At 44.9% G+C, this 65,058-nt stretch overlaps 1 protein-coding gene and 2 pseudogenes across 1 annotated transcript; 2 read left to right on the plus strand and 1 right to left on the minus strand.

Moving 5' to 3' along the window:
• The first annotated feature begins 506 nt into the window (after positions 1-506).
• On the plus strand, positions 507-750 carry LOC122125486 (annotated as a pseudogene).
• Positions 751-33,633: 32,883 nt separating this feature from the next.
• On the plus strand, positions 33,634-33,879 carry LOC122125478 (annotated as a pseudogene).
• A 21,366-nt stretch (positions 33,880-55,245) lies between these two features.
• LOC122125479 (short coiled-coil protein B-like) lies at positions 55,246-55,491 on the minus strand. The gene has a single exon (XM_042700036.1). It carries the CDS (start codon positions 55,489-55,491, stop codon positions 55,246-55,248), a length of 246 nt encoding a protein of 81 aa, XP_042555970.1.
• Between the last annotated feature and the right edge of the window lie 9,567 nt (positions 55,492-65,058).

Consider the following 65,058-nt stretch of genomic DNA (forward strand, 5'->3'; position numbering starts at 1 on the left):
TGACCAGGGTTCAATTCCTCAGCATCACCTAAGCAGAAAAAGCGAGAAGTAGTGCTGTGGCTCAAGTTGTAGAGTATTAGCCTTGAGCTGAAGAGCTGAAGAACATCACCCTGGCCCAGAGTTTAGACCCCAAATCCGACAGAAAAAAAGCAATGGAAAATGAAATATGTAAGCATATTCTCAAGAATATGTAGGTTCTTGAACACAATATCTACTGTGGCATTATTCACCACAGCCAAGAAACAACCCAGAAACTCCATGGTGTCTGCCGAGAAATGTGTGAAACTGAACATGGTCATGTGGAGCAAAGTCAGCCAGGTTCAGTGCAGTGGAGTCACAGGCTCAACTGTGGATGAATGCATAAAGAAGATGTAGCCTGGTCAGTAGGTGCTGGAGTCCCTGGCCAGAGGCATGATCTTGAGATCCCCCTCCCCCCACCCCGTCCGGGTGCCTCTGAGGTCCTTTCATCAGGATTTTTCTGTCTGAGGCACAGTTCAGTGCCCAGGATGATGAACGTTGACATGGATGTTGATGCTGAAAATCAGGTGGAACTGGAGGAAAAAGAACGACATTAATTATGTGTTGGAACTCCAACACAGACTTGAAGATTTCTCAGCAAGATTAGATGCAGTTAAGGAAGAAAACTTGAAGCTAAAATCAGCAGACCAAGTTTTTGGACAATATATAGAAAACCTCATGTGTGCTTCTAGTGTTTTCCAAACAACTGACACGAAAAGCAAAAGAAAGTAAAGGAGTGAGTTCCCTCCTCATTTACAGAATTGTTGCTTCTCTCTCCCTCTCTCTCTCTCCCTTTCCTTCTCTCCATCCCTTCTCCCACCCTATCTCTCTCCCCCCTTTAAAACTTGGGAAGTTTCCAAACGTTACAGTACCTTTGTTTGTGGCTTCATTGAACGTTTATGAAAATAATTTCAAATCTAGGCAAAAGTAACTACTTAACAGGAGACTTCCATGAGTCTGTGTATTATGTTAATCTAAGAAAATGTGCAGATGTGTTGTAGAGACTTTATAATTAGAATTGCATATATTTATGAAACTTGAAAATGAATGTTTTATTGAATTTGCTTTGATATATAGGCTTAGTCTTTTACTACACACTTACTTAGTAAGATATACAAGAAAATAATCATGTTGTGAAAATGTGACCAAAATCATGTACTGAATGCACAGCTTTATGTATGTACCTGTTCACCATTGTGTGCCTCTCCTCCATCTGCCTCATCCTCCCCATTTACCTTCTCCTAAGTCAAGATGGTTTCACATTTGTAAAAGTACTTTGAGTAGTAATCACCTGACTGTAATCTGATCTGTAAGTCCTGTAGTTAACCAAAACCTTGCCTAAAGTTTGTCAGTTGTACTTTCTAATAATAAGATAGGACTGATGGTTTCTCTTCAATCATTTGAAAACAGATTTGGGCTATAAAGAGGATTTTAACTTGAAACTAAATTATCAAATTAAGATCTGTTTAATAACAAAAAAACAACTTGCTTCTGCACCAAATAAACCACTTGCTATCTGAAAAATTAAGAATTTTGGTTATGGGCTGTGAAGGTGGCTCAGTGGTAGAGTGCTTGCCTTGCATGTATGAGGCCCTGGGTTCGATTCCTCAGCACCACATAAGCAAAAAGAAAAAAGCTGGAAGTGGCCTTATGGCTCAAGTTGTAGAGCACTAGCCTTGAGCTGAGGAGCTGAGGGACAGTGCCCAGGCCTAGAGTTCAGGCCCCACGACTGGACCCCCCCCCTAAAAAAAAGAATTTTGGTTATGTGTCGATTAGAAGTAGAAAGTCTGGGAGGAATACATAGAAATAGGTAAAAAAAATGTGATAAAAGTAGCAACCAACTCTAAATGTTTTCACTCCAGATTTATATTATCTCTGGCACAGAACAAATCTTCCAGGGAAAATATGAAAATGGGTTAAGTTTGACTGATTTAACATACACCACATCCAGCTCTAGGGTTTGGTTGCAAGGTTTATTTGTTGTACCTAGTCAATTAACTGTTACCAAATTCCTTGAAAAGTGTACTAGTATTAGAATCATGAATGAGAGAATTTTACATGTATAATAATTGGTATGCTCAGTATTTTTATCTCACTCTGTAAATTCAACTAATTGGTTGGTAGAATTTTAGTCATTCTCATAACAATTTCTAAAAATTTAGTTCATAGATTCCATAAAGGAACCAATATCAGAGGTAATATTAAGATATAATGTGAGGAATTGATAGCAAGACCAGAAGAATCCAGCTGAGGAATGGAGTCACATGCACTGAGGTAGACCAGATACCCAGGGGGAGGAGTCACTGCTGATCCTCTCCTGAGCACAGTGACAAATTTCTGCTTCAAAATCACCACTGCTAATGATGAAAATGAGTAGGGAATTAGAGAATGAAGCTACCTCCTCAGAAACGACCAGGCATGAAAAAAGATCACCCTGCTTTCAGGAATATGCATGAAATGTTTACCTCTAATCTCCAAATGGGTTCTCTAGGGATGAAAACATTTTTAGAAAAAAATGGCCATTATTGCCAAAGAAATTCCTGTACAGAAATGTCTCATTTTATTCCTTTCTTTCTTCCTTTTGTGCCAGTCCAGGGCTTTGAACTCTGGGACTGGATGATGTTGCTGAGCTCTTTTATTCCAGACTGGACTCCACCACCAGAGAGTGTAGATAAGAATTGGAGATAAAAATCTCATGGGCTTTCTTCACCAGGCTGGCTTTGAACCTTGATTCTCTGATATCAGGCTCCTGAGATTGCATCAGTACAGGGTTCCATTTTTCTTTTCTAACAGCATATATGATGATAAAACAAAAGGAGACTGAGATGAGGAGGGCTGGGAAGGGGGCTCAGTGGTAGAGTGCTTGCCTAGCATGCAAGAAGCACTGGGTTCAATTCCTCAGCAGCACTTACATAGAAAATCCAGAAGTGGTTCTGTGGTGCCAATGGTAGAGTGCTACCCTTGAGCAAAAGCAGCTCAGAAATAGTGCCCAAGCCCTAAGTTCAAGTCTCAGAACTGGAAAAAAAAAAGAGAAGGGGCACTTTGGGTAAGAAACTTTGGGAGACACATGGCTTACACACTGCTGAGGCTGTTTACAGACAGTCATCTCAAGTTGGGCCTCAGTGTCTCCTGCTGGCCTACTGCCATCCAGGATAGGTAAGCGACTGCACCACTCCCTGGCCCCTGGAGATGCACCCACGAGAAAGTGAAAAGTGTCTTGATAATTGTCACATGGGGGGGAAGAAAAAGTTTACTGAGAACTTGGCTTGCCACCCCAGGTGAAGGGAAAATCACTGCTCCCGCGGAGACGACCTCAACTGCCGCTCTCCTGGACCCCTATCTAAGGAGACCTATGCAGCTCTGAAGTGCCCATGTGCATCTCAGAAATGACCCGCCCTGCCATGCACATCCTGAGAGAAGAGGCGAGCACTTGTGTTCACTGCCACTGAAGAGGTGCAGACTGCAGAAGAGACCCCAGGTTCCACCCTCTGGGTAAGGGATCACCTTAGAAGCAGGAATTCTGGATTGAGCCCGGATGCATGACAAAGCCACAGGGAAGGATAGGAATGGGCTAGGAAAGTGAAAAAACCTGCGGTTCTAGGCCCTCCACCCCCAAGCCCTGTTGGTTCCTCACTTCCTCTTCCTCACAGAGTCTGTCCTGGTTTATGACAAGTGAGGAGGAATCCTGATTGTCCCGGGGCTGGGAACAATGTGTTCACATCAGCACTCTAGAATGGCATTTGAACCTAAAATTGCCCCCTTTCTTTCTCTGTCATCCACCTCCTCCTTCACCCGCACCATGCCCATCGAGGACCTAGTTCATCTTCCTGGTATTTCTTCTGTGAAATGTGGGCTCCGTGTTAAGGAAAGGGGGACATTTGGGACCCACTCCCCAGCCAGCATATTGAGGAATAAGTGCATGTGATCCCGGGAATGTGTCAAATTTTTTTCTTTTTTCTTTTTAAATTTAATATTATTTTATTTGTGAACATACTGTACAGAGGGGTTACAATTACATGGGCAGGATAATGCATACATTTCTTACCAAGCATTGCAGCCTCCTCCTTTGTTTACCCTTCACCTCCCCTCCCAGCCTCCCCCCTCCCCCCCAATCCCAATCCTTCTCCTTCCATCCCTTCCCCCCCCCCAAACCGACGTTGTAAAGCTCCTTTTGGACATGACAACTAGTACTTCTCATTGTTGCAACAGGTCCACCTGTATCCTTAAACAACTGGTTTTTCCCCATCTCCTCCACAAGTTATACTGACATCAAACATAGTGAAAGCAGGGGTTATAATGTGGGGGAGGGACATACAAAGCAACAAAGAGATAATCTTATAAATGCATTAGAAACACATGCATGAAAGAAAAAAAACCTTAAAATACATATCTAAGGGTTCATTTTCCTGACATCACATTATCTGACCTTTTCAGCTTGACTCATACATATACTAGATATTGCAAATAAGGGAAACAATGGGACCTATGTTTCTATGGTCCTGGCTTACTTCACTTAATATAATTTTTTCCAATTTTTTACATTTCCTAACAAATGGGACAATGTCATTCTTTCTGATGGAGGCATAGAATTCCATTGTGTATATATACCACATTTTCTTGATCCATTCATTTACTGAGGGGCCTCTGGGTTGGTTCCATATCTTAGCTATGGTAAATAATGCTGCAATAAACATAGTTGTGCTGGTAGCTTTAGTGTGGTATTGTTTGTAAACATTTGGGTAAATGCCCAAAAGTGGGATTGCTGGGTCATAGGGGAGTTCTATGTGAAGTCTTTTGAGGAACCTCCATACTGCTTTCCAAAGTGGTTGAACAAGTTTACATTCCCACCAACAATGAAGTAAGGTTCCTTTCTGCCCACATCCCCTCCAGCATCTGTTGTTGTTAGAGTTCTTGATTTTTGCCGTTCTAACTGGAGTGAGGTAATATCTCAATGTTGTTTTGATTTGCATTTTTTTTATGGCTAGGAATGTTGAACATTTCTTCATGTGTCTACTGGCCATCCTTCTTTCTTCTTCAGAGAAGTTTCTCTTTAAGTCTTTTGCCCACTTATTTATTGGCAGTTGTTTCTTTGAGGATTTCTTGTTGGGGGATTTAATTTTTTGAGTTCCAAGTATATTTTAGATATGAGACCCTTGTCCGTTGTATGGCTAGTAAAGATCTTCTCCCAATCCGTGGGCTTTCTATTGATCTTGCTAGCTATGTCATTTGCCCTGCAGAAGCTCTGCAACTTTATGCAATCCCATTTGTCCAACCTTTCTTTGATTTGTTGTGTTTCCGGGTCTCTATTCAGAAAATTTCGGCCTGAGCCAAGGAGACCTAGGGTTTCTCCTATTCCATCCTGTAATGTTTTCAGAGTGTCTGCTTTGAGTTCAAGGTCTTTGATCCATTTGGAGTTGATTCTGGTGCAAGGTGATATATAAGGATCTAGCTTTAGTTTTCTACATGTAGTTAACCAATTTTGCCAGCACCATTTACTGAAGAGGTTGTGGTTCTTCCATTCTATTGTTTTAGCTCCCTTATCGAAGATTAGATGGCTATAGGTCTGTAGGTTCATTTCTGGGTTTTCAATTCTAATCCATTGGTCCTGAGGTCTGTTCTTATGCCAATACCTAGCTGTTTTGATTACTATGGCTTTATAGTAGAGTTTGAAATTTGGTATTGCTATACCTCCAGCAGTGTTCTTTCCGTTGAGGAGCGTTTTTGCTATTCGGGGTCTTTTATTGTTCCATATGAATTTTTGGATTGCCTCTTCTATTTCCTTGAAGAATGAGGTTGGAATTTTGATAGGTATTGCATTGAATTTGTAGATAGCCTTGGGAAGTATTGCCATTTTCACGAGGTTAATCTTTCCAATAAAGGAGCATGGGAGGTTTTTCCATTTTTTAAGTTCTGTGTTGATTTCCTTTTTCAAGATTTTAAAGTTTTCATCATAGAGGTCCTTCACTTCTTTGGTTAAGTTAATTCCTAGGTATTTTATTTTTTGTGGGGCTTTTACAAATGGAGTTGCTTTCCTAATTTCAGCTACACTTTTCTCATTGTTGGCATACAGAAAAGCCATTGATTTTTGGGGGTTAATTTTATAACCTGCTACTTTGTCAAAGTTTTGAATCAGCTTGAGTAATTTGGGAGTGGAGTCTATGGGATTCTTTAAATACAAGATCATGTCATCTGCAAAGAGGGAGAGTTTTATTTCTTCTTTCCCTATTTGGATCCCCTTTATGTCTGCATCTTGTCTTATTGCTGTAGCTAGGCATTCTAATACTAGATTGAAGAGAAGTGGAGAGAGTGGACATCCTTGTTTTGTTCCTGAGTTAAGAGGAAATGGCTTTGGTTTTTCACTATTGAGTATAATGCTGCCTATAGGTTTGTCATATACAGCCTTTATTTTATTGAGGAATGTTCCATGGATTCCTAATTTTTCCAAAACCTTCATCATAAAGAGGTGTTGGATCTTGTCGAATGCTTTTTCTGCATCTATTGAGATAACCATGTGGTTCTTATTCTTGCTCCTGTTGATGTGATGAATAATATTAATTGATTTGCATATATTGAACCAGCTTTGCATCCGTGAAATGAATCCTGTTTGATCGTGGTGTATGATTTTTTGGATGAATTGTTGAAGTCGATTGGCCAAAATTTTGTTGAGAAGTTTTGCATCAATGTTCATCAAAGAAATGGGTCTATAGTTCTCTTTCTTTGATGAGTCCCTGCCTGGTTTGAGGATGAGGGTTATGATGGCTTCATAGAATGTGTTCGGTAGTGAGCTTTCTCTTTCAATTTCATTGAAGAGTTGGAGGAGTATTGGTGTGTGCTCTGCTTTGAAGGCTTTGTAAAATTCCACTGTAAAACCATCTGGTCCTGGACTTTTCTTAGCTGGGAGGTCTCTTATTGCTGTTTCTATTTCAATGCTTGATATGGGCCTGTTAAGATGGTTTAACTCATCTTGGTTTAGTTTTGGCATGTCAATATTTGCTAAGAAAAGGTCCATTTCTGTCAAGTTCTTAAACTTATTAGCATAAAGTTTTGAGAAGTATTCCCTTATAATGTTCTGAATCTTGGTTGTTTCCGTGGTGATGTTTCCATTCTCATCTCTGAGTTTATTAATTTGGGTGTGTTCTCTTCTTTTTCTGATAAGATTTGCTAAGGGTCTGTCAATTTTGCTAAGTTTTTTGAAGAACCAACTCTTTGTTTTGTTGATTCTTTCTATAGTTTTTTTGGATTCTAATTCATTTAATTCTGATTTAATTTTAATTATTTGTTTCCATCTACTGGATTGGGGTTTATCTTGCTGCTCTTTTTCAAGGAGGTTTAGATGTGTCATTAAACTGTCAGTTTCAGATCTCTCCAATTTGTTGATGTAGGAGCTCAGAGCTCTAAACTTGCCTCTGAGTACTGCCTTTGTTGTGTCCCAGAGGACCTGGTAACTTGTGTGTTCATTTTTGTTAAATAGCATGAATATTTGAATTTCCTTTCTAATCTCTTCCATGACCCACTCATGATTCAGCAGTGTGTTGTTCAGCCTCCATGTGATACCGGACTTTTTTTGGTGGCTTTTGGTGTTGAGTTCTAATTTTATTCCCTAGTGGTCAGAGAGAATGCAAGGTATAACTTCAATGTTTCTGAATTTAGACAAGTTTGCTTTGTGGCCTAGAATGTAGTCTATTTTAGAAAACGTTCCATGTGCTGCTCAGAAAAACGTGTATTCTGATGCTGTTGGGTGAAATGTTCGGTAGATGTCTGTTAAGTCTAGTTGATCTATGCAGTTGTTTAGATCTGCGGTTTCTCTGTTGAGTTTTTGCCGAGTTGATCTATCTAGTGGGGAGAGTGGTGTGTGAAAATCCCCAACAATTAATGTCTTTGGATCTATATGGGATTTGAGGGAAAGTAGTGTTTCTTTGATAAATTTGGGTGCTCCATTGTTTGGCGAATAGATATTTAGAATTGTAATATCCTCCTGAAGAAGAGATCCTTTAATTAGTATGTAGCGACCTTCTTTATCTCTTCTCACGAATTTTAATTTGAAGTCTATTTTATCTGATATTAGATTGCAACTCCCGCCTGTCTATGGGGGCCGTTTGCTTGGCAGATTTTGTTCCAGGCTTTAACATTGAAAATATGTTTGTTTTTATGGTCAAGATGTGACTCCTGAAGGCAGCAGATAGAAGGGTCTTGTTTTTTAATCCAACTAGACAGTCTATGTCGCTTAATTGGAGAGTTCAGTCCGTTAACGTTAAGAGATAGGACTGAGAGGTATTTGGGAGTTCCTGCCATGTTATCCACCTTCTTGGGGGCTGCGAAAACTGGGTTCTTCCTATGGTTCTTGGATTCTCAGCTTGGGCGCAGTTTCTTGGCCTTTGTTGCGGTCTTGTTGTTTTTCTATGTGTAGGACATCTTTAAGAATCTTTTGTAGGGCTGGTTTGGTGGAGATGTATTGTTTCAATTTTTCTTTGCTATGGAAGGTTTTTATTTGACCTTCAGTTATGAAGGAGAGTTTAGCTGGGTACAGTATTCTTGGTTGATAGTTGTTTGTTTTTAGGGCATGGCATACATCATTCCAGGCTCTTCTTGCTTTGATTGTCTCTGCTGAGAAATCTGAGGTGATTCTAATTGGTTTCCCTTTATAGGTGATTAACCTTTTCTCCTTGACAGCTTTAAGGATCTTTTCCTTGGTCTGAGTTGATCATGTGTGGATTATAATGTGATGGTGGGGTGTCCTATTCTGGTCTGGTCTATTTGGGGTTCTACAAGCTTCTTGTATCTGAATATGCCTATCTTTTTGTATGTTTGGGAAGTTCTCTGCTAGGATCCTGTTAAACAAATTTCCTAGACCATTAACTTCTGTTTCTAGGTGCTCCTCTACACCCATTATCCTTAGATTAGGCCTTCTGATGTTGTCTTCCAGGTGTTGGATAGATCTATCATATTTATTGGACTTGTCTTGGATGGTTGTATGTTCTTTCTCTATAATATCTAGGCTGTCTTCAATCCCTGAGAATCGATCTTCTGCATGGTCTAACCCACTGTCAAGACTTTCTACTTTGTTTTTTATCTCTTTTTCTTCTATTTGGTCGGCTTTGATGGCTTCAAATTCTTTGTTGAAGCTCTGTTTTAGGTCTTGTATGAATTTCTTTACTTCCTTAATTTGGTGTTCAGTGTTTGTTCTCAAATCACTTAGTTGATTGGTTATGGTTTCTTTGGACTCCCATTCCTTCTTTTGGGTTCCATTCAGCATTCCCTTTGTGGTCTCCCTGACTTTCTTCAGCTCTTTGTTAATGGATTCCATGAATGTCTTTAGTGATCTTTGTGTATTCTCTATCTGCTCTCTCAATTCCTGTATTACTCTTTGATCAGCTTCCTCCCATTCGTGGGATTCCTGCAGTTCTCTTTGAGTGTTCTCAGCCTGCTCGCGCCATTCCTCCCTTTCTCTTTGAGTATTCTCAAGTTGTTCATGCAAATCCTGTATCAGTTTTTGAGTAGCTTCCTCATGCTTACGATATTCCTGTATAAACTTTTGGGATGCCTCCTCTCTCTCCCTATCACGCTCATACAGAGTCCTTTGTACGTTGTCAAACTTTTCATTCATCATGTTTGCCAGCAGTGTTTGTAGAGCTATTTGGGAACTCTCCTCTGGATTATTCGTTATCTGTTCTGTCCCTTGGTTATCAAGATTGGGAATTGAGATACCTGGATTTGCCATTTTTCTTGTGTTTTTCCGGCTTACTCTGCCTATTTGAGATGAAAATAGCACCAGTTTTGTGCTAGAACACTATCTTAAGGCAACCATCAACCAAAGTTTGCATTTGTACAGTCAATAGTCTACAGATACAATCTAGTTCAACAGATACATCTATTCAGCATCAAACAACTATATGTTAATGGGCTTCGAACCACAGAGAAGAATTTGGAAAACCAGAAATTTTTAGGGTTAGGGAGAGATGTGGGTAAAAAATAGGAATAGATTGGTGTGGGGAGGCACAGGGAGAGTTAACTATGTCCTAATCTCAATGCAGGAAATAGTTTGGGTATGATGCAAGTAGAGAGAGAGAGAGAGAAAAAGAAGAAAGGGAAAGGGAAATGGAAAGAAACCAGAAAAAAATAGAAACGTAAAAATTAATATTATTATGGAGATTAAAAGGCAATCTATTTAGAGAGGAATGTGAATATATTGGGAGAAGGGGAGGGTCATAGAAGAGATGTGAAAAACTTAAAAAAAATGCTTAAAATATTATATAGGTATAAAGAGGTAGTACTGCTATTAAGGAATTTAAGTCTCAGAGGTTTTGAATTGAGTAATAAATTTGTGGATTAAGTGTGTACACAATGAGGGATAGGGTCTACTAGTTAACTACAGGTTTATCTGAGGATGTGCAGGACAAGAGTTAAGTCACATAAAGAAGAACAAAAGAGAGGAAAAGGTGAAAAGGATAAGAAAGGGAGAAAAAAAGATCAGAAGTTCAGTAGAGCTAAACAAAAAACAAAAAGATAATTAAAAAAGAAAGGAAAAGAGAAAGAAGACAAGAAAAGAAAGGAAAACTCACGTTCACATATTCCTAAAATAAAAATTATAAGAGGAAAAAAAAAGTTACTGGAAAACAATTTTTTTTTCAAAAATGGCAAAAATTAAAGATTAATAGAAGTTTTAGAAAAGAAAAAAAATTTTATATATATAAGGTACCAAAAAAAAAAAAGAAGAAGAAGAAGAAGAAGAAGAAAAAGTTCTTTGACTTTTTTTTTGATTTTTTTGGGAGGGGTGGGAAGAATCCTGTATCTCCCTTGTGTCTGTAACCAGCCTCTTGTTGGAGTCTCTGGTCTGCTTGAGGTCCTGTGTCTTGATTGGTTTCTTAAGTCAGTTTGTTTGAACAGGCAGAAAAATGCTCTGCTTTACCCAAGATTTTGAGATCCCCCTCCCAGGTTAGTTTAATGGGAAGCAGATCTGCTTTGAGAATCACAAAGGAGGGGGATGCAGTGATGAGGCTAGGTTCTGGGTAGAGTTGAGGCCTTTCAACAAACAGTAGCTTTTCCCTGGGGTTTTTTGTGAAAAACTCACAGAGCCCAGCCTGGAGTCATTCTCAGGGTTTCTGTTTTTCAATTGATTGTGCAGGCTGCTAGAGGGAGGGGCAGACTCTGGTCTGGTTACCCAGTGGGGAAAGCCACTCCTATGGCTGGCGCCTGAGCTGGGTGACTTTTCCCTGGATGGAGCTGAGTCTGGCAAGTCACTTTGCCGTTAAGTTCTTGTGACCTGCTAAATGACTCGTTTTATTCCAAGGCCTGAGTTGGGGCTAGCAGCTCCTCCGAGCTTTGGAGGTATCCAAGATGGAGATCTCCAGAACTGGGGGGGGGGGGAGGGGTGGCCTTCCCTCCTCTGCTCCCTGAGAAGGAGTAAGGACGTCAGGCATCTACTCACGCCTAGTCTTGGTTCCTGGGTCGTCTCTGGTCTGCAAACTGCATGATGAAGATGTCTGCTCCTTGTTGGTTCTTGCTGGTGTTGAGTAGAATCTGCTCGCCCGCTGCGTCTGGCTCCTTCGTCCCGGACTCTCTGTGGCTTAGGTATGGCCGCGGCCGCCGCCACCGCAGCCACCCCTGCCGCCGCAGCGGTGGCTGCTGGCAAGTGCTCAGATGTGTCTCCTTGCCTTGGCTTCCCCTCTCTTGCCTAACTCTCTGTCCTGTGATGGCACACTTGCTGTAATTCTCTGGCTTAGGACTGTTCACTGGAACTCTAAAACTGCTTTCTATGCGAGAGCTTGTTCAGATTCCAGCTTCTCCTCCGCCATCTTCCCGGAACTTGTCTCAAATTTTTTTCTTTAGTCAGTCAGAGAGCTAGAACTGGAGGCTTGCCCGTGTTCTTTGAGCCCTTTTTGCTCAACGTAAGGCCTCTATCACTTTGAGCCACAGGTGTTTGTCCACTGTGCTGGTGCTTTAGTGGAGAATAGTCTCAGAGACTTTCCTTTTCTGGGCTTGCTTTGAATTGGGAATCCAAGGTCTCAGCACTGAGTAGCTGAGTCTTGAGCCACTAGGACCTTGCTTGTTTAGAATCTTAGATCTGATTCTACAGAGGAGAAATGCAGCCTCTTTCATCTCAGAACCTGACTCACCTTCCCTTAATGCCGTTTCTCCAGCTTCACCATTTCCCTGAATATGTTATCTTCCTCTTCCTGATGGATGAATAGAATTGGATGCCCATGTGTCTATTGGGGTGATCCTCTTAGCCCAGACTGTGGTTGAGTTTGGGGGTGATTTGTCTCTTCTCTCCCATTATCTATTCCTTTCCTGCATGGGGAACAGGATGAGAGCCACAGACTTGATTCTTAGGCACTTAATTGTGGCCTAATTCCTAAGTCTTCTGTGTAGGGGTGTTCGCGAAACCATGGTGCCTTGGGGCTGGAGAAATTTCTTCAATGATGTGGAGTGCTAAATGGTCTTCTCTTTTCACCGAGTGTGCAGGGGGATGTTGATCAGTAGCACTTGCTCCCTGAGCCTCTTCCTTGCTGTCAGCATCATCCAGGGGGACTCCATGTGGGCAGGGCTGAAGGGGAGAGCCCACAAGCACATTGTCTCCACCATCTACCTCAGCTGGTGGGTCTACCTCCTGGTGAGCATTGTTTGTCTCATGTTCGTGACCGGACCCAAAGCATAGGACAACATGACGAGCTTATAGGCCTATGGATACTGTTCTTCCATGTGTTAGGACCCAGCTGCTAATGTGCTGTACGTGTCCATGCTCTCGGTGCCTGATGTTCTGTGTCTGGGGCTCATGCTCTGTGCAGGCACCTCCGTGCTCTTCATAAACACACAAACAGAGTATGGGACACATCCAGAGGATCAGCGTCTCCACCAGAGCCTCTCTGGAGTCCAGAGCCACCATAATTCTCCTCGTCCTGATGAGTGCCTTTGTCTCTTTTTATACCGTGTCCTGCATCTGTCAGAATTGCTTGTCTGTGATTTACAACCCCAGCCCTGTGCTGCACCATATGGCGCCATTTGGTTTGGGCTATTCTCCAGCAGTCAGCCCTTTCCTGCTCATGAGCGGACACTCCACTCCCTGCAGCCTCCTCTTCACCTGCACAAAGAAGAAGTAAGTGGTCCTCCCCTGAGGACCACCAAGCTTGCATCTCTGCTGAACCTTGCTTGGCCATTCAGCAATCTCCACACCTAGATAAAAGTCATCTGCTGAGAGATAGAAGTGTGCACACACGTCCACACCTGCACATTTGTGTGCTATATATCTGTGTGTATATTCATCTGTCTCTATTGTGCTGGCCCACAAAATTATATGAAAGTGGAAATGTCCGATTTTGAAATAATGCTTATTAGGTCATGTCAACTTCCTCCAGAGAATCTGCCCCATGAAGTGGTAGTCCTGTCAAATTCAAGATAAACTCGTTAAATTCACTTAACATCTTTTCCTAATTCCAGTTAGAGTCTTTTGATTTTTTTTTCTTTCTTTCTTTAATAGTTCCCTATGCAATGAAGCAAATCATTCCTAAAACCCTTTCTGTTCTGTAGAAGAAAGTAGTTGAAAAGAAAATAGAAGCTGGCAATTGTTTCTAACATATTTGTAGGATGATGTCTATGTTGCTTTGTATGTCCCTCACCCACGGTATGACCCATGCTTTCACTTTATTTGATGTTGGTATAATTTGTGGAGGGGAAGGGAAAAAACAAATCTTTTAACTAGGGATACAAGTAGACCCATTGCAACAATTAGACATACAAGTCATTATGTTGAAAAATGAACTTTACAACTTTGGTGTGGGGGGGAATCGGGTTGGGGGAGGGCGGGAATATAGGATCAGATGGGGAGGGGAAACAAAGAGGAGGCAACAATGCTTGATAAGAAACGTACTCGATATCTTGCCATGTAATTATAACATCTCTGTAGGGTATTCTGACAATAAAAAAATAAAGAAAAGAAAATTGCAGTTGGGTGTAGTGGTTGATGCCTGTGATCTGAGTTCACAAGGAGGTGAGATCTAAGGATCACATTTCAAAGCCAGTCTAGACAGAAAACTCTCTGAGACTCTCATCTCCAATAAACAAGTAAAAAAAAAAAAAAAAAAAAACTATGGAGGTGGTGCTGTGGCTGAAATGGTAGAGCACTAGCCTTGAACAAAATTGTTCCAGGGACAGAATGGAGGCCCAGAGTTCAAGACCCAGGCCTGGCACAAAGAAGGAAAGAGATAATGAGGGACACAGACACACAGACAGCCAGAGACAGACAGAGAAGAGAGAGGACAAGCCAGCAAAGAAGGAAGGAAGGAAGAAGGAAGGAAAGAAGAAAGGAAGGAAGAGAGTCCTGCTGGTGTAGCTCTGACCACAAACATCAAGGCTCCTTTCTGACAGTTACTCCCTTAGTCTTGTCCGTGCTTATTTCTTCCACATAATTTATTTTCACAACTCTATATTTTCCTGGCGGTCTATGTTACGTATCTTTAGACTCTCTGATAATTCAACAAGGACATTAAGTGTACTTTTGAAAAGCACATTTTAAAATGTAAAGTTGTTTTTACAACACAAAGGCTCCTTGAGAAAGTTCCTTGCTTTGCTATTGTGATATTTCCTGCAGTGCTCCTCATGTCCCTTGTTATGAGGTCACTTTACCACAGCCTCTGGGGTGCAGGTCAGGGCTGCTGTGCTGAATGAAAGGCAGGGCCCTCCAGTCCAGGGCTCTCCACCGCCACCCTTTCCTTCTCAGGAATTAATTGCAGGGTGACAGTCAGCCAGAAGTAGCACTGATGTCCTGGGGACAGTCACCAGCCCTGAGCACAAAAGCTCAGGGGTAAGACCCAGGCCCTGAGTTCAAGTCCTGGGATCGGCACAGAAAAGGACAGGCCTGCATCCAGGAGCCATCCAGGGACTATGCCTGGTGTTGAGTGGACTGTGTGCTCTGAGCCAGGTGCCTCCTCCTGATCCTGAAGTTCCCACAGCCACCCCACCACAGAAAGGCTTGAACCACAAGCCCTGCTGTCCCTGTACTCCCTCCCCCCACATTTGCTTGAGTCAGATTCCCTCCACCCTTCACGCCCTTAATCCAGCCCAAAGTCATTCTACCCAGCATAAGCATGCACTGGGCTCCATGGGAAGCTGTCTGGTGTCATCATTAACCTCACACACACCTGGTCCTCTCTTGACCCCTGGTGTTCCCATCCTCAGAAGTCTTCCCTGTCTGTGTCTCCTTGGAGAGCATGGATATGGATTTATCCTCCAGACCTAGGAGCAGCGTGCGTCCTCCACCAGCTCCGTACCTTGTGAGGGGATGAAGGCTTTTCTTGCCCCCACCCCACCCGCTCTCAGCACCCGCTCCCCAAGGGCACCTCACCCTCCACCCACCTCACACTCTGTCTTGAGCATGACCCAAATCCAAGACAACCCACGCCCCGCACTTCCCTTCCCCCACAGCGCTCAGAAACGCTCCACGCGCTTCCTCTTTTATTTTTCGGTTGGCCTTGGGGCTTGCACTCTGGGCCTAGGCACTGTCCCTCAGCTCTTCAGCTCAAGGTGAGCCTCTCCACCCACGCACCCCTGCTGTCCGCTGGAAGCACAGCCACTCATCGTCATGCTGACATGCAGCCCTGCCTGGACTCGTTACTTCTGGAGAGTTCCCACATTCCGGACATCTCTCTCCATCTTGGTCTCCTTTCTTCCTGAGCAACGTCAGTTCTTCACCACCATCTTGTACGAATCCCATTCCTGTCCCCTGTGCCCTTTCCACGCGGTGGCCGGACCCCTGACTCCTGCTCCCCTGCCGCACACCTGCTGGCCAGAGCTCACAGCCAGCTCCAGACGTGGCTTCCTTCACAGCAGCACCTGGTGACTATGCTCAATATGAATGAGGGATGAGACATGCTCACCTCTCACTCGTGGGGATGACTTGAAGCTCCTGACAAAGCCTTTCAGTGAAAATGGGTTGTGACACAAAGGTGCGACTCAGCCTGTGAAGCAGCTGGGAGTTCACCTCCCCCCCAACCCTCCATCCTTAGCTTGGGGGCTCCGGGCCCACACCTTGTGCACCTCCTGCTGATAGAGCAGGCCACACTGTGGTCACCATCCTCACAAAACCACCAGCCTGGCGAATTATCTTCCATTGCAATCAAAACAGCAGATTCCGGAAGGGCCAAGAAAGTCCTGGGGAGGTTTTGGGGGGAAGCGCTCATGCCAGGTCAGATCTGGGAGTAACCATTGACTGAAGCCTAGGACAGGCACCATCTGACGTCTGTTCCTGGGTCACACCCAAGTTCTGGCATAATGGTGGCCACTATTGCACACTGCACACACCTTGCCTTGTCAGGTCCCAGCCGGACTGTATCTACCTTCCCATTGCTTCTACTTCATTAAAATCACTAACTACTCACTTCTTACAGCTGATAGTGCCTTGGTGGATAAACCTTTAAAGTAGATGGATCCTAGGTAAAATGACATTTTTGGGAGGGTAGGGAATCAGTATTGGGGCTTGAACTCAGGGCCTGGGTGCTGTCCCTAAGTTCTTTTCCTCATGGCTACCACTCTATCACTTGGAGCTTAGTGCCACTTCCAGTGTTCTGGTAGGGAATTGAAGCGTCTCCTGGACTTTTCTGCCCAGGCTGGCTTTGAACTGTGATCCTCAGATCTCAGCCTCAGTAGCTAGGATGACAGGTGCGAGCCACAGGTGTCCAGGGTCTTACTCTTCAAATTGTCCAGGACTTGTTGAGCTACACTTGCAATTATGGGTGGAATGCAACGTGGGCATGATGCATGATCTTTCAATGCATTGTTGATATTACCTGCAGGTATGTTATGAAATATTTTACATCTGTGCTCTTCAAGGAAATAGGTTTCTAATCTTGTCTCTAGTCTGTTCTCATTTTGGTATGAGAGGGAGTTTGGTAGCCTTCTTCTTTTGTTAGTTTTTGAACCTGTCTGAGGGGCTTTGGTGGTAATTCTGAACACCTGGTGTAACCCATCAGTGAATCGATATACTGCTTGATTACAGATGAAGTTAGGTGATTCAAGTCATCTTGGATCAAACCTGATGAGTTCAACATGCAGACTGAATCCATTCCTTTATGTTTTGTATAGTGTTGGACTAATTTTCTTTTCTTTTCTTTTCTTTTTTTTGGGGGGGGGTGTCCGGTGGTGGGGCCTGAACTCTGGGACTGGACTCTGTCCCTCAGCTCTTCAGGTCATGGCTAGCCCTCTATAACTTGAGCCACAGTGCCACTTCTGGCTTTTTTCTTTTTGCTTATGTGGTGCTGAGGAATTGAAACCAGGGCTTCAGGCATACAAGGCAAGCACTCTACCACTGAGATATGAGGATCACCGTTCAAAGCCAGCCATGGCAGGAAAGTCCATGAGATTCTTATCTCCAATAAACCACCAGAAAACCAGAAGTGAGGCTGTGGCTCAGGTGGTAGAGTGCTCGCCCTCAGCTGAAGGGTTGAGGCACAGCAGCCAGGACCAGAGTTCAGTCCACATGAGTAACCAAAAAAAAAAAAAAAACCAACAACAACAAAGATATAAAGGTGTAAAGGAGACTCACAGTGATGTCCTCTACCACAGAGTCCCTGGCTTGTATTCCTCAGCACCTCATAAGCAAAAAGAAAAAAAGCCAGAAGTGGTGCTGTGGCTCAAGTGGTAAAGCACGAGCCTGAGCTGAAGAGCTGAGGGACAGCGCCCAGGCCCAGAGTTCAGGCCCCATGACTGAACCCAAAAAACAAAACACAAATTTTCTGTTGGCTCCCAACATCTCCTCCGTCTTTGCTTAAAGAAACAAACCCACCTGTCTTAGGTTGGGTGTTGGATCACCTTGTCTGCATTACCCATCATCTGAAACTTCTTGTGAGTGAAGCTGAAGGCCCTGTCTTAGGTTGGTCAGGCTGGCACACCCTCTTACCCGTCTCTGGCAGCAGTTCCTCTCAGGGGCCGGGGGAGGATTCATTTATATGGAGCTTGATTTTATTTAGCTGGCTGGCTAAACTCATAAGAGCGTTTGGAGTGCACGTATAATACAAGGAAGGCATAGAAAAACCATCAGCAAAAGCATTCCCAGGCCAAGCAATGACATTAGCAATCCTTTAAAATAAGTTAAGGAAGGAATATAGCGTTGAAATTGTTTAAACAGTTTTTTAGCAGTTTTTGCCACTTCAGAGTCCAGAGGTAGGGCTTGTGTAGTATTATGAGCAAGCTGATTAAGATAATGGGCAGTTTGTACATTTTGTGTTAGCGCCACAGCAGCTGCTGCTGTGGAGGCAGCTAACAAAATAAAGAGCAAAACATCAGCTAAAGTAGCCCAACTAATCGACGAGGGAGCATTAGTTCTTTCAATTGTCTTTAACACCTGAATGCCAGAATCTTCATACCAAGTTTCAAAAATATTTACAGGAAGCATAACAAAAGATGATTGTCTAACAGTAAGTATGGATTCAATTATGCCGCTATACGAGCAATTAGTAAAAGAACAATTAGAGCAGGTGACATTAAAATAATTAGCTCCCACAGAAATATTAAACAGTCCATACATGATTATATGTGGTGGTGATACACAACTCACAATTATTTTTTTACAGGATGAATTGGGCCAGGTTATGTTGTTGAGTGCAGCCACCAGCATCCAAACATGATGTTGAGGATGCCCATTCATCAACCACAGTCCAAGATTGTACTTATTAGTAAGATTAGCTTCAGACCAGTCCATTACTTGAGAGTTAGTTCCAGAAATATTGGTAACAAATGGCTGTACATGCCTGCACCTTATTGGATGAGGCTCTCCTGTAGATACTACTATTTGTGAAGAATTAATAAAATGGTGTATCATATAGGATGGAGTAGAATTTGCATGAACTGGGTGTTCAGGTGGCAAAGATGTCATCTGCATAGTGTAGATCTGATTTTTGTCCAGTATCCAAATTTTATGAGTCATGGATAGCATTATAATACAGCCTGGAATGGAGCCTTAGATCTGGTGGTAAAGCATGAAGGAGCTCCAATGCCTGAAACTGAGATATTTCCCATCTTGGTGTGCTGGATGAAGAGATAGGGGTTTGTACTGTGTGCTGATCTATTGACGTGAATGAGTACTTCAACTCCCTCCCATGTTGTAGGGTGCACAAACGGAGGATCCTGCACGTAAGCGCAATGTGTCAGCATTTGTTTCATCTGAATGAGCCTTCACAATCCTATCGCAGGATTTACTTTCTTCCTGCGAAAAAACACAAACATGTCCTCAACCCCAAGTTAAAACCGGATCTGGGCCCGTGCCAAAGGATCCTTCCACTTAACTTGGGCAAAAGCTCTTTGCTCTCTATTTTTCCCAAAACCGCTGTGCTGCAGAAAGGCCATTACAATCTAAGCTTAAAAAATTTAGTACAAATAAAGTGTGAGAAGAATATTAACAGGAGATAAAGGGTGTAATTCCCCCATTTTAATTTAAAAATTGGGTGTTTTAACAGCCCATAGGCTTGTTTAACAATATCTTGTCCTTGAGGAATATAGGGAATATCTGTAGAGTGAAAAATCTGGTAAGATTTACAAAAAGTTTGAAAAGCTTGTCCGGCATATCCCGGACCATTATCAGTTTTAATATGTTAAGGAAGTCCCATAGTGGCAAAGCAGTGTAGGAAAGGTGCAATACAATGTTTGCTAGTCTCCCCGGCAAGAGGAGTAGCCATAATAAAATTAGAGTAGGTATATGGTAACATGGACAAAGTGAAGCCATCCAAAAAATGGGATCAGGCAGGAGTTTAGTCTATTTTTTCCATGGTGGAGGTGGTCAGTGTAACAATGTATATTTCCTCCAGGTGACTAACGGCTGTAGCAGCAGCAGCAGCAGGGTCTCTCAGTGACTCCAAGGGACTGTCACACCTCGTGCTGGGCTGTAAATTTCTACACAGACTGGTTAAGGATACAAGTAATACATAGACTTGGCAAGCTGTGGCCCCACTAGTTTTTAAGACTATTTTGACAATAGCCCAGGACAATCTACCAAGATGACAACTTTTTTAATTAGATAGTTCTTTTAATAGGGCTGATTTTCTAGGCAGAAATAGAGGGCTCAGGCCTGTACTACTATTTTCCATGCCTTTTGCCTCTGTCTATTTTGCCACATTTTTTTATGACTCTGGTCCCTTGTTCTAAAAAGGGGATTTAAACCATCCCCCACATTCTATAACTTTAGCTTTTTAGTACTATCACTTGCAGGTGGTCAGCGTCATTCTCATCCGGCTGCGAGTTCTCCCTGGCAGCCCTTTTAAGTTATTGTTAGATACTCCAGGTTTTTCACCCCACACCACCCCCTACTTCTCGATCTAGAGTGGGTGGAGGATGTTTCAATGAAGAGTAGAAAACAGGGGTTAGTTTAAAGTGTAAGTAAAAAAGGAGCTAGAGAGAAACAGATATTAAAAGGGGGTGTTAGCCAGTCTCCTCTGGGCTCTCGCACCAGGATGAATCTGAGAGAAGAAACATTCCAAGAATTCCAGAATACATACACACGAACATTGAGACAAAAAAACATTTAAGCATGTGCGTTGTAGACTGTCACACAGAAAGTGCCAGACTACAGATTCGTCCAAATTTCCCCACTAGTGGATAGTTTATCCTGATGGGGATCCGGGGGACATCTCCCACCAGCCCAGTTGCCTGTTTTATAGCACTTCTGCCAAGACCTCTTGCCAACCCCAATACAGAACCTGCAGGTACACAGATACCAGACAATTACAAAGCAGCAATGTTTTAACTTACAGGCCATTTGCATCATAGTGTTCTTGAATCCTTTTTTCCATTTTTTTTTTTTTTGCTAAGTTTCTAAACTAATGGTTCCTTCCTCCTGGAACCAGGGGCACACTTCCTCAACAAAGTGAAAGAAACATTCTAACGGACTCTGTGTAACTTTCACTCCTCGAGCGTGAAGCATACCCTTGAGAGCCTGCACACGCAGCATGAAGCTGTTACCTTGCCCCATAGTTTTTTACTCCCGACTATACTCTCTCCCACTCTCTATTTTATGTTTCTGGAGGTCCTCTTACCTTAGTGGGGTCCCCTGACTTGATCCCAGGTTTTCAGGTCCCTGTTCAGACGCCACTTGAGGGAGCCTGCTGGCAATGAAAAGGAATCCTGAATTAGGGGGTGAGGATGCGGAAAAATAAAGACATAAGACAAAGGATGGGGTTTGGAGGTCTGCAGCTCAAGACTGCAGTACCATTTATTTTTAACTATCCCTAACATATACTATTAGAAGTCAAGAGGTAATATAAGGTTACTTTAGTCAAGAAAAACAATGAAAATTTCAGTAAAAACAGAATGCAGTAAAAACAATACAAGGTCAACTGCTAGAAAGTAAAACAAATTGTACAGACATAGCAAAGCAATCACAAGCACCTGGTGTTTTGTACGTGCCTTCAAGTGAGCACCGGGGTCAAGATGACCTTTAAACATTGCTGTCGGCTCCCAACAAGTGACACTGGACATGGTCATGTGGAGCAAAGTTGGCCAGGTTGAGAGCAGTGGAATCACAGGCCCAACTGTGGATGAATGCATAAAAAAGATGTAGCCTATTTCCATCACAAATTATGACTAAGCCAGGAACAAGAAGGAAATCCTTGAGCAAAATCGTCCCAGAGATAGAAAGGATGCCCAGAGTTCAAGCCCCAGGACTGGCACAAAGAAGGAAAGAGAGAATGAGGGACACACACAGACAAATAGACAGAGACAGACAGAGGAGAGATAGGGAAAGCCAGCACAGCAGGAAGGAAGGAAAGAAGGAAGGAAGGAAGGAAGGAAGGAAGGAAGGAAGGAAGGAAGGAAGGAAGGAAGGAAGGAAGGAAGGAAGGAAGGAAGGAAGGAAGGAAGGAAGGGAAGGAAGGAAGGAAGGAAGGAAGGAAGGAAGGAAGGAAGGAAGGGAGGGAGGGAGGGAGGGAGGGAGGGAAGGAAGGAAGGAAGGAAGGAAAGGACGGAGGGAAGTGAGGAGTCCTGCTGGTGTAGCACTGACCACAAACATCAAGGCTCTTTACTGACAGTTACTCCCTTAGTCTGGTGCTTATTTCTTCCACATAATTTATTTTCACAACTCTTGATTTTCCTTGGTGGTCTATGTTACATATCTCTAGACTCTCTGCTAATTCAACAAGGACATTAAATGTACTTTTGAAAAGCACATTTTTTAATGTAAAGTTGTTTTTACAACACGATGGCTCCTTGAGAAAGCCCCTTGCTTGGCTATTGTGACATTTCCTGCAGTGCTCCTCATGTCCCTTGTTATGAGGTCACTTTACCACAGCCTCTGGGGTGCTGGTGAAGGCTGCTGTGCTGAATGACAGGCAGGACCCTCCGGTCCAGGGCTCTCCACCTCCACCCTTTTCTTCTTGGGAATGTATTGCAGGGTGTCAGCAAGCCAGAAGTAGCACTGATGCCAAGGGACAGTCACCAGCCCTGAGCACAAAAGCTTAGGGATAAGACCCAGGCCCTGATTTCAAGTCCTGGGACCGGCACAGAAAAGGAAAGCAAGCAGATGGCAGGCCTGCCTCCAGGAGCCATCCAGGGAGTATGCCAGGTGTTGAGTGGACTGTGGGTTCTGAGTCAGGCCTTGCGCTTCCCCTCCCTCACAGAGCTCAGCAACATGCGCTTTCCTCTTTTTTTTTTTTTTTTTTTGTCTGCCGTGGGGCTTGAATTTTGGGCCTAGGCACTGTCTCTCAGCTCTTCAGCTCAAGGTTAGGCTCTGCACGCCACGTACCCCTGCAGTCTGCTGGAAGCACAGCCTCCCGTCGTCATGCTGACATGCAGCCCTGCCTGGATTCGTTACTTCTGGAGAGTTCACACATTCAGGACGTCTCTCTCCATCTGTGTCTCCTCCTTTCTTCCTGAGCACCCTCAGTTCTGCACCACCATCTTGTTTCCTGTCCCCTGTGTCCTTGCCATGCAGTAGCCAGACTCCCGACTCCTGCTAACCCGCTGCACACCTGCCGGTCAGAGCTCACAGCCAGCTCCTGACTTGGCTTCTTTCACAGCATCACCTGGTGACTATGCTAAATATGAAGGAGGGATGAGACACGCTGGGCAGGACAAACTCGGAGCCAGGACAGATCAGAGAGGGTGGAACCTTGGGTTCCATGCTTGCTGCCCAGGGCATAAGAAGCTTCACACAGGATAAAAGGAAGAGGAGGGGGGCCTTCAGCCACGGCAGCTCAGGGGAGCAGCAGGTAGGGTTACTGTGCATTCACGCACCCGTGGGGGGGAGAGGGGACTGCCACTGAGGCCGAGCAGGTGAGCTGTCCCAAGGGGACAGGACAGGGGTGGTGGGGCAGGCGGTGGCATGGGAGCCCGGGATTCACTGGTGGAGCTCTGCCTTCACAGTGCTGGACACTCCCGGGTAGCAGATGGAGAGGAGGCCTCAGGCAGAGGTGTGGGAGGTGAACCAGTTGCCCCCAACCAGCCATTTCACCAGCAGCATGAAGTGGACTTCGCGGTCAGAGGGCTAGAGGTCGTGAGAGATGGCCCACAAGGTTTTGGGAGAAGACAGTAAAGTTTAAAGGTCATCTTGACCCTGGTGCTCACTTGAAGGCACATACAAGGAGCTGGCTTTCTTGAAAAACATCAGGTGCCTGGGATTGCTTTGCTATGTCTGCAGAGTTTGTTTTACTTTCTACCAGTTGACCTTGTCCTGTTTTTACTGCACTCTGTTTTTTACTGAAATTTTCCTTGTTTTTCTGGACTATTGTAACCTTATGTTACCTCTTGACTTCTAATAGTATATATTAGGGAAAGTTAAAAATAAACAACAGTCTTTAGTTGCAGACCTCAGACCCCATCTTTTGTCTTATATCTTTATTTTTCCTCATCCTTGTCCCCTAATTCAGGATTCCCTTTGGTTGCCGGCAGGCTCCAGCATGTAGCGCCTGAACTAGGACCTGAAAACCTGGGATCAAGACAGATGACCATGCTAAGGTAAGAGGACTCATCTGGAAAAAGAGAGCGGGTGATAGTATAATCAGGAGTAAGAAATTATGGGGCACGGTAACAGCTACACGTTATATGTGCAGGCTCTTAGGCTTCAAGCTCGAGGAGTGAATGTTGGACAGAGGCAGTTAGAGAGTTTCTTTCACTTTGTCAAGGAAGTATGCCCCTGGTTCCAGGAGGAAGGAACCATTAGTTTAGAAACATAGGAAAAAAAAAAAAAAGGATTCAGGGACACTATGTTGCAAATGGCCTGTAAGTTAAAATATTGCTGCTTTGTAATTGTCTGGTATCTGTGTAGCCTGCAGGTTCTGTATTGGGATTGGCAAGAGTCTTGACGGACGCGCTATAAGACAGCCAACTGGGCCAGTGGGAGATGTCCCCGGATCCCCATCAGGGTAAACTATCCACTAGTGTGGATATTTGGGCCCATCTCTAGTCCAGCACTTTCTGTCTGACAGTCTACAACGCAAATGCTGTAAATGTGTTTTGTCTCAATGTTTGTCTATATGTATTTTGGAATTCTTGGAATATTTCTTCTCTCAGATCCATCCTGATGCAAGATCCCAGAGGAGGCTGGCTAACACTCCCTCAATATCTGTTTCTCTCTGGATCCTTCTTTGTTACTTACACTTTAAACTGACCCCCGTTTCTACCTTTCACTGCCACCTCCTCCACCTTCTCTGGATCCAGAAGTAGGGGAATGGTGGGGGGTGAAAAACCTGGAGATTCTGACAATAACTTCAAAGGGCTGGCAGGTAGAACTTGCAGCCGGATGAAACTGCCACTGACCACCTGCAAGTGACACCAGCAAGATCTTAGCTGTGGGCCTTACTCCAGGGGGTCTGAGCATGGGGGTGTGGAAACCTGTCAGGCTAGGGGATGGCCGTTAGGGACTTCTTTCTCTTGCCCCAAGATGACTGGGAATTCTCTTCCACCTTGGAAGGACCCTGGGTCAACATTAGCAGGAATGTAAAAGAAAAATCCTCCGGAGGCGAGTAGAGGGGGTTCGAGTCCCCTGGTAAGTGGTTTTGAATCCCACTTGTGAATGGTGGTGAGATGTCGTACCATTCAGTGAGACTTGATTTTGTCTTTGTGGCCACTTGTCTGTCTTGTTTACTTCAGTGTGTTTTCTGCTATTTTTTCTGAGGTAGGGATAAACTGGGGGCCCATTAGTCCCCAACTCAGCCCTTGGTTGTTGTCTTGTCTAGTTCTGTTTTAGTTTTAAATGTATGTACAACTGATTTTGATTTTTGAGCGCTTTAAGATCTATGTGTGTTTTGTATGTGTTTGAGAACATGTTCAGGATAAAAATTATTAGCATGCTGTAAAAATTGGATAAGTTTAAGTTTAAAATTCAAAAGGTTATGAGGTTTGGACATTACCAAAAATTTTTAAGAATTTTCACATTGTTTTAAATGACTTTTTAAGGATTCTTTAACTTAGAAAATTTAAAATAGTCTTAAAAACTAGTGGGGCCACAGCCTGCCAAGCCTATGTATTACTTGTATCCTTAACAGTCTGTGTAGAAATTTACAGCACAGCAAGAGGTGTGACAGTCCCTTGGAGACACTGAGAGACCCTGCTGTTGCTACTGCTGCTACAGCCTGACAGTCACCTGGAGGAAATCTACATTGTTACCTTGACCACATCCACCATGGAAAAAGTAGACTAAACTCCTGCCTGATTCCATCTTTTGGATGGCTTTGCTTTGTCCTTGTTACCATATAACTACTATAATTTTATTATGGCTACTCCTCTTGCCGAGGAGACCAGCAAACATTGTATTGCTCCTTCCCTACACTGCTTTGCCACTACGGGACTTCCTAAACATATTAAAACTGATAATGGTCTGGGATATGTCGGACAAGCTTTTCAAACTTTTTGTAAATCTTACCAGATTTTTCACTCTACAGATATTCCCTATATTCCTCAAGAACAAGAAATTGTTAAACAAGCCAATGGGCTGTTAAAACACCCCATTTTAAAATTAAAATGTGGGAATTATACTCTTTCCCTCATGTTAATATGCTTCTTATGCTTTATTTGTGCTAAATTTTTTAAGCTTAGATTGTAATGGCCTTTCTGCAGCACAGCGGTTTTGGGACAAAAGAGAGCAAAGAGCTTTTGCCCAAGTTAAGTGGAAGGATCCTTTAACAGGTGATTGGCATGGGCCCCGATCTGGTTTTAACTTGGAGTTGAGGACATGTTTGTGTTTTTTCGCAGGAAGAACATAAATCCTGCTGGTTGCCTGAGCATTGTGTTAGGATTGTGGAGGCTCATTCAGATGACACAAATGCTGACACAAAGAGCTTACATGCCTGATCCCCTGATTGTGCACCCTACAACTTGGGAGGGAGTTGAAGTACTCATTCACATCAATAGATCAGCATACAGTACAACCCCCTATCCCTTCATCCAGCACACCAAGATGGGAGATATCTCAGCTTCCCCAATTCAGGATTCCATTTCATTGCTGCCAGGCTCTGGCAACAAGGACTCCACTTCCTTGGCCCGCACCACTGTCTCCTCCATCATGGCCAGCGACTCCAGTGGGGGCTGCAGGGGCGGGGCAGGGGGGTGGCACTGATGTTCTGCTCAGCCCTCCAGCCCTGAGGCCATCCCCCTGGACAGCACCGCGCCCACTTCCCAACATGGCTTCTTGGCTCCTGTCTTTGCCATGGAGTGGGAACAGGGACCCCTCAGGCAACTCACCAGCAGGCAATGCACATTCTCTGTGGCCCCACCAGGCCGGTGAAGGTTCCCAGCTGCTCAGCCAGGGCCAGAAGGACCTCATCCTCATCGTAGATGGTGTCTGTAGGGGCAGAGCATTCCCATCACACCTACTCTATGCCTCGGCATCCTGGGATCCCGGCCCCAAGATGCGCAAGCTTGCTGTCAGTACCGAGAGTTTTCCAATATGGCCAGCACAGAGAACAAGATATGAGCTGGGGGTGGGTGGGGGAGCGCTGCATGACAGGGCCACTCTGCACCCCTCAGGGAGGGGAGACTGTGTCCCATCCTGTGCAACACTATGGCAAGCAGATTTCCTGTTCAGGTACAGCTTATACTCTCAGCACTGTTCTCTGCCAAAAATCCTCTCTCTGTTCAGACTCGGTTCAGCTACTGCCTCCTGGAGGCTTTGCAGGCTGTAACCCCCCCAGCCTGACCCAACCACCGGCCCCTGTGCCAAAGACAGAGCCAAGCCCAACCACAGTCTCAGGCCTCAGGGCTGGGCAGGGCACCACCAATCTCTGGGATTCTTCCTTTCTGACATAGGACTTGCCACAGGAAGCGCAGCACTCAGTGCTCAGAGCACCACCTCCAGAAGTAGGACACTACACTGCTGTCCTTTAAGATGCCAGCCTGGCATTTTGCTCTATCCCACAATCATGCTTCAGTAACTGCTCACAAAACCAATACTGCATGTTCTCCAGGCGTGAGGCCGAGGCTTCTGCTTTGCTGTCTGGACAGCACTACCTTTCCCAAAAGACACAGCACCTGCCACATGCAACTGGAAAGGCTCCTGGTCAATGCAGTCAATTTGGCCTAGAAACCCCTCCAAGGAGAGAGCAAGATGAGCATTGGCTCGATTGAGCCACTCAAAGTCTGCCACCCGAAAAAGAAAAACAATTTAGTGAGGATCCAAGCCATATTGTCTTTAGGCTTGGGTCCTTCACTTGACAATGGCAAGTTGGTCTGCAAGTTGGTCTGCCTGAGAGTACACCCGAGGTGTGCCCCCCAGGGGATTGTGAACCCACTCTAATGGCTCCTCCCTTTGAGTTACAAGTGCAGAAATCAGTGTAATACCTGCAAACAACCAAAGTGAAATGGGCTCAAAAATAGAATACCTCCTCAGGGAAACTTCATCCCCCGCTTCTTGGAACTGCAAAAATATTGCCTGATCGCTGTCTGTAATTGTAATAACTTCATGGTGCATCCTGTCTTTTAGTAGAGAAAATAAGGGCACAAGACTATCTTTAGGGACAAGAACCTATGGCAACAGCCAATTGATTTCCCGAAAAAGGCTCTGAAGTTGGGTTAAGGTCAGAGAGGCTGGAATATCCAGCAAAGGCTTAAGGGCCTGGCCTGAGTCAAGGTAAGGTGGGGTCCAAGCACCTTAAAAGGAGGTACCTTTTGAATTTTATTGAGGGCTAGGGTAACCCCCCCTCTTTTAAAATATGGCGAGAACCTGGGCCAGAAGGCTCTCCACGCGGCCCGGGTCTTGGTGCCCCAGGATTATTTCATCTATGTAGGCATAGGCAAGGGAGGTATCTGAACCAAGGATAGGCCCTAGAGTGTGGCCAAGTATTGTTGGCAAAAGGCCGGGCTAGAAGGGATGGAGAAAGCAAGCTTCTTGCAGTCATCTGGATGCAGGTGGATATTTAAAAAAAAAATCTTGAATATCAATCACAACCAAGGAATATTCTGAAGGTATAGCAGGAGTCCAGGGCCTGCCCCTTAGGGGAGTTCCTACTAGCTCCATCCTTTCATTTACCTTACTTAGATCTTGGAGCATATGCAAAGCCCCAGAGACTTTTTGAATAACACATAGGGGTGTGTTCCAAAGACTCACAGAAGGGAGTATATGCCCAAGGTTTTTCTGTTCCTCCACCAGAAGGTGGAGGGCTACAAGTTTAGGGTTGGTCATTGGCCACTGCTCCACCCAGATAGGGCTTCCTGGCTTCCACCTAATGGGAGGTACTAGGGGTGAAGGAGTGGCCTTTAGGATTGGGGGTGCACCTGAGCGGGTCCACTATGTTCTTCTCTGTAATTATGAAAGTTAAAAAAAATCCTTTTCCTTAATTACCTATAGATTTTATTTAAACCATTGTGCTTCTATCCCATCCAAGATGTCATCATAGGATGCTCCATGGTCTGTAGTGACCACGACATCAATTTGTCTTAGCATGTTTTGCCCTAGTAAATTGGCAGTGAGGTTCTTTGCCACTAAAGGACATATCTTTCCCTGCTCTCCATCTGGGCTAGTCCATTTCACAAGGGTGACCATCTCTTTGGACTGGGAGTTGCCCTCTACCCCCAATATTGGGGGCCCAGGTGCAAGCTTCCAGTCCAAGGGTTTTTCCTCCTCCCTGGGCACGGTTCGATCTGCCTCCGTGTCAATTAAGCAGTGAAACTGCTTCCCACCTATGTTATGAGAATACTCATTATAAGGCCGAGTCCCTCCATCAAGGGGACGGTCCAATGGGCCTGGGTCATCCTGCCACGAGGCTGCCTGGGCCTTGCAGCAGAGGGGGTCCCTCCTTGAGTTAACAGGGCTAGAGAATGCCTCTACCCTAGTTTAAAGGCTTTCCATCTAAATCAAACTTGGATCGACAATCCTTTTTCCAATGGTATCCCTTCCTGCACCAGGGGCAAGGCATAGGGGGCGGTTTGCTCCCACCTCCCTCCGGTGGTTGGTGGGGGTTTGTTGTAAAGAGTCCCCCTTAAAGTGCCCCTCCTGCCCGCATTAAAACAAGTCCCTCTCCCCAATGGTATTGGGGTTCCTTGGCCCTGGGCTGCAGGTGATGGGTAATAGCCTCAGTCATTGCAGATGTCTGAGCCTGTAAGGCTAAAGCTAGTCATTGGGACTGGTGCTGTTGCGTTCCCACATCCCGCGAGGCCACCACCCATCTGCTCAGGGAACTCTCTCTCAATCCTTCACAGGCCATGCGGCAGTCTGCATTCATCCCTTTGCAGACCAGCAGCTTTACAAACTGATCTTGGAGGTTCCCTGCTGGCAGATTGCAGTTAATACTCTATTGGACTCAGTCTACAAACTCAGCTAGAGGCTCACCAGGTTTTTGTCTCACTCCTGCTCTGGGGAACTCAGTAGGCCCATCATCCAGTTTGTACCATGCGGCAAGTCCTGCCTGCCTCGCCTGGTCACAGTACGGACCAGGTATTGTGGCCTGTTGGACCCAGTGGAGTGCCCTTCCCGCGTCTCTGTTAACATGGCATAAATAATAGGTATCTCGGGTTGACCCTGCCGGTTATTCTCCGACTGCACTCTGCTTTCCTCCTTAAAGAAAGCACACCATTTAATAAACTGAGAACTGGGGAGAATGGCTTTGGCCACATCCAGCCAGTCCTCAGGGTCACACGGGTGATAAGCAATGTCCTGTAATAGGGTCCGGGCCCAAGGAGAGTTCGGACCATCCTCCACCACTGCCTTGCAGCACTCTTTAAGGTCCTTAGCTTCCCATTTATACCATTCCAAGGGCCTGTTAGCTCCTGGTGCCAGATTGACCGGATATGCTTGGGGAAGCAAATCCTATGGCCTAGGGTCCGGGCTCCCAGGTGGCCCTTCCTTTGCAGGGTAGGCCTCCGAGTAGGTTATTTCCCCAGCCCTCGGCCCCTCCATGGAAGGTTGGTAGGGTTCCAGGTCTTGCAGGTCCCTCTCACAGGTGGCGTAGGGTGATGTACCTCCCCTCCAATCAGGGGAATAGGGAGGGGGCCTACGACAGACAGTCAGGGACACGTGAGTCAGAGGGGGGAAATTTCACCCTTGTTTTGACTTCCACTGTGCATGTTTCATTGCATTCTCAGTCGAATTTGACCCATTCCTTTTCCTTCCCACTTCCCAAATCCTCCTTTACTCCCTAAGGCCTAACGTTGCCTCCTCCTCTTTCTTCTGTGAGATAGCATTACCCATACTAAGGGTTTCACTTACCCTGGGAGACTACTTAGGCTCGGCAGGCATCTTTTCCTTTCATGCTCCAAGTTGGGTTCCAGATGTAGGGTCTTTGTCTGTTCCTCGAAGTGGGACAGGATCTGAGGAAAGGTAAGTGCAGCAGCTTGCCCGTTCCCCAGCCTCCCTTTGCCTGGGAGACAATCAGACACAGTGGATGGTCAAGTCAAGCAGGAAAACTCGTTTATTAACACACAGCAAGCCCTTTTTAAAGAAAAAAGAGCGGGTGGCATGGCAGGGGAGGAAAAGGAACCAATCACTGTCAAGTTCACACCCTATCATGCACCTAAGCTTCCATAGCCTGGTTATGCAATAAACGTAAAGCAAATTGAGCTCTGCTTACTCAAATACCTCTCTCAGCACCATCTTTCCTGCCCATGTGCTCTACACACAGCCATGCTGTGGGCAAAATCATGGGTGAACGGGAACCCGAGACTGCACAGGTGGGACTGGACTGTACAGGTGGATCTGGGTGCTCAGTTTCTGGCTCATTAACTCCCTCTGGAATGCAAGCCATAGAACCTGAGCTTTGTTTCAGAGGACGGCCATGGTAACTACTGCACCCAGCTTTTCCATCTCAGAGCCATCACAGCAGAATCCTGACCAGTGTCTGACAGTACATCCCTTTACCAGTTTCAGGAAGGGTCCAGCCCCATGTGTCAACAGGAGGGCCACAGAGTGCAGGTGGAGGCTCTACTAGGCCCCCAGCCTGGCCCTGTCAGCACCCTGTCACACCCTTTCTGCTTTATCACACTTTGACACAGTCTTCCCCATCCAATGTAGTCTGTATATTAACAAAAACAAGAACAAATAGAGAGGGTTTGGAGAGCTTCCTGAGAGCTGAAAATGTTAGGGTTCATGGAGTGTAGGGTGTAGACAAGGCACTCAGCTCCCATACAAATCTTTTCAGTGGCATCCTTTATGTTGAACCTGTGAGGATTTGTCCCCAGTCCTGATTCCTTTGAGCTGATCAGCCCCATGTGGGGTCAGCGTCAGAAACACAAGCAAGCAACCTGGACCTTCACATACACAGCAGGGTAAGTTAGGGTGAGAAGTGAACTGAATTAGAGGAGCGGGGCTGTGTCTGCTTTTCCATGAGGAAATGCTCAGGGTGGGAGGTATGACTCAGGTGGTAGAGCACCTGCCAATGAGCAAAATCATCACATACCTAGTTCAAGTCCTAGTCTCAGATTTAAAAAAAAAAAAAGGAAATGCTTGCTTGCTACTGGGGAGAAATGCTCAAATTTTCAGGGCCAAAGGTTTTCTGTTGACTGTGGTGGAAATCTGGAGAAAATCAGGGAATTCTGTTTTCTTTGCACATGGTCTGTGAGCTATTTCCCAGTCCCAAGCCAGTGCTGGTGAACAGGAAAGTAGTGTCTGTGGGTGAGTGTTTCAACATCCCATGATGAGTTTACTCTGAATTAAGGGTGGGTCCTAGAGCCAACCACCGTGTCCTCCTAAGCACCCCAGCTGGAGAAGACTCAGTACACAGAGGGCACCGTCTGGGAACAGAGGCAGGGGGAGGCTGAGGATACATCCATAAGCCCAAGAAAATCAAGAACCATAACTGGGCCTGAAGTGAGGAGAGGAGTGCAGAGCCGATCCCCATAGAAGTTTCGAATGTAAGCCACTGAGTGAGGCTATTTGTCTGAACAACCCCTGAGAACAGGTGCATCAAATTATCATAGTGTGTGCAGATGAAGGGAGAAAACAGCAGTGAGACACTCCCCTGCAGAAACCAGGCTGGCAGCAAGGGACACCAGCCTAGGCCAGCCTGGGAGGACAGTGTCTTAACCTCAAGGCTCTGATTGTGACCACAGCAGCGGACTGCACACCCCCTCCTGTGTCCTTCTCCTTTCTAGCTCCAGTCCATGGAGCACACTGACATCACGTGTGCTGAGTGCAGTGACATACTGAGACCAGCTAACCCTGGTGGGCACAGAAGGCCTCATTCCCCAGGGCCTGGCAGACCAGCAAGCTGCATTGAGGTGAAGAATGGTCCTATGCCCCAGGAAAGCTAAGAGTGACTGAGAACTTCCCTGCAGATGAGCCTCTCATCAAGGCATTATGCATCTCTTTGGAATCACAATGGAGCTGATGAACAGTTAGGTAAAAAATGCAGCTGGGCTTAGTGATGTGTACCTGAAATTCCAGCACTGAGGAGGCTGAGGCATACTAGGTTCAAGGCTAGCCTAGACCACACCGTGGAGACCAGGTCCTCAAAAGCCAAAGATGGTGTGGGAAGGTGGCTCAGTGATAGACTGCTTGCCTTGCATGCAGGAGGCCCTGAGTTTGATTCCTCAGCACCACATAAGCAGCAAAGGCTGGAAGTGGCACTGTGGCTCAAATGGTAGGGCACTAGCCTTGAGCTGAAGAGCTGAGGGACAGTGCCCAGGCTGCGTTTAAGCCCCATGACTGACCAAAGAAAGAATAGAAAATGAGGGGCTGGGAAGGTAGCTCAGTGGTAGACTGATTGCCTTGCATGCATGATGACCAGGGTTCAATTCCTCAGCATCACATAAGCAGAAAAAGCTTTGGTGCTGTGGCTCAAGTGGTAGAGTGTTAGCCTTGAGCTGAAGGGGTGAAGAACATTGCGCAGGCCCAGATTTCAGGCCCTACAACCGACCGAAAAAAAAAGACAATAGAAAATGAAATATTTAGGCATATTCTCAAGGATATATATAGGTCCTTGAACACCATATCCATTGTGGCACTACTTGCCATAGCCAAGAGGCAACCCAGAAGCTCCATGGTGTCTGCAGAGAAATGAGTGACACTGGACATGTTTGTGTGGAGCAAAGTCAGCCAGGTTCAGAGCAGTGGAGTCAAAGGCCCAATTGTGGATGAACGCATAAAGAAGATGGAGCCTGGTCAGTCAGTGCTGGAGTCCCCGGCCGGAGGCGTGATCTTGGGATCCCGCCCCTCCTGGTGCCTCTGACGACCCTTCATCAGGATTTTTCTGTCCGAGGCACAGTTCAGTGCCCAGGATGATGAACACTGACATTGATGTTGATGCTGAAAATCAGATGGAACTGGAGGAATAAACACGACTTATTAATCAAGTGCTGGAACTCCAACACACACTTGAAGATATCTCAGCAAGAGTTAATGCAGTTAAGGAAGAAAACCTGAAGCTAAAATCAGAAAACCAAGTTCTTGGACAATATATAGAAAACCTCATGTCTTCTTCTAGTGTTTTCCAAACACCTAATGCAAAAAGCAAAAGAAAGTAAGGGATTGAGTTCCCTTCTCGTTTACAGAATTGCTGCTTCTCTCTTTCCCTCTCTCTCTCCCTTTCCTTCTCTATGTCCCTTCCCCCTCCCTCCCTCTCTCCCCTCTTTAAAACTTGGATACATTCCAAATGTTATAGTACCTTTGTTTGTGGCTTCACTGAATGTTTATTAAAATAATTTCAAATCTAGGCAAAAGTAAGTACTTAACAGGAGACTTCCATGATTCTGTGTATTATGTTAGTCTAAGAAAATATGCAGATGTATTGTACAGACTTTATAATTAGAATTGCATATATTTATGAAACTTGAAGATGAATGTTTTGTTGAATTTGCTTTGATACATAAGCTTAGTCTTTTACTACACACTTACTTAGTAAGATATACAAGAAAATAACCATGCTGTGAAAATGTGACCAAAATCATGTACTGAATGCACAGCTTTATGTATGTACCTGTTTAGCATTGTGTGCCTCTCCTCCATCTGCCTCATCCTCCCCATTTACCTTCTCCTAAGTCCAGATAGTTTCACATTTGTAAAAGTACTTTGAGTAGTAATGACCTGACAGTAACCGAATCTGTAAGTCCTGAAGTTAACCAAAACCTTGCCTAAAGTTTGTCAGTTGTACTTCCTAATAATAAAATAGGACTGATGGTTTCTCTTTAACCATTTGAAAACAGATTTGGGCTATAAAGAGGATTTTTAAGTTGAAACTAAATTATCAAATTGAGATCGGTTAAAAACAAAGAACCAACTTGTTTTGCACGAAATAACCCACTTGGTATCTGAAAAGATAAGAATTTTGGTTATGGGCTGCGAAGGTGGCTCAGTGGTAGAGTGCTTACCTTGCATGTATGAGACCCTGGGTTCGATTCCTCAGCACCACATAAGAAAAAGAAAAGCGGGAAGTGGCGCTATGTCTCAAGTTGTAGAGGGCTAGCCTTGAGCTGAAAAGCTGAGGGACAGCACCCAGGCCTAGAGTTCAGGCCCCATAAACAGACCCCCCCAAAAAAAGAATTTTGGTTTTATATCCATTAAGAGTAGAAAGTCTGGGAGGAATAAATAGAAATAGGTAAAAAATGATATGATAAAAGTAGGTACAAACTCCAAACGTTTTCACTCCAGATTTGTATTATCTCTGGCAAAGAACAGATCTTCCAGTGAATACATATCTAAATATATGAAAATTGGTTAAGTTTGACTGATCTTACAAGCGCCACATGCTATGCTATTCCAGCTCTAGGGTTTGGTTGCAAGGTTTATTTGTTGTACCTAGTCAATTAACTGTTACCAAATTCTTTGAAGAGTGTACTGGTATTAGAATCATGAATGAGAGAATTTTATATGTATAATATTTGGTAAGCTCAGTATTTTTATCTCACTCTGTAAATTCAACTTATTGGTTTGTAGAAGTTTAGTCATTCTCATAACAATTTCTAAAAATTTAGTTCATAGATTCCATTTGGTAAAGTAATCAATATCGCCTCCCTTCTTTGTTTGAAGAAGCGAACCCGCCTGTCTTAGGGTGGGTGGATCACCTTGTCTGCCTTACCAGTCATTGGGCACTTTTTCAGAGCGAAGCTGAAGGCCCTATCTTAGGTTGGTCACACTCGCACCCCCTCTTACTCATCTCTGGCTGCAGTTCCTCTCAGGGGGAATTTATTTATATGGAGCTTGATCTTATGTAGCTGGCTGGCTAAACTCACAAGAGAGTTTTGCAGTGCACGTATAATACAAGGAAGGCATAGAAAAACCATCAGTAAAAACATTCCCAGGCCAAGGAATGACATTAGCAATCCTTTGACATAAGTCAGGGAAGGGATATAGCATTGAAATTGTTTAAACAGGTTTTTTTTTTAGCAGTTTTTGCCACTTTAGAGTCCAGAGGTAGGGCTTATGTAGCATTATGAGCAAGCTGATTAAGATAATGGGCTGTTTGTACATTTTGTGTCACAGCAGCTGCCGCTGCAGAGGCACCTAATGAAATAAAGCTCAAAACAACAGCTACAAGTAGCCCAACAAATCGACGAGGGCACATTAGTTCTTTCAATTGCCTTAACATCTGAATGCCAGAATTTTCATACCAAGTTTTAGAAATATTTACAGGAAGCATAACGAAAGATGCTTGCCTAACAATAAGTATGGATTTAGTTATGCCGCTATACAAGCAATTAGTAAAAGAACAATTAGAACAGGTGACATAAAAATAATTAGCTCCTACAGAGCTATTAAACAGTCCATACATAATCACATGGGGTGGTGATACACAACTCATAATATATTTTAAAAGGAATTAATTGGGCCAGGTTATGTTGTTGAGTGCAGCCACCAGCATCCAAACATGATGTTGAGGATGTCCATTCATCCACCACAGTCCAAGATTGTACTTATTAGTAAGATTAGCTCCAGACCAGTCCATTAATTGAGAGTTAGTTCCAGAAATATTGGTAACAAATTGCTGTACATGCCTGTACCTTATTGGATGAGGCTCTCCTGTAGATACTACTATTTGTGAAGAATTAATGCAACGGAGTATCATATAGAATGGAGAAGAATTTGCATGAACTGGGTGTTCAGTTGGTAAAGATGTCATCTGTCTATTGTACATTTGATTTTTGTCCGGGATTCAAATTTTATCAGTCATGGATAGCATTATAATACAGCTTGGAATGAAGCCTGTAGAGCTGGTGGTAAAGCAAAAAGGAATTCCAATATCTGAAGCTGAGATATTTCCCATCTTGCTGTGCTGGATGAAGGGATCCGGGGCTATATTGTATGCTGATCTATTGATGTGAATGAGTACTTCAACTCCCTCCCAAGTTGTAGGGTGCAAAATCGGGGTATCAGGCATGTAAGCCCAATGTGTCAGCGTTTGTGTCATCTGAATGAGCCTCCACAATCCTAATGCAATGCTCAGACAACCAGCGGGATTTATTTTCTTTCTGCAAAAAACCACAAACATGTCGTCGACCCCATGTTAAAACTGGATAGGGCTCGTGTTAATCACCTGTTAAAGGATCTTTACTTAACTTGGGCGAAAGCTCTTTCCTCTCTTTTTTTTTTCTTCCAAAAACTGCTGTGCTGCGGAAAGGCCATTACAGTCTAAGCTTAAAAAATTTAGTACAAATAAAGTGTGAGAAGAATATTAACAGGAGTGAGCGACTGGCACACTGCTAGGTTTGCATCTTTTAAAATCTGGAATCCGCCTGGGAAAAACATATTTACGTTTCTTGTCTGGCTTGTTTTCCTTCCCAAGATCTATGGTGAATTCCAGTTCTGTCCATTTTCCTGCAGGTGCCAGGCTTTGTTCTTCATGGAAAGTTGTTTTTTTTAGCAAAACAGACAAATATACAAGATAGAAAGGAGTAGACAGCAATAGATAGTATATTAAGAATTTGGAGTTATTTGGTGGTGGGGAATTGATATACAACATAGAGCTGACAGTATTTTCCGGATCTGTATACACCTGCCCGAACTGTAAAGCAGTGACCCGGATCTACCCTGTGCCTGTCAGCCAGGAGGGAGAGCTGGCCCAGCCCAGTTAAAAACCAACACTGCATAGAGATGACAGTTCACCAGCCAAGACTGAAAACTGAAAGTTCTGGGTGAAAACAGTCCCAAGCCTATGGGAACTGACCTGAAAGGGAGCCCCAGTTGCTTGTCCCACGAGAGCAGGGGAGACATCAAACCCAAGCTAGGTTGATGAGATAAAGACTGTCACCCTGTGCTGACTGACAGCGAGCCAGCCCATAGATGTCTACTGCTGCCCCAGTTACATGAACTAGTACTACTGGATGCCATGGACCTGTAAGTCCAGGCCAAGTTAGAATGTTGGCTTAACACCCCTCTCATCACGTGATAGGCTGTGGAGCCCAAAGTCAACCATAAGACTTAAGGATCAAATGAAGGAACAAGTTTACAAATTCAAGAATCAAAACCATACCACAACTTTCCAAAAACTCCGGAATGCAGCAAAAGCTTGTCAGGGAATTTACATCTATGCGGGCCTGGCATGAAAACAGTCAGGTGTCTCAAATGCAATCAACGATGAAGTACAGTCTAAAAGCAAACCCAGAACAGTGGATAGAAAGGTAATCATAAGGTCTGGGAATGTGGCTCAGTGGTAGAGCACTTGCCTTGCATGCTTGAGGCCCTGGGTTCAATTCCTCAGCACCACATAAGAAGGAAAAAAAAGCCGGAAGTGGCACTGTTCCTCAAGTGGCAGAGTGCTAGCCTTGAGCTGAAGAGCTGAGGGACAGTGTCCAGGCCCAGAGTACAGGCTCCACGACTAGACCGCCTCCCCCCAGAAAAGAAAGATAATCATAAAAATCAGCATAGAGCCAGCCAGGCACTGATGCTGCTCACCACTAATCAGAGCTACTACAGAAGTTCAGATGGTAGGATTGTGGTTCAAAGACAGCAGAAATGTCCATGAGGCTAATTATCAATAAACTATCCCCAGAATGTACAAAGCAGAGCTGTGGCTCAAGTGGTAGTGCACTAGCCTGGTGCTAAAGAAGCTTAGCAACAGTACCCAGGCCCTGAGTTCAAGCCCTAGGACAGGCACACACATAAACACACACACACACACACACACACACACACACATACAAATCAGGGTAAAATGAAAAAAATGGAGATTAAAAGAACAATGTAACAAAAATCAGTGAAAGAAGGTGAGCACTGGTGTCTCATGCCTGTATTCCTAGCTACTCAGGAGGCTGAGATCTGAGGATCATGGTTCAAAGCCAGCCGAGGCAGGAAAGTCCATGAGACTCATCTCCAATAAGCCACCAGAAAACTGGAAGTGGTGACTGTTTCTCAAGTGATAGAATATTCGCCTTGAGCTGACGAGCTGAGGGACAGTGTTCAGGCCCAGAGTTCAAGCCTCAGGACTGAAAAAAAATCAGGGAAGGTAAGAACTTTCCTTGGGAAGATAGCTAAGACTGACAAGCTTTCATCCAAGAACAGTGAAGACATCAATTAAGAAAACTAGAATATCATAACAGTTTTAAATTCAAGTTGTCACTGGTCAGTATGTTAGAAACTTAATCCAACACATTAAAAAACATAAAAGAAATGGATTCACTTCTTTGCATGTTGGACCCATCAGGATTGATCCAAGATGATTTTAGTCACCTAATTATATCTGTAATCAAGCAGTAAATAGATACACTGACTGGTTCTACCAGGTGTTCAGAGGTTACCACCAATGCCCCTCAGACAGGTTCAAAAATTAGGAAAGGAAGAATGCTACTAAACTCTCTCTTATACCAAAATGAAAACAGACTAGAGACAAGATTAGACACCTATTTCCATGAAGAGAACAGATGTAAAATATTTCATAACATACTTGCAACTAATTTCAACAATGCATTGAAAGATCATGCACCATGCCCATGTCACATTCCACCCAAAATTGCAAGTGTGTCTCAACCAGTCCTGGACAATTTGAAGAGTAAGACCCTGGACACCTGTGGCTTGGACCTGTCATCCTAACTACTGAGGCTAAGATCTGAGGATCATAGTTCAAAGCCAGCCTGGGCAGAAAAGTCCAGGAGACTCTTCAATTCCCTACCAGAAAACTGGAAGTGGCACTGAGCTCAAAATGGTAGAGTGCTAGCCATGCGGAAGAGCTCAGTGACAGCACCCAGGCTCTGAGTTCAAGCCCCACTACTGATTTCCTGCTGCCCCATCTCCCCCAAAATTCATTATAACAAGGATCCATCTGCTTTAAAGTTTTCTCTGCCAAGGCACTATCAGCTTTAAGAAGAAGTGAGTAGTTAGGGATTTTAATGAAGTAGAAACAATAGGAAGGTAGATACAGTCTGGCAGGGATCTGACAAGGCAAGGTGTGTGCAGTGTACAATAGTGGCCACCATCATGCCAGGACTCAGGTGTGACCCAGGAACAGAAGTCAGATGGCGCCTGTGCTAGGCATCAGTCAATGGTTACTCCCAGATCTGACCTGGCACGAGCGCTTCCTCCCAAAACCTCCCAGGACTTTCTTGGCCCTTCTGGATTCTGCTGTTTTGATCGCAATGGCAGCGATTCTCCTGACTGGTGGTTTTTTTTTGAGGATGGTGACCACAGTGTGGCCTGCTCTACCAGCAGGAGGTGCACAAGGGGTGGGGCTGGAGCCCCTAAACTTAGGATGCAGGGTGTGTTGGGGGGTAACTGACCTCCCAGCTGGTTCACAGGCTGAGTCGCACTTTTGTGTCACAACCCATTTTTCCTGGAAGGATTTGTCAGGAGCTTCAAGTCATCCCGAGGAGTGAGGGGTGAGCGTGTCTCATCCCTCCTTCATATTGAGCATAGTTACCAGGTGCTGCTGTGAATGAAGCCAAGTCAGGAGCTGGCTGTGAGCTCTGGCCAGCAGCTGTGTGGCGGGGGAGCTGGAGTTGGGGGGTCCGGCCACCGAGTGGAAAGGACACAGGAAACAGGAAAGGGATTGTACAAGATGGTGGCGCAGAACTGAGGGTGCTCAGGAAGAAAGGAGGAGACAGAGATGGAGAGAGACTTCCTGAATGTGTGAACTCTCCAGAAGTAATGAGTCCAAGCAGGGCTGCATGTCAGCATGACAATGGGAGGCTGTGCTTCCAGTGTACTGCAGGGGTACCTAACCTTGAGCTGAAGAGGTGAGGAAGAGACAGAGCCTAGGCCCAGAGTTCAAGCCCCATGGCCGAGCAAAGAAAAAAAAGAAAAGCGCGTGGAGCATTGCTGAGCACTGTAGGGGAGGGAAGCGCGGGGCATGGGTTGTCTTGGATTTGGATCAGGCTCAAGACAGAGTGTGAGGTGGGTGGAGGGTGTGGTGTTCCTGGGGAGCAGGTACTGAGAGAGGGCAGGGTGGGGGCAAGGAAAGCCTGCATCCCCTCAGAATGCATTGAGCTGGTGGAGGACGCGCGCTGCCCTTTAGGTCAGCAGACTAGGTCCACATCCTTGCTCTCCAAGGTGACACAGATGGGGAGGACCTCTGGGGATGGGAACACCAGGGGTCAGGAAAGGACCAGGGTGCGTGAGGTTAATGATGACACCAGACCGCTCTCCAAGGAGCCCAGAACACGTGTGTGCTGGGTGGAATGACTTTGGGTTGGATTAAGGTCGTGGGACCGGTAAGAAATCTGGCTAAAGCAAGAGTCGGGGGAGGGAGTGCAGGGATGGCAAGGCCTGTGATTAAAGCCTTTCTGTGGTGGGGTGGCTGTGGGAACTTCAGGATCAGGAGGAGGCACCTGGCTCTGAGCCCAGAGTCTGCTCAACACCCCGCATATTCCCTGGATGGCTCCTGGCGGCAGGCATACCAACTGCTTGTTTTCCTTTTCTGTGCTGGTCCAAGGACTTGAACTCAGGGCCTGGGTCCTATCCCTGAGCTTTTGTACTTAGGGCTGGTGACTGTCCCTGGGGTACCAGTGCTACTTCTCATTTGCTGTCACCCTGCAATTCATTCCTGAGAAGAAACGGGTGGAGATGGAGACCCCTGGACAGGAGGCCCTTCCTCTCATTCAGCACAGCAGCCCTGACCTGCACCCCAGAGGCTGTGGTAAAGTGACTTCATAACAAGGGACATGAGGAGCACTGCAGGAAATGTCACAATAGCCAAGCAAGGGACTTTCTCAAGGAGCCTTCATGTTGTAAAAACAACTTTATATTTAAAAAAAAATGTGCTTTTCAAAAATACACTTAATGTCCTTGATGAATTAGCAGAGAGTCTAGAGATATGTAACATAGATGGCCAAGTAAAAGAAAGAGTTGTGAAAATAAATTATGTGTAAGAAATAAGCACTGAGAAGACTAACGGAGTAACTGTCAGGAAGGAGCCCTGATGTTTGTGGTCCGTGCTACACCAGCAGGACTCCCTTCCTTCCTTCCTTCCTTCCTTCCTTCCTGTTAGGAGCCGACAGTAAAGTTCCAAGGTCATCTTGACCCTTGTGCTCACTTGAAGGCACATACAAGAAACTGGCTTTCATGAAAAGCACCAGGTGCCCGGGTTTGCTTTGCTATGTCTGTAGAGTTTGTTTTACTTTCTATCAGTTGACCTTGTCTTGTTTCAATCTGCACCTTGTTTTTATTAAAATTTTCCTTGCTTTTCTGCACTATGGTGACCTTAGGTTACCTCTTGACTTCTAATAGTATATAATAAGGAGAGTTAAAAATAAACGGTGCTGCAGTCTTGAGCTGCAGACCTCCCGACTTCATCCTTTGTCTTATGCCTTTATTTTTCCATCCTCGCCCCCGAATTCAGGATTCCCTTTCGTTGCCGGCAGGCTCCGGCAAGTGGCCCCCGAACAGGGACCCTGAAAACTAGGGATCAAGGCAGAGGACCCTGCTAAGGTAAGAGGACACGTCCAGAAAAAGAGCGGGTGATAGTATAGTCGGGAGTAAGAAATTATGGGGCAAGGAAACAGTCGCATGCTATATGTGCAGGCTCTCAAGGGTATGCTTCACGCTCAAGGAGTGAAAGTTAGACAGAGTCAGTTAGAATGTTTCTTTCACTTTGTTGAGGAAGTATACCCCTGGTTCCCGGAGGAAAGAACCATTAGTTTTAAAACTTAGAAGAAAAAAAAATTTGGAAAAAAGGATTCAGGGACACCATGATGCAAATGGCCTGTAAGTTAAAACATTGCTGCTTTGTGATTGTCTGGTATCTGGTAGCTTGCAGGTTCTGTATTGGGGTTGACAGGAGACTTGGCGGACTCAATATAAGACAGCCAACCGGGCCGGTGGGAGACGTCCCCCGGATCCCCATCAGGGTAAACTATACACTAGTGCGGACATTTGGGCCTACTGTAGTCCGGCACTTTCTGTCTGACAGACTACAACGCAAATGCTGTAAAGGTGTTTTTTCTCAATGTTTGTATGTATGTATTTTGGAATTCTTGGAATGTTTCTTCTCTCAGATTCATCCTGATGCAAGAGCCCGGAGGAAACTGGTTAACACCCCCTCAATATCTGGTTCTCTCTAGCTCCTTCTTTTTTACTTACCCTTTAAACTGACCCCCCCTTTCTACCCTTCACTGCCACCTCCTCCACCCTCTCTGGATCCAGAAGTAGGGGAGTGGGGGGGGATAAAAAACCTGGAGGATCTAACAATAACTTAAAAGGGCCAGCAGGGAGAACTCACAGCCAGATAAAACTGCCACTGAAGACCTGCAAATGACACCAGCATGATCCTAGCCTCGGGCCTTGGCCCAGGGGGTCTGAGTATGGGGGAGAACCTGTCAGTCTGAGGGGACGGCCGCTAGGGACTTCTTTCCCTTGCCCCAAGATGACTGGGAATTCTCCTCTACCTTGGAAGGTCCCTGGGTCAATATTTCAGGAATCTAAAAGAAAAATCCTCCAGAGGTGAGTAGAGGGGGTCTGAGTCCCCGGGTTCAAGTCCCCTGGTAAGTGGATTTGAGTCTCACTTGTGAATGGTGGTGAGATGTTGCCCCACTCACTGAGACCTGATTTTGTCTTTGTGGCCACATGTCTGTCTTGTCTACTTCAGTGTGTTTTCTGTTATGTTTTCTGAGGTAGGGGTAAACTGGGGGCCCATTAGCCCACAACTCAGCCTTTGGTTATTGTCTTGTCTAGTTCTGTTCTAGAATTGATACTTCCACTTCAGCCAGAGCACCACCTCCATGTTTGTTTGTTTGTTTGTTTTAGTGGTTTTTTGGAGATGAGAGTCTAAGAGAGTTTTCTGCCTAGACTGGCTTTGAAATGTGATCCTTAGATCTCGCCTCCTCATGAAATCAGAACAAAGGCATCAACCACCACACCAGCAGCTATTTTTTTTCTTTTTTTTATTTTTTATTTTTTGGGTCCAGTCGTGCTGCCTGAACTCTGGGCCTGGGCGCTGTCCATTAGCTCTTCAACTCAAGACTTGTGCTCAACCCCTTGAGCCACAGTGCCACTTCTGGCTTTTTTCTTTTTGCTTATGTGGTGCTGAGGAATCGAACCCAGGGCCTCAGGCATGCAAGACAAGCACTCTACCACTGAGCTACCTTCCCAGCTCCTTCTTTCTTTTTTTATTTTATTGTGAGAATATCCTACAGAGGAGTTACAATTATATGGGCAAGATAACGAGTACGTTTCTTATCAAGCATTGTTGCATCCTCTTTGTTTCCCCTTCCCATCCCTTCCCATAATCCCCCCCTCCCCGAACTCAATTCCCTCCCACACCAAAGTTGTAAAGTTCATTTTTCGACATAACGACTTGTATGTCTCATTGTTGCAATGGGTCCACCTGTATCCCTAGTTAAACGACTTGTTTTTTCCTTCCCCTCCACAAATTATACCAACATCAAATACAGTGAAAGCATGGGTTATACCATGGAGAAGGGACATACAAAGCAAAATAGAAATCATCTTATAAATATGTTAGAAACAATGGCGAGCTGCTATTTTCTTTCCAACTACTTTCTTCTCCAGAACAGAAAGGGCTTTAAGAATGATTTGCTTCATTGCATAGGGAACTATTAAGAAAGAAAGAAACAGTATAACCCCTGCTTTCACTATATTTGATGTCAGTATAACTTGTGGAGGAGATGGGGAAAAACCAGTTGTTTAAGGATACAGGTGGACCTGTTGCAACAATGAGAAGTACACGTTGTCATGTCCAAAACGAGCTTTACAACGTCGGTGCAGGGGGGGGAAGGGGGGGAAGGAGAAGGATTGGGATTGGGGGGATGGGGGAGGCTGGGAAGGGATGTGAAGGGTAAACCAAAGGAGGAGGCTGCAATGCTTGGTAAGAAATGTACGCATTATCCTGCCCATGTAATTGTAACCCTTCTGTACAGTATGTTCACAAATAAAATTAAATTAAATTAAAAAAAAAGAAAGAAAGAAAAAAAATCAAACGACTCAAAATGGAATTAGGAAAACATGTTAAGTGAGTTTAACAGTTTATCTTGAATTTGACAGGACTACCAATTAATGGGGCAGATTTTTGGAGGAAGTTGACATGACCTAATAAGCATTATTTCAAAATCTCACATTCCTACTTTCATATAATTTTGTGGGCAAGTACAATAGAGACAGATGAACACACACACAGATATATAGCACACAAATGCGCAGGTGTGGATGGGTGTGCACACCTCTATCTCTCAGCGGATGACTTTTATCTAGGTGTGGAGATTGTTGAATGGCCAAGCAAAGTTCAGCAAAGATGCAAGCATGGTGGTCCTCAGGGGAGGATCGCTTTCTTCTTCTTTGTGCAGGTGAAGAGGAGGTGGCAGGGTGTGGAGTTTCCACTCATGAGCAGGAAAGGGCTGAGGGCTGGGAAACAGTCCATAGCAAATGCCGCCATATGGTACAGCACAGGGCTGGGGTTGTAAATCACAGACAAGCAAATCTGACAGATGCAGGACACGGAATAAAAGGAGACAAAGGCGCTCAACAGAAGGAGGATGATTATGGTGGCTCTGAACTCCAGAGAGGCTCTTGTGGAGACATTGATCCTCTGGATGTGATGCATTCTCTGCTTGTGTCTGTACAGGACAAAGAGCATGGAGGTGCTGGCCCAGAGCATGAGTCCCAGACACAGAACTTCAGGTACTGAGAGCATGGCCATGTACAGCACATTAGCAGCTGGGTCCTGATGCATGGAAGAACAGTATCCATAGTCTTTTAAGCTTGTCATGTTGTCGTGTGCTTTGGGTCCGGTTATGAACATAAGACAAAAAATGCTCACCAGGAGGAAGACCCCCCAGCTGAGGTAGACGGTGGAGCAATGTGCTTGTGGGCTCTCACCTTCAGCCCTGCACACCTGGAGTCCCCCTGGCTGATGCTGACAGCAAGGAAGATGCTCAAGGAGCAAGTGCTACCGATTGACACCCCCCTGCCCACTCGGAAAAGATAGAAGAACATTTTACATTCCACATCATTGAAGAAATTTCTCCAGCCCCAAGCCACCATGGTTTGGGGAACACCCCTACACAGAAGACTTAGGAAGTTGCCCACAATTAAGTGCCTAAGAATCAAGTCTGTGGCTCTCATCCTGTTCCCCATGCAGGAAAGGAATAGATAATGGGAGAAAAGAGACAAATTACCTATAAACCCAACCACAGTCTGGCCTAAGAGGATCATCCCCATAGACACATGGGCATCTCCCATCCTCTCTGTTCCTTGAGTCTCATTCAGAGGCTCTGGCTTGGGAAACTGAGGCTTTCATGGTGCCAAGGGAACTCAACCTTCTCCATCCAGCATTCAGACCAACAGAAATACTGTCCTAATATATCTCATGTATTAGGAAAAATCCAATTCTATTCATCCATTGGGAACAGGAAGATGGCATTTTCAGGGAAATGGGTGAACCTGGAGAAATGGCATTAAGGGAAGGTGAGTCTGGTTCTGAGGTGAAGGCAGCTGCATTTCTCCTCCATAAAATCAGATCTAAGATTCTAAACAAGCAAGACCCTAGTGGCTCAAGACCGTAATCCTATCTACTCAGGGGCTGAGACCTTGGATTCCCAATTCAAAGCCAGACCAGAGAAGGAAAGTCTCTGAGACTCTTCTATGCAGTTAAGCACCAGCAAACCAAAAGTAGACCAGTGGCTCAAAGTGGTAGAGGCCTAGCCTTGAGCAAAAAGGGCTCAAGGAACATGGGAAAGCCGAGTTCAAGCTCTCTGTCTGACTAAAGAAAGAAACGTGAAATATTCGTGACATGTTCCCAGGGTCACATGCACTTATACTTCAATACACTGATGTGGGAGTGGGTCCCAAGTGTAACCCTTTTCTAAACATGGAGCCTACATTTCACAGAAGAAAAACCAGAAAGATGAACCAGGTCTGGGGTGGGGATGGTGGGGGTTAAGAAGGAGGTGGATGTTAGAGACAGAGAGGGGCAATTTTAGGGTCAAATGCCATTCTAGAGTCGCTGATGTGAACACATCTTCCCCAGCCCCTGGACAATCAGGGTTCCTCATCACTTGTCATAAACCAGGAGAGACAGTGAAGGGAGATGAAGTTAGGAACCAACAGGGCTTGGGGGTGAGGGGCCTAGAACCCCAGTTCTTTTAACTGTCCTAGCCCATTCCTATCCTTCCCTGTTTCTTTGTTATGGAACTGGGTTCAATCTGGAATCCTGGCTGCTAAGGTGATCCCTTACCCAGAGTGAGGAACCTGGGGTCTCTCCTGCAGGCTGCGCCTCTCCAGTGGCAGTGAACACAAGTGCTCGCCTCTTCTCTCAGGATGCGCATGGCAGGGGGGGTCGTTTCTGAAATGCACATGAGCACTTCAGAGCTGCAGAGGGCTCCTTAGATAGGGGTCCAGGAGGTCGGCAGCTGAGGTCGTCTCCTGCGGGAGCGGTGGTTTTCCCTTCACTTGGTGTGGCAAGCCAATTTCTCAGTGAACTTTTTCTTTTCCCCCATGTGACAATTATCAAGACACTTTTCACTTTCTTGTGGGTGCTTCTCCAGGGAGCAGGGGAGTGGTGCAGTCGCTTACGCATCCTGGATCCCAGTAGGACAGCAGGAGACACTGAGGCCCAACTTAAGATGACAGTAAACATCCTCAGCGATGTGTAAGCCATTTATCCCCAAAGTTTCTTACCAAAAGTGTCCCTTCTTTTTTTTTTCCAGTTCTGAGACTTGAACTCAGGGCTTGGGCACTGTTCCTGAGCTGCTTTTGCTCAAGGCTAGCACTCTACCATTGGCACCATAGCACCACTTCTGGCTTTTTCTATGTATGTGCTGCTGAGGAATTGAACCCAGGGCTTCGAGCATGCTAGGCAAGCACTCTACCACTGAGCCACCTTCCCAGACCTCCTCATCTCAGTCTCCTTTTGTTTTATCATCATATATGCTGTTAGAAAAAAAAATGGAAGCCTGTACTGATGCAAACTCAGGAGCCTGATATCAGAGAATCAAGCTTCAAAGCCAGCCTGGTGAAGAAAGAACATGAGATTCTTATCTCCAGTTCTTATCTCTCTCTGGTGGTAGAGTCCAGTCTGGAGTAAAAGAGCTCAGCAACAGCATACAGGCCAAGAGTTCAAAACCCTGGACTGGCACAAAAAAAAGAAACAAATAGAATGAGACATTCCTGTACAGGAGTTTCTTTGGCAATAATGGCCATTTTTTTTCTAAAAATGTTTTCATCCCTAGAGACCACATTTGGAGATTAGAGGTAAGCATTTCATGCATATTCCTGAAAGCAGGGTGATGAGTGATCTCTTTTCATGTCTGGTTGTTTCTGAGGAGGTAGCTTCATTCTCTAATTCCTTACTCATTTTCATCGTAATCAGTGGTGATTTTGAAGCAGAAAGTTGTCACTGTGCTCAGGAGAGGATCAGCAGTGACTCCTCACCCTGGGTTTCTGGTCTACCTCATTGCATGGACACCATTCCTCACCTGGATCCTTATGTTCTTGCTGACAATTCCGCTGCCTTGTTCTTGTCTGTTTCAAGAACATGCATTTGCCTTTCTGTGTCTGACTTCTTGCATTTTCCACAGCAATCTGTAGTTTTAGAGATGTGGCAGAAAATAACAGGATTTCCTTCTTGTTCCTGGCCTAGTTGTACTTTGTGATGGAAATAGGCTACATCTTCTTCTTATTTTTTTTTTTTGTGAAACATCTTTTTATTAAACAGCAAAGCAGAAATGCAACACAATTTTAAATATTTGTAAAATTAAGTCACAAAAGGGATTTAAAATGTTTGCAGTATGACTATTACATCTTCATATAGTTAAAGTCATTTATGAAATCATATACTAACACATAAGGTTATCCAATGATTAAAGTAGTTCAAATCTTATAACCGTAATGTATATTAGTTGATCTCGTTTCTTAGTATAATATCTTTTTTTTTAATTTAATTTAATTTTATTTGTGAACATACTGTACAGAGGAGTTACAGTTACTTGGGCAGGATAATGCGTACATTTCTTACTAAGCATTGCAGCCTCCTCCTTTGTTTACCCTACACATCCCTTCCCAGCCTCCCCCCTCCCCCCCAATCCCAATCCTTCTCCTTCCCCACCTTCCCCCCTTCCCCACCCCCCCGCACCAATTTTGTAAAGCTCGTTTTGGACATGACAACTTGTACTTCTCATTGTTGCAACAGGTCCACCTGTATCCTTAAACAACTGGTTTTTCCCCATCTCCTCCACAAGTTATACTGACATCAAATATAGTGAAAGCAGGGGTTATACTACGGGGGAGGGACATACCAAGCAACAAAGAGATAATCTTATAAATGTGTTAGAAACACATGCATGAAAGAAAAAAACATTAAAATACACATCTAAGGGTTCATTTTCCTGACATCACATTATCTGACCTTTTCCGCTTGACTCATACATATACTAGATATTACAAATAAGGGAAACCATGGGACCTATCTTTCTTTGGGCCTGGCTTACTTCACTTAATATAATTTTTTCCAAGTTTTTTAAATTTCCTAACAAATGGGGCAATGTCATTCTTTCTGATGGAGGCATAGAATTCCATTGTGTATATATACCACATTTTCTTGATCCATTCATCTACTGAGGGGCATCTGGGTTGGTTCCATATCTTAGCTATGGTAAATAATGCTGCAATAAACATAGTTGTGCTGGTAGCTTTAGTGCGGTCTTGTTTGTAAACATTTGGGTAAATGCCCAAAAGTGGGATTGCTGGGTCATAGGGGAGCTCTATGTGAAGTCTTTTGAGGAACCTCCATACTGCTTTCCAAAGTGGTTGAACAAGTTTACATTCCCACCAACAATGAAGTAAGGTTCCTTTCTGTCCACATCCCCTCCAGCATCTGTTGTTGTTAGAGTTCTTGATTTTTGCCGTTCTAACTGGAGTGAGGTGATATCTCAATGTTGTTTTGATTTGCATTTCTTTTATGGCTAGGGATGTTGAACATTTCTTCATGTGTCTATTGGCCATCCTTCTTTCTTCTTCAGAGAAGTTTCTCTTTAAGTCTTTCGCCCACTTATTTATTGGGCAGTTGTTTCTTTGAGGATTTCTTGTTGGGGGGTTTAATTTTTTGAGTTCCAAGTATATTTTAGATATGAGACCCTTGTCCGTTGTATGGCTAGTAAAGATCTTCTCCCAATCCGTGGGCTTTTTATTGATCTTGCTAGCTATGTCATTTGCCCTGCAGAAGCTCTGCAACTTTATGCAATCCCATTTGTCCAACCTTTCTTTGATTTGTTGTGTTTCCGGGTCTCTATTCAGAAAATTTCGGCCTGAGCCAAGGAGACCTAGGGTTTCTCCTATTCCATCCTGTAATGTTTTCAGAGTGTCTGCTTTGACTTCAAGGTCTTTGATCCATTTGGAGTTGATTCTGGTGCAGGGTGATATATAAGGATCTAGCTTCAGTTTTCTACATGTAGTTAACCAATTTTGCCAGCACCATATACTGAAGAGGTTTTCTTTCTTCCATTCTATTGTTTTAGCTCCCTTATCGAAGATTAGATGGCTATAGGTCTGTAGGTTCATTTCTGGGTTTTCAATTCTATTCCATTGGTCCTGAGGTCTGTTCTTATGCCAATACCAAGCTGTTTTGATTACTATGGCTTTATAGTAGAGTTTGAAGTTTGGTATTGATATTCCTCCAGCAGTGTTCTTTCCATTCAGGAGCATTTTTGCTATTCGGGGTCTTTTATTGTTCCATATGAATTTTTGGATTGCCTCTTCTATTTCCTTGAAGAATGAGGTTGGAATTTGGATAGGTATTGCGTTGAATTTGTAGATAGCCTTGGGAAGTATTGCCATTTTCACGATGTTAATCTTTCCAATCCAGGAGCATGGGAGGTTTTGCCATTTTTTTCCTAGTATAATATCTTAATATTACCTCTGATATTTGTTTGGAGCTGACAGTAAAGCTCTAAGGTCATCTTGACCCCTGTGCTCAGTTGATGGCACATACAAGAAGCTGGCTTACTTAAAAAACACCAGGTGCCTGGGATTGCTTTGCTATGTCTGCAGAGTTTGTTTTACTTTCTACCAGTTGACCTTGTCTTGTTTTACTGCACTTTGTTTTTACTGAATTTTTCCTTGTTTTTCTGGACTATTGTAACCTTATGTTACCTCTTGACTTCTAATACTATATATTAGGGAAAGTTAAAAATAAATGGTGCTGCAGTCTTGAGCTGCAGACGTCCCAACCCCATCCTTTGTCTTATGTGTTTATTTTTCTGGATCCTCGCCCCCTAATTCAGGATTGCCTTTCGTTGCCGGCAGGCTCCCGCAAGTGGAACCCGATCAGGGACCTGAAACCTGGGATCAAGGCAGAGGACCCCGCTAAGGTAAGAGGACGGGTCTGGAAAAAGAGAGTGGGTAAAAGTACAGTTGGGAATAAGAAATTATGGGGCAAAGTAAGAGCTGCACGTTATTTGCAGGCTCTTAAGGGCATGCTTCAAGCTCGAGACGTGAAAGTTGGACAGAGTCAGTTGGAGAATTTCTTTCACTTTGTCAAGGAAGTATGCCACTAGTTCCCGGAGTAAGGAAACATTAGTTTAGTAACTTAACAAAAAAAAAAAAAAAAGGAAAAAAGGATTCAGGGACACTATGATGCAAATGGCCTGTAAGTTAAAACTTTGCTGCTTTGTGATTGTCTGGTATCTATGTAGCCCACAGGTTCTGTATTGGGATTGGCAAAAGTCTTGGAAGACACGCTATGAGATAGCCAACTGGGCTGGTGGGAGACGTCCCCCTGATCCCCATCAGGGTAAACTATCTACTGGTGCGGACATTTGGGCCTGTCTATTGTTCGGCACTTTCTGTCTGACAGTCTACAATGCACATGTTGTAAATGTGTTTTGTCTCAATGTTTGTGTGTATGTATTTTGGAATTCTTGGAATGTTTCTTCTCTCAGATTCATTCTGATGCAAGAGTCTGGAGGAGGCTGGCTAACACCAACTTTTAATATCTGTCTCTGTCTAGCTCCTTCTTTTTTACTTACACTTTAAACTGAGCCCCCTTTCTACCCTTCACTGCCACCTCCTCCACCCTCTCTGGATCCAAAAATAGGGGAGCGGTGGGGGGTGAAAAACCTGGAGGAGCTAACAATAACTTAAAAGGGCCTGCAGGGAGAACTTGCAGCCGTATGAAAATGCCACTGACTACCAGCAAGTGACACCAGCAAGATCTTAGCCTCGGGCCTTGGCTCAGGGGATCTGAGAAATGGGGAGAACCTGTCAGTCTGAGCGGATGGCCACTAGGGACTTCTTTCCCTTGCCCTAAGATGACTGGGAATTCTCCACCTTGGAAGGCCCCTGGATCAATGTTTGCAGGAATCTGAAAGAAAAATCCTCTGGAGGTGTGGAGAGGAAGTTCGCATCCCCTAGTAAGTGGATTTGAGTCCCACTTGTAAATGGTGGTAAGATGTTGCCCCATTCACTGAGACCTGATTTTGTCTTTGTGGCCACTTGTTTGTCTTGTTTACTTCGGTGTGTTTTCTGTTCTATGTTTTCTGAGGTAGGGATAAACTGGGGGCCCATTAGCCCCCAACTCAGCCTTTGGTTGTTGTCTTGTCTAGTTCTGTTTTAGAATTGGTACCAGTTTTAAATGTATATACAACTGATTTTAATTTTTGCACGCTTTAAGATCTGTGTGTGGTTTGTATGTTTGTGAACATGTTCAAGATAGAAATTATCAATGTGCTGTAACAATTGGGTAAGTTTGTTTAAAATTTAAAAGGTTATGAAGTTTGGACATTACCAAAAATTTTAAAGAATTTTCACATTGTTTTAAATGACCTTTTATGGATTCTTTAACTTAAAAAATAAAAAAAAATCTGGTATGTTAAAATGCATAAAGCTGTTTACACTGTAATCAAGTTATCTTGCTTAACAAAAATGCATTGGCTGTTTGGAATATAGTTCTCTTGGCTAAAATTTGGGGATAAATATTAGAAGTTTAAATATAAAATTTTGTTTAACACTGTGAAAGACATTACCTGTTCTGTCTGTCTAAACTGTGTATTTTCATTAAAAAACCAAGAGATAAGAAAAGGAAAAAAACTTAAAAGCCAACAAATGACCTATCTTTAGGCACAAGGCTTAAACTCACAAAAGTGTAGTTCAGCTGGTCATACATGGTGGGACAGCCATGGAAGGAGTCCACGCATGGTGAAAGAGGACCAGCTGGCACAAACTCAGTTCATCTAACTCTGAAGAGTAAGATTAGGTGCGTGCCCATTCCATAGGATGGGCAAAGTGGCCCATCTTTGTTTTATCCTTTTTCTCTACAGATAAATACTAGAAACATGATAGTAAAAATTAGTGATGTGATGGTCTGATTAGTATTGCTAAAACTGCCCCTTGGACTTAAAAAGAGGGTTAAAAATGTATTTGTATAATGTGACTTGGTTTGATGTTCTACAATTAGGATATGTTTTTAAAAGTCATAAAGGTGTTAAGTCTAGCTGTTTGGTACAGGGATGGTGATTGTAATTCTTCAATTAAGGAAAAATTGTCATTTTAGTTTAAAAGTTTTAATATGTACTGGTTTTAAGACAAGCAGCCAAGGGACAATGAGTGACACTTGACCTTGAGATTTTAAGGGATTTTTTTAATGTAATTAAAAACGAAAATATAAAATAATAAAAGAGATTAATAGGAGGCTTAAAAACTTAGGAATGGATTTCTGGATATAAAGTTTAAAAGTATAATTGTTCTTAACATTTGCCTCAAAGTGGAAAAATTAGGATTACCAAAATAATTGCTTAATTGCTATTCCAGTTTGCTCTTATAGGTTTTTTAAGTTTCCAACAAGCCCAGAGCAAAACACAGAGGATTCTTACAGGTTTGTCAGATGTAACTTTGGCTCTTAATAAGTTTCAGGTAAGAGCATGCTTAAAAGCTACTTCTATGTTGACCACCTTGTTGCTTTTAATTGGAGTAAAGTGGCCTTTTATAAAACTCGTTGATCTGCAAACTGGTTCAAAGCCAGCCCGGGCAGAAAAAGGTCCTTGTGAGACTGTCACCTCTACTCATCCAGCAGAGTGCTGAAAGAGCAAGCAGAGTTGCTTTGGGACTCATAGTGGCAGAGTGCTAGCCTTGAGTTGTAGAGCTTAGAAACAGCACTCAGGCCCGAGTTCATGTCCAGCAACCAGCTAAGGAAAATACAGATAAAACATTTATCCCAGTGTAGAGAGGACATTCCAGGGACAAGAGCAATGGAAGAGCATCCAGAGACAGTAAGCCACTGCTTGGATGACAGTAATGTCAGATCCTAGAGTCATTTGTGCATGGCCCTTCAAAAATTGGTCAGAGCCAGGAGGTCATGGAAAGATAGTTTGTAAGCATGCCTAATATCCATGACTATCTACTTTGTAGGGACAGAAACTTGTGATAGTACTAAAAAGCTAAAGTTATAAAATGTGGAGGATGGTTTAAATCCCAACCGCCGTATGTACCAAAAGCCCTAATTGGAAATAACATTTGAGCTAACATCAGCTACATAAAATTCATCTGGTCAAGAAAAAGTTTGTAAAGCTAAGAGTGTGTTTCTATTAAAATCTGTCTAAGGCCTGCACAGGTGACTTAGGCATTGTTAGGGTCACTAGAGGTCACATTCCTAAAGATGCTTTTACAAACCAGAGTGCTAAACAAGCTACACTGCTGTAGCAGAAAAAAAAACTCTGTGCATTTGCCAAAATTTAAAATAATGTTCTTAATGACATCTAAAACTGGTAACCTCTTTGTAAAATAGACTAAGTTTGTAAGTTCCTGGGTAGGTAGGATCAACACTCCTGAGTGAGCTTGAAGAAGTTATAGAAGATGAATCTTCACCCATCATCCCCTTTTTTGAACAAGGGACAAAATTCATTAAAAAAATGTGACAAAATTGACAAAAAAAAGACGTGAAAAATAGTAGTACAGTCCTCAGCCCTCTATCTGCCTAAAAAGTCAGCCTTAGTCAGATTAGGTTACTGTCAGGTGATTACTACTCAAAGTACTTTTGCAAATGTGAAACTATCTGGATTTAGGAGAAGGTAAATGGGGAGGATGAAGCAGATGGAGGAGAGGCACACAATGCTGAACAGTACATACATAAAGCTGTGCATTCAGTACATGATTTTGGTTACATTTTAACAACATGGTTATTTTCTTGTATATCTTACTAAGTAAGTGTGTAGTAAAAGACTAAGCCTATATATCAAAGCAAATTTAATAAAACATTCATGTTCAAGTTTCATAAATATATGCAATTCTAATTACAAAGTCCTCACAATACAGCTGCACATTTTCTTAGACTAACATAATACACAGACTCATGGAAGTCTCCTGTTAAGTAGTTACTTTCGCCTAGATTTGAAGTTATTTTAATAAACATTCAGTGAAGCCACATACAAGGGTACTGTCACATTTGGAATGTACCCAAGTTTTAAAGGGGAGAGAGAGGGAGGGAGAGAGAAGCAGCAATTCCGTAAATGAGAAGGGAACTCAATCCCTTACTTTCTTTTGCTTTTTGCATCAGTTTTTTGGAAAAAACTAGAAGCAGACATGAGGTTTTCTATATATTGTCCAAGAACTTGGTTTTCTGATTTTAGCTTTAGGTTTTCTTCCTTAACTGTATCTACTCTTGCTGAGAGATCTTCAAGTGTGTGTTGGAGTTTCAGCACTTGATTAATAAGTCGTGATTTTTCCTCCAGTTCCATCTGATTTTCAGCATCAACATCAATGTCAGTGTTCATCATCCTGGGCACTGAACTGTGCCTCGGACAGAAAAATCCTGATGAAGGGTCGTCAGAGGCACCAGGAGGGGCGGGATCCCAAGATCACGCCTCTGGCCTGGGACTCCAGCACTGACTGACCAGGCTCCATCTTCTTTATGCATTCATCCACAGTTGGGCCTTTGACTCCACTGCTCTGAACCTGGCTGACTTTGCTCCACACGACCATGTCCAGTGTCACTCATTTCTCTGCTGATACTATGAAGCTTCTGGGTTGTTTCTTGGTTTTGGCGAATAGTGCCGCAATGGTTATGGTGTTCAAGGACCTATACATTCTTGAGAATATGCCTAAATATTTCATTTTCTATTGTCTTTTTTTTTTCCGGTCGGTTGTAGGGCCTGAAATCTGGGCCTGGGCGATGTTCTTCAGCCCTTCAGCTCAAGGCTAACACTCAACCACTTGAGCCACAGCACCACTTCTGGCTTTTTCTGCTTATGTGATGCTGAGGAATTGAACCCTGGTCATCATGCATGCAAGGCAATCAGTCTACCACTGAGCTACATTCCCAGCCCCTCATTTTCTATTCTTTTTTTTTTTTTTTGGTCAGTCATGGGGCTTAAACGCAGCCTGGGCACTGTCCCTCAGCTCTTCAGCTCAAGGCTAGTGCTCTACCATTTGAACCACATTGCCACTTCCAGCCTTTGCTGCTTATGTGGTGCTGAGGAATCAAACACAGGGCCTCCTGCATACAAGGCAAGCAGTCTATCACTGAGCTACCGTCCCAGACCATCTTTTGCTTTTGAGAAAAGGGTCTCCACTGTGTAGTCCAGGCTAGCCTTGAACCTAGTATGCCTCAGCCTCCTCAATGCTGGAATTTCAGGTGCACATCACTAAGCCCAGCTGCATTTTTTACCTTACTGTTCATCAGTCCCATTGTGATCCCAAAGAGATGCATAATGCCTTGATGAGAGGCTCATCTGCAGGGAAGTTCTCAGTCACTCTTAGCCTTCCTGGGGCATAGGACCATTCTTCACCTCAATGCAGCTTGCTGGTCTGCCAGGCCCTGGGGAATGAGGCCCTCTGTGCCCACCAGGGTTAGCTGGTCTCAGTGATGTCACTGCACTCAGCACACGTGACGTCATTGTGCTCCGTTCACTGGAGCTAGACAGGAGAAGCACACAGGGGAGGGTTTGCAGTCCAATGCTGTGGTCACAATCAGAGCCTTGAGGTTAGGACACTGTCCTACCAGGCTGGCATAGGCTGGTGTCCATTGCTCCCAGCCCGGTTTCTGCAGGGGAGGGAGGGTCTCACTGCTGTTTTCGCCCTTCCTGTGCACACACTACGAGAATTTGATGCACCTGTTCTTTGGGGTTGTTCAGACAAATAGCCTCACCCAGTGGCTTACATTTCCAGCTTCTATGGGGATAGGCTCTGCACTCCTCTCCTCACTTCAGGCCCAGTTATGGTTCTTGATTTTCTTGGGCTTATGGATGTATCCTCAGCCAACCCCTGCCTCTCTTCCTAAACTGTGCCCTCTGTGTACTGAGGTTCTCCAGATGGGGTGCTTAGGAGGACACTGTGGTTGGCTCTAGGACCCACCCTTAATTCAGAGTAAACTCATCATGGGATGTTGAAACACTCACCCACAGACACTACTTTCCTCTTCACCAACACTGGCTTGGGACTGGGAAATAGCTTACAGGCCATGTGCAAAGAAAACAAAATTCCCTGCCTTTTCTCCAGATTTCCACCACAGTCAACAGAAAACCTGTGGCCCTGAAAATCTGAGCATTTCTCCCCAGTAGCAAGCAAGCATTTCCTTTTTTTTTTTTTAAATCTGCGACTAGGACTTGCACTAGGTATGTGATGATTTTGCTCATTGGCCGGTGCTCTACCACCTGAGTCATACCTCCCACCCTGAGCATTTCCTCATTGAAAAGCAAACACAGCCGGCTCCGCTAATTCAGTTCACTTCTCACACTAACTTACCCTGCTGTGTATGTGAAGGTCCAGGTTGCTTGCCTGTGTTTCTGACTCTGACCCCACATGGGGCTGATCAGCTCAAAGGAATCAGGACCGGGGACAAATCCTCACAGGTTCAACATAAAGGATGGCACTGAAAAGATTTGTATGGCAAGGCCCATGGGAACTGAGTGCCTTGTCTCTACCCCCTATGCTCCACGAACTCTAACATTTTCAGCTCTCAGGAAGCTCTCCAAACACTCTATTTTTTTTTTTTTTGTTAATATACAGACTACATTGGATGGGGAAGACTGTGTCAAAGTGTGATCAAGCAGAAAAGGTGTGACAGGGTACTGACAGGGCCAGGCTGGGGGCTTAGCAGAGCCTCCACCTGCACTCTGTGGCCCTCCTGTTGGCTGAACCCTTCGTGAAACTGGCAAAGGGATGTACTGTCAGACACTGATCAGGATTCAGCTGTGATGGCTCTGAGATGGAAAAGCTGGGTGCAGTAGTTACCATGGCCGTCCTCTGAAACAAAGCTCAGGTTCTATGGCCTGCATTCCAGAGGGAGTTAATGAGCCAGAAACTGAGCACCCAGATCCACCTGTACAGTCCAGTCCCACCTGTACAGTCTTGGGTTCCCGTTAACCCATGATTTTGCCCACAGGACGTTTGTGTGTAGAGCACATGGGCAGGAAAGATGGCGCTGAGAGAGGTATTTGAGTAAGCAGAGCTCGATTTGCTTTACATTTATTGCATAACCAGACTGTGGAAGCTTAGGTGCATGATAGGGTGTGAACTTGACAGTGATTGGTTCCTTTTCCTCCCCTGCCATGCCACCTGCTCTTTTTTGCTTTAAAAAGGGCTTGCTGTGTGTTAATAAATGAGTTTTCCTGCTTGACTTGACTCTCCACTGTGTCTGATTATCTCCCAGGCAAGGGGAGATTGGGGAATAGATGAGCTGCTGCACTTACCTTTCCTCGGATCCTGTCCGACTTCAAGGAGCAGACAAAGACCCTACATCTGGCACCCAACTTGGGGCATGAAAGGAAAAGATGCCTGCCGAGGCTAAGTAGTCTCTCAGGGGAAGTGAAACTCTTAGTATGGGTAATGCTATCTCACAGAAGAAGGAGGAGGAGGCAACGTTAGGCCTTAGGGAGTAAAGGAGGATTTGGGAAGTGGGAAGGAAAAGGAATGGGTCAAATTTGACCAAGAATGCACTGAAACATGCACAGTGGAAGTCAAAACAAGGGTGAAATTTTCCCCCCTCTGACTCACGTGTCCCTGACAGTCATAGGGCCCCTCCCTATTCCCCTGATTGGAGGGGAGGTACATCACCCTACGCCACCTGTGAGAGGGACCTGCAAGACCTGGAACCCTACCAACCTTCCATGGAGGGGCCGAGGGCTGGGGAAATAACCTACTCGGAGACCTACCCTGCAAAGGAAGGGCCACCTGGGAGCCCGGACCCTAGGCCATAGGATTTGCTTCCCCAAGCATATCCGGTCAATCTGGCACCAGGAGCTAACAGGCCCTTGGAATGGTATCCATGGGAAGCTAAGGACCTTAAAGAGCGCTGCAAGGCAGTGGTGGAGGATGGCCCGAACTCTCCTTGGGCCCGGACCCTATTACAGGACATTGCTTATCACCCATGTGACCCTGAGGACTGTCTGGATGTGGCCAAAGCCATCCTCCCCAGTTCTCAGTTTATTAAATGGTGTGCTTTCTTTAAGGAGGAAAGCAGAGTGCAGTCAGAGAATAACCGGCAGGGTCAACCCAAGATACCTATTATTTATGCCATGTTAACAGAGACGCGGGAAGGGCACTCCACTGGGTCCAACAGGCCACAATACCTGGTCCGTACTGTGACCAGGCGAGGCAGGCAGGACTTGCCGCATGGTACAAACTGGATGATGGGCCTACTGAGTTCCCCAGAGCAGGAGTGAGACAAAAACCTGGTGAGCCTCTAGCTGAGTTTGTAGACTGAGTCCAATAGAGTATTAACTGCAATCTGCCAGCAGGGAACCTCCAAGATCAGTTTGTAAAGCTGCTGGTCTGGGAAGGGATGAATGCAGACCGCCGCATGGCCTGTGCAGGATTGAGAGAGAGTTCCCTGAGCAGATGGGTGGTGGCCTCGCAGGATGTGGGAATGCAGCAGCACCAGTCCCAATGACTAGCTTTAGCCTTACAGGCTCAGACATCTGCAATGACTGAGGCTATTACCCATCACCTGCAGCCCAAGGCCAAGGAACCCCAATACCATTGGGGAGAGGGACTTGTTTTAAATGCGGGCAGGAGGGGCACTTTAAGGGGGACTTACAACAAACCCCCACCAACCACCAGTGGGATGGGGGGGCAAACCGCCCCCTATGCCTTGCCCCTGGTGCACGAAGGGATACCATTGGAAAAAGGATTGTCGATCCAAGTTTGATTTAGATGGAAAGCCTTTAAACTAGGGTAGAGGCATTCTCTATCCCTGTTAACTCAAGGAGGGACCCCATCTGCTGCAAGACCCAGGCAGCCTCCTGGCAGGATGACCCAAGCCCATTGGACCATCCCCTTGATGGAGGGACTCTGCTCTATAATGAGTATTCTCATAACATAGGCGGGAAGCAGTTTCACTGCTTAATTGACACGGAGGCAGATCAAACCATACTCAGGGAGGAGGAAATGCCCTTGGACTGGAAGCTTGCACCTGGGCCCCCAATATTGGGGGTAGGGGGCAACTCCCAGTCCAAAGAGATGGTCACCCTTATGAAATGGACTAGCCCAGATGGAGAACAGGGAAAGATACGTCCTTTAGTGGCAAAGAACCTCACTGCCAATTTACTAGGGCAAAACATGCTAAGACAAATGGATGCCGTGGTCACTACAGACCATGGAGCATCCTATGATGATATCCTGGATGGGATAGAAGCACAATGGTTTAAATAAAATCTATAGGTAATTAAGGAAAAGGATTTTTTAACTTTCATAATTACAGAGAAGAACATAGGGGACCCGCTCAGGTGCACCCCCAATCCTAAAGGCCACTCCCCCACCCCTAGTACCTCCCATTAGGTTGAAGCCAGTAAGCCCTACCTGGGTGGAGCTGTGGCCATTGACCAACCCTAAACTTGTAGCCCTCCACCTTCTGGTGGAGGAACAGAAAAACCTTGGGCACATACTCCCTTCTGTGAGTCCTTGGAACACACCCCTATTTGTTATTCAAAAAGCCTCTGGGGTTGGCATATGCTCCAAGATCTAAGTAAGGTAAATAAAAGGATGGAGCTAGTAGGACCTCCTCTAAGAGCCAGGCCCTGAACTCTTGCTATACCTTCAGAATATACCTTGGTTGTGATTGGTATTCAATATATATTTTTTAATATCCCCCTGCATTCAGATGTCTGCAAGAAGTTTGCTTTCTCCATCCCTTCTAGCCCGGCCTTTTGCCAACAATACTTGGCTACACTTTTAGGTCCTATGCTTGGTTCAGATACCTCCCTTGCCTATGCCTACATGGATGAAATAATCCTGGGGCACCAAGACCCAGGCCGCCTGGGGGGGCCTTCTGGCCCAGGTTCTTGCCTTATTTAAAAGTGGGGGGGTTACCATCGCCCTCAATAAAATTCAAAAAGTACCTCCTTTTAAGGTGATTGGAACCCACTTTACCTTGACTCAGGCCAGGCCCTTAAGCCTTTGCTGGATATTCCAGCCTCTCTGACCTTAACCCAACTTCAGAGCTTTTTAGGGGAAATCAATTGGCTGTTGCCATGGGTTCCTGTCCCTAAAGATAGTCCTGTGCCCTTATTTAACCTGCTAAGACAGGATGACCCATGAAGTTATTACAATTACACACAGCCATTGGGCAATATTTTTGCAGTTCCAAGAAGCACTGCATGAAGTTTCCCTGAGGAGGTATTCTATTTTTGAGCCCATTTCCCTTTGGTTGTTTGCAGGTGGTTTACTAATTTCTGCTGTTTTAACTCAAATGGGGGAGCCATTAGAGTGGATTCACAATCCCCTGGGGGGCATACCTTGGGTGTACTCTCAGGCAGACTAACTTGCAGACCAACTTGCTATTGTCCAGTGAAGGACCCAAGCCCAAAGGCATTATGGCTTGGATCCTCACTAAATTGTTTTTCTCCTTCGGGGGCAGACGTTGAGTGGCTCACTTGAGCCAATGCTCATCTTGCACTCTGCTTGGAGTGGTTTCTAGGCCAAATTGACTGCATTGACCGGGAGCCTTTCCAGTTGCATGTGGCAGGTGCCGTGTCTTTTGGGAAAGGTAGTGCTGTCCAGACAGCAAAGCAGAAGCCTCGGCCTCAAGCCTGGAGAACATGCAGGATTGGTTTTGTGAGCAATTACTGAAGCATGATTGTGGGATAGAGCAAAATGCCAGGCTGGCATCTTAAAGGACAGCAGTGTAGTGTCGCTGTTCTGGAGGTAGTGCTCTGAGCACCGGGTGCTGCGCTTCCTGTGGCAAGTCCTATGTCAGAAAGGAAGAATCCCAGAGATCGGTGGTGCCCTGACCTGCCCTGCCCAGCCCTGAGGCCTGAGACTGTGGCTGGGCTTGGCGCTGTCTTCGGGTGGGAACCAGGCACAGGGGCCAGTGGTTGGGGGCAGGCTGGGGGGGTATAGCCAACAAAGCCTCCAGGAGGCAGTAGCTGAACGAGTCTGAACAGAGAGAAAGGATTTTTGGCAGAGAACAGTGCTGAGAGTATAAGCTGTACCTGAACAGGAAATCTGCTTGCCACAGTGTTGCACAGGATGGGACTCAGTCTCCCCTGCCTGAGGGGTGCAGAGTGGCCCTGTCATGCAGCACTCCCCCACCCACCCCCAGCTTGTATCTTGTTCTCTGTGCTGGCCATATGGGAAAACTGTGGGTACTGACAGCTAGCTTGGGTATCTTGGGGCTGTGATCCCAGGGTGCTGGGGCCCAAAGTAGGTATAATGGAAATGCCCTGCCCCTACAGACACAATCTACGATGAGGATGAGGTCCTTCTGGCCCTGGCTGGGCAGCTGGGAACCTTCACCGGCCTGGTGGGGCCACAGAGAATGTGCACTGCCTGCTGGTTAGTGGCATGTGGGGTCCCTGTACCATCCCCATGGCAAAGACAGGAGCCATGGAGCCATGTTGGGGGAGGGGCGGGTTGCTATCCAGGGGGATGGCTTCAGGGCTAGAGGGTTGAGCAGAATATCAGTGCCACCCACCCCTCGCCCACCCCTGCAGCCCCCACTGGAGTCGCTGGCCACGGTGGAGGAGACAGTGGTGCGGGCCCAGGCGGTGGAGTCCTTGTTGCCGGAGCCTGCTGGCAACGAAATGGAATCCTGGATTAGGAAAGCTGAGATATCTCCCATCTTGGTGTTCTGAATGAAGGGATAGGGGGTTGTCCTGTATGCTGTTCTAGTGACGTGAATGAGTACTTCAACTCCCTCCCAATTTGTAGGGTGCACAATCGGGGGATCTGGCATGTAAACTCTTTGTGTCAGCATTTGTGTCATCTGAATGAGTCTCCACAGTCGTAACGCAATGCTCAGGCAACCAGCGGGATTTATTATCTTCCTGGGATAAAACACACATATGTCCACAACTCCAAGTTAAAACCAGATCGGGCCTGTGCCAATCACCTGTTAAAGGATCCTTCCACTTAACTTGGGCAAAAGCTCTTTGCTCTCTTTTGTCCCAAAACCGCTGTGCTGCAGAAAGGCCATTACAATCTAAGCTTAAAAAATTTAGCACAAATAAAGCATAAGAAGCATATTAACAGTAGAGAAAGGATATAATTCCCACATTTTAATTTAAAAATTGGGTGCTTTAACAGCCCATTGGCTTGTCTAACAATTTCTTGTTCTTGAGGAACATAGGGAATATCTGTAGAGTGAAAAATCTGGTAAGATTTACAAAAAGTTTGAAAAGCTTGTCCGACATATCCCAGACCATTATCAGTTTTAATATGTTTAGGGAGTCCCATAGTGGCAAAGCAGTGTAGGGAAGGAGCAATACAATGTTTGCTGGTCTCCCTGGCAAGATGAGTAGCCATAATAAAATTCGAGTAGTTGTATGGTAACATGGACAAAGCAAAGCCATCCAAAAGATGGAATCAGGCAGGAGTTTAGTCTACTTTTTCCACAGTGGAGGTGGTCAGGGTAACAATGTGGATTTCCTCCAGGTGACTGTCAGGCTGTAGCAGCAGTAGCAACAGCAGGGTCTCTCAGTGTCTCCAAGGGACTGTCACACCTCTTGCTGTGCTGTAAATGTCTACACAGACTGTTAAGGATACAAGTAATACATAGGCTTGGCAGGCTGTGGCCCCACTAGTTTTTAAGACTATTTTAAATTTTCTAAGTTAAAGAATCGTTAAAAAGTCATTTAAAACAACGTGAAAATTCTTAAAAATTTTTGGTAATGTCCAAACCTCATAACCTTTTAAATTTTAAACTTAAACTTAACCAATTTTTACAGCATGCTGATAACTTTTATCTTGAACATGTTCACAAACACATACAAAACACACACAGATCTTAAAGCGCATAAAAACATCAAAATCAGTTGTAGGTACATTTAAAACTGGTATCAATTCTAAAACAGAACTAGACAACAACCAAAGGCTGAGTTGGGAGCTAATGGGCCCCCAGTTTATCCCTACCTCAGAAAACATAGCAGAAAACACACTGAAGTAAACAAGACAGACAAGTGGCCACAAAGACAAAATCAAGTCTCATTGAATGGCATGACATCTCACCACCATTCACAAGTGGGACTCAAATCACTTACCAGGGGACTCGAACCCCCTCTACTCTTTTGGATTCTTGCTAACTTTGACCCAGGGGCATTCCAAGGTGGAGGAGAATTCCCAGTCATCTTGGGGCAAGAGAAAGAAGTCCTTAACGGCCATCCCCTCAGCCGGACAGGTTCCACCCCATACTCAGACCCTCTGGACTAAGGCCCGAATCTAAGATCTTGCTGGTGTCACTTGTAGGTTGTCAGTGGCAGTTTCATAGGGCTGCAAATTCTCCCTACCAGCCCTTAGAAGTTATTGTTAGGTCCTCCAGGTTTTTCACCCCCCACCACTCCCCTACTTCTGGATCCAGAGATGGTGGAGGAGGTGGCAGTGAAAGGTAGAAACGTGCTTCAGTTTAAAGTGTAAGTAACAAAGAAGGTGCTAAAGAGAAACAGATATTGAGGGGGTGTTAACCAGCCTCCTCGGAGCTCTCGCGACAGGAAGAATCTGAGAGAAGTAACATTCCAAGAATTCCAAAATACATGCACACAAACATTGAGACAAAACATTTACAGCATGCACGTTGTAGACTGTCAGACAGAAAGTGCTGGACTAGAGATGGGCCCAACTATCCACACTCGTGAATAGTTTACCCTGATGCGGATCCAGGGGATGTCTCCCACCGGCCCAGTTGCTGTCTTATAGTGCATCCCCCAAGTTTCTTATAAACCACAATACAGAAACTGCAGGCTACACAGATACCAGACAATTACAAAGCAGCAATGTTTTAACTTACAGGCCATTTGCATCATAGTGTCCCTAAATCCTTGTTGTTGTTTTTTTTGCTAAGTTTCTAAACTAATGGTTCCTTCCTCCAGGAATCAGGGGCATACTTAATTGACAAAGTAAAAGAAACTCTCTAA

The sequence above is a fragment of the Dipodomys spectabilis genome, unplaced genomic scaffold (assembly GCF_019054845.1).
Source record: "Dipodomys spectabilis isolate Male_0828 unplaced genomic scaffold, ASM1905484v1 ptg000266l, whole genome shotgun sequence".
NCBI lineage: Eukaryota > Metazoa > Chordata > Mammalia > Rodentia > Heteromyidae > Dipodomys > Dipodomys spectabilis.

What these genes read in the sequence shown, in the direction of transcription:
- LOC122125479 (XM_042700036.1), bottom strand. Translation starts at nt 55,491, where the DNA reads ATGATGAACACTGACATTGATGTTGATGCTGAAAATCAGATGGAACTG.